We start from the raw sequence: 72,089 nt of genomic DNA on the forward strand, positions 1-72,089 counted from the left end.
AAACACGACTATAGTTTATCACATTTAGTCACATTTATACTCTTTTTTTATTTACAACATATTGCGCAACTGCATGGTCTTGAGACACATGCTAACTCGCAAACTAGAGATCTAGCGACCTAAACGGTAGCCTTCAAGTTATTTCCTTTAAACTTAAAAAAGCCCAAAACTTACCACTTCCACACGGATAGGGAGGATAACTATTAACAGTTATTTAACCTTTAACATGAACATTAATCAAACGTAATAATTTTTTCCGGGTACATGATACCATACAGCATCCATATCAAACTTGTGCGGGCCGCACGAACATTAAACTTTCAAAAGGCCTCAAACTAGTGTCCTGTGGGCCACATGTGGCCCGCGGGCCGCGTGTTTGAGACCCCTGGTATACAGTAATAAGAGTAAATATTATGTTTAGTTGCACAATATAAACTCTGAAACACAGGATGTAAAGGCCAACAGAAGACATTGGCATGATAGACGTGGAGAAAAACAAAAGAAATTCTGCCTGTGGCTCCCTCAGCATTCGGAGTTGATGGGGGGTAAAAGACTTGTACAGATGAACATAGATTTGGAGCAATTCTGCAGCCCGGGGGGAGGGGGGGGGGGCCTGCTTCTTAATGAGGCAAAACTTTAAGTACTGAATAATAAATAATCAAAATCGACAGCCATTTATCTGTCAGTGTGGGCCCCCGTAGAAATACCGCATCACACACCATTACACTGACTGTCCGTGTCGTGAACACTAACTACTGCGGAGTGGGATATTGTGTGCGAGTGTGTTGTTGTTGTGTATCGAAGGAGGCGTAGCAAGGTGTAGCATAGGAACTCTAACTTTCCAAATTCAAAAACAACAACATGGCGGCATTCTAATATGTAGCGTTTTCTTTGGCTAGTGGAATGAGGCATTGTGAGCGAGTGTGTGGTGAAGCTAGTTGCTAGCCGACCTCAAAATATTACAACTTTGAAAAAATAAGGTACATTTTCCAGCTATGTTCTTGTAAATTAGTAATTATGAAGTTATTCCCATAATATTTTGACTTGAGTGCCATAACTTAACTTTTTCCCCAAACTACTTTTCCAAAAAATACGACTTTAGTCATGGCTTTGTTTGTTTTTCATAATATTTTGACTTTAAACGTGTTTAAAAAATATTTTTTTTATTCAATACCATCCATTTTTCAAAAGCCATCCCTCTGGGTACCGGCAATTTTTGCAGATTTTGACTGATTTTTCAAGGCACACAGATTACTGTGTCCAAGGGCTATTAAATAGGGATGGTATACCAAAAGAAAAATCAGACTCAGTTTCTTTCTACCTTTTTCCGTTCTTTAGTAATCAGTAAAAAAAAAAAAGCAAAATATCAGTTCTCAACAAAAAAAGTGAGAAAAAAATGCTTTTTGTGAAAAGATACATACAACCTATTCATTTCCTGCCACACCATATAATTAGAACACCATATTCCTGCTGCAAGGCATGCTGGGTAGCTTAGGGTACTCGCTCTACCAACATTTTGCAAAGTTTGCCGCATTTTGGCTTGATCACAAAATACAGAGAATGTGGTTCAGGATGTAAACAAAGAAAAAAGGGAAGCTGGACTACCCAGCATGCCTTGCGGGTACTTGTAAATAGCATAGTTTTGAATTATGCGTTATGTAGGGCTGCAACTAACAATCATTTTAATAACCGATTAATCAATATATTGTGGTTAGCGCGCAGACCTCACAGCTAGGAGACCAGGGTTCAATTCCACCCTCGGCCATCTCTGTATGGAGTTTGCATGTTCTCCCTGTGCATGCGTGGATTTTCTCCGAGTACTCCGGTTTCCTCCCACATTCCAAAAACATGCTAGGTTAATTAGCGACTCCAAATTGTCCATAGGTATGAATGTGAGTGTGAATGGTTGTTTGTCTATATGTGCCCTGTGATTGGCTGGCAACCAGTCCAGGGTGTACCCTGCCTCACGCCCGAAGACAGCTGGGATAGGCTCCAGCACCCCCGCGACCCTCGTGAGGATAAGTTATATGTAGTATTATGGACACTAGGCACTGGTAATATGACTATAGGGGTGTTATTTCATGTCTACAGAGCTCTTAATACAAAAATATTTGTTAATATTGAATTATTTGTATTTTATTAATGAATTAATGAATGTTTTTTCGACTACCAAAATAGTAGGCTAATTGCAGCTAACTTATGCTTAGCGCATGGTTGTTGTTTATCACCCACGTACGAGTAATCGCTGATTTATGGGATGCGTTTGAATTTTGTATGTCATTATGTTTATTGATCACTGATATACAGTACGGACGACCCCTCAGACAAATTTTTCAACCCAATGTGGTGTCAAAATGTTTACCCACACCTGGTTTACACTGTATACATAAAAAATAAGCTAACATATTGAAAGATAATTGTAAATAATAAGGTGTGTACTTACATATGACAACATAGCTTTGAGCTCTTCATCACTTCTTACGGTAATTCTGTCGCCAACCTCATCCTCATCTAAAAAGACATTAAGACTGTATCATTTCCGGGTATGATATGGAATGTTATTCAGAATTAATTAAAAAAAACATGATGTAGTAGCAACGTCTGTTGCAACACAAACTTTGGTCAAGTCTAAATATACTTACATTCAAAAGCAGTGACAGTAGCTTCAGGCATAACATCTCTGATAGCGATCTATGGAATATTTGATACATTTAATAAGACGTAAGAAAAGACACTTAATAATACAGAATACAGTATATGTGATGCTATGCTAGCATGACAACTTGCCAGTAAGTCACTGAAGTTTAGCAGCGATGGAGAGTCGACGGAAGAATCCATGTCCCCCAAAGGAGTTTTTATTCGGATCACTATTCCCTCGGTGTCCATTCTGAAGATGTTATTAAAGAAGAGCATTAGTATAAAGACGAGAAAATGCGCTTCATAACAGCACCTGCCGAAGCTAACGAGATCACTTCCGGTGGTGGCTTGCTAACACATGCTAGCATTCTGTTCAGTCCACACACTTCTTGGAAGTGACTTCAAGGCTGACAGGATAGTAACAGCAACTGTACGGAAGTCCGAATCACGCCATTACTTGAGAAAAAGTGAAACTCATGTAATAAACTCGTATTAGTAAAGTATACCCATGAGACCGGGGTTGTTTAGCTCATGGATGTTAAGGGAAGGAAGTCATAAGTGTGGCAGCAGTAGCACACACAGAACATCCGGTCAGTTCTTTTCAAAATAAAAGCTACAACCACCTTTCCGCTTTCTCAAACAGAAAAAAAACTTGAAACCCATTATGAGCACATATTATTTTTTTTAAAAATTAGTATTTTCGTAAATACTGTACAAATGTTATTTATTTATCTTATAGCGGGAGGCGAGTGGAAATCAATAAATATTTTAATGCAAATTGATTAGATGCATATTCTATTTGTATATCTTGGATGTAAAAATGCAATAATGACATTTACGTGGTAATCAATCACTCAAATCAAATTCAATGAAATTCGAATAATTTGAAAAACTATATATCATATGATATATATATATGTATATATATATATATATGTGTGTGTGTATATATATATATATATATATATATATATATATATATATATATATATATATATATATATATATATATATATATATATATATATATATATATATATATATATATATATATATATATATACATATATATCAAATAAGATATTAAATAATAAGCATGCATTATTTCCATTATAGGTTTCACTTTTTAATCTCCTAGCACCTAACTGGTGCGTTCAAGGACCGCTGAACATAGTGGAAAAATCGCAAAATCGCAGTGGATTTGTTCCATGGTATACCTTGAAACTTATAACCGGATGTTTACATGAAAAAAAAAAAACATTTCTAAAGCCTTGGGACTCCAGCAAACCACAGTGAGAGCCATTATTCAGAAATGGTAAAAACGTGGAAACGTGGTGAACTTTTTGGAAAGTGTGCGTCCCATTATATCTGGCGTAAAAATAACGCCGCATCACAGAAAAAGAACATCATAGCAACAGTAAAATATGGTGGTGGTAGTGTGATGGTCTGGGGCTGTTTGAAGCATGAGTCCTGCTATGTACATCGTGTATATCCTGAATTATACATTAAACAGTGTTTTGTCCTAAACGTCTTGACTGTTAACTGTACATATTTTATTTTTCACACCAAGCCAACTTTGGAAATAAATCATACATTTTGCGACGTAGCCGTGCTAACGTTTGGGGCAAAGGTCCATTGATTTTTATCTAATGCAAAAATGATAGCATGCCTGGAGTAAGACAAGGCAAGCTATCAAGTCCTCTGATTAGTGCCTCCACAAGCAGTGCCCTCTGATGAAAAGCAGAGGATCTATACGCCCCATTTGTCAAACATGCTCTCCCAGGGTTTGACGCAGGCCCTTCTGCTTTTCGGGGCAAGCGGAATGAAGCCCAGTCAGCAATCTACATTATCAGAAATCAAACTCCTGACTTAGCTTGGAGGAGAAAGGGGGAAAGAGGAAGGCCAGCGTTCAGTGTCTGGTAATTAAAAGTCATTTTATCAGAGTTTCTCTCTTGCTACATAGCGGAAGGAGAGGAGAAAAAAAGTGGTTGCAGTTCAGTCAAATTATGACACCTTGCTTATCAAGCTTATCAAAAAAGCTCATCAAAGCATGGGCACTGCCATGGCATGTCCGTCTCAGCCATGGCATGTCCGTCTCAGCCATGGCATGTCGGTCTCAGCCATGGCATGTCCGTCGCAGCTATGGCATGTCCGTCGCAGCAATGTCATGTCCGTCTCAGCCATGGCATGTCCGTCTCAGCCATGGCATGTCCGTCACAGCCATGGCATGTCGGTCTCAGCCATGGCATGTCGGTCTCAGCCATGGCATGTCCGTCTCAGCCATGGCATGTCCGTCTCAGCCATGGCATGTCGGTCTCAGCCATGGCATGTCCGTCGCAGCTATGGCATGTCCGTCGCAGCAATGTCATGTCCGTCTCAGCCATGGCATGTCCGTCACAGCCATAGCATGTCCGTCACAGCCATGGCATGTCCGTCACAGCCATGGCATGTCCATCTCAGCCATGGCATGTCCGTCACAGCCATGTCATGTTGGTCTCAGCCATGGCATGTCCATCACAGCCATGGCATGTCCGTCTCAGCCATGGTATGTCCGTCTCAGCCATGGTATGTCTGTCTCAGCCATGGTATGTCTGTCTCAGCCATGGCATGTCCGTCGCAGCCATGTTATGTCCTTCGCAGCCATGGCATGTCTGTCACAGCCATGGCATGTCCGTCGCAGCCATGGCATGTCTGTCTCAGCCATGGCATGTCCGTCTCAGCCATGGCATGTCCATCGGAGACCCCTTATCAGCCTTATGATTGTTGATGATCATTTCATGAGTTGTGTTGACAAGCATTAGTTGCGTTGTTTTGCTCATCGATTCCCAGCGAGCCAAAGTCAGCGCTGTGGTCTTTGAGTGTAATGCTGATCTAGGACATCTTGAAACACCGTTGGTCTGCTGGTTTTAAGCACTGATTGCTCTTCCAGTTATTGACAGCGGCATCAATCCGCCGTGTCCCTCAACATAAATATTAATTATTCAAAAGTCAGAACACCCACGCTTGTGCTTACTTACCTGAACAGATCAAAGAAGGACAGAACATGTCACCGATTAGCAGCAGGAAGAAGAACTTGAAGAAGAACAGGAAGTCCAGTGGGTCCAAGTCTAAACTCTGTGGTCCAGATGTGAACCCCCTTTCTACTAAAATGGAGACGTGTCTGCTCAGCCTTGAAGCCTTGAAGTTGTTTATTGACGCTGTTGGGAGTCGCGGCTCAGATCGATACCATCTCCCTCAGATGGGCCTTCAGCACGCAGGCTCCAAATTGAGGTCAGGGTACGTGGAGGGTTATGGCACGCCGTCAGCCATGAATCGCCGCGGTTGCTGCCGTCATTTGTTACGCCTTCCTGTAAAAGTTCATCTCAAAGTTGACATGTGATGAACTGGGGTGGTTTGAATGATTTGAAGGCATCGTCCCAAGGACCATTTACAGCTCCTTTTCTGCTCCGGTTAAGAGAATAAATGTCATAAATATATACTTACCAGTTGGGGGGGGGGGGGCGGGGGGGGGGTGAATTGATAGTATCCATAGTAGAGTAGTATCGGTATTGGCTCAATAATAGTATCTGGTGATTTTAGTTGGGTTGATATTGGATATTGCTGGAGCCTATCCCAGCTGTCTTCCGGTGAGAGGGCGGGGTACACCCTGGACTGGTCACCAGCCAATCACAGGGCACATATAGACAAACAACCATTCACACTCACATTCATATCTAATTAATAATAACAAACAAAATATTTTGTAGTAAGAGCCCTGCAGACATGAAATAACACCCCTATAGTCATATTACCATGCCTAGTGTCCACACACATGTCCGTCACAGCCATGGCATGTCCTTCGCAGCCATGTCATGTTGGTCTCAGCCATGGCATGTCCGTCACAGCCATGGCATGTCTGTCTGAGCCATGGCTAGTCTGTCTGAGCCATGGCATGTCTGTCTCAGCCATGGCTAGTCTGTCACAGCCATGGCATGTCCGTCACAGCCATGGCATGTCCGTCTCAACCATGGCATGTCCGTCACAGCCATGGCATGTCCATCTCAGCCATGGCATGTCCGTCGCAGCCATGTCATGTCTGTCTCAGCCATGGCATGTCTGTCTCAGCCATGGCATGTCCGTCACAGCCATGGCATGTCTGTCTGAGCCATGGCATGTCCGTCACAGCCATGGCATGTTGGTCTCAGCCATGGCATGTCCATCACAGCCATGGCATGTCCATCTCAGCCATGGCATGTCCGTCGCAGCCATGTCATGTTGGTCTCAGCCATGGCATGTCTGTCTTAGCCATGGAATGTCCGTCTCAGCCATGGCTAGTCTGTCACAGCCATGGCACATCATGGCATGACCACAACTCATGTCATTCACCAAAAATCAATGATATAATTCATGCATGTGTAGCATACATGTCCATACATGGACTTTGTTCGGCAGTCCTTAAACGCACCATTGTTGCTGTGAGATGCAAAAGTGAAACTGATTTAATTTCTTAATTTTAGCGACGTTGAAAACCGCTAAGTATGGGCAGGCGTTTCCAGAGGAATGGATGGGCGAGAGCCCCTGTCAGCTGGGAGCAGTAACGCTTTAGCTGCTCTTACTCGTGTTTGAGATTCACCTCCGAGGTCCCCTTTACGGCTGCATGTTCTCTCTGTTGTTTTCTAATAAAGAGGAAATATTGGTGCCTTCCTGACCTGCTCATAGGGGCCAGGCCAGGATTTATGGGCTGTGTCGTCTCCATAGAGGCTGCTTTGGAACTGTGTCTAACATAAATGACAACACCATAGCTCCACTGGCTCTTTTTTCTCGCTCAAGTGACTTTAGTCAATGCTGAATGTGTTGTTTTGCCACATGATACACTGGCTGCAACAAATTGGCTCAAGCCGTGAAAATAAATAAATAAATATAAAAACAAAAAAATAGGACTGTGGCTTTCATTTGTTTTCACAAAAATCGCGAGCAGATTGAAAACAGATTTGGCGTGCTACAACTGAACTATAAATGTTAAATAAAAAAAAAATGTTACTGCCCGTTTTGGTTGTCTGACACCAGTAGCGTCATTAGGCCTATTTTAGGGGGTCTTCAGCCCCCCCCTAAATAATTAGATTTTTTAAATTAATTTTTATATTTTAATATATATTATTTATTTTAATTTATTTATATATTTATATATAATTTACTTTATATATAAATACTATATATTTATATTATTATATATTATATTACTATATTATATTATATAATATATATATTATTATTACATTATATATTTTAATATATATATTTATATTATATATTTAATTTCTTTAGTGGTAGAAAATGAATGAATGAATGAAATAATTTTTTGTATTTTATTATATTATTTATTTTAATTTAGTTATATATTTATATATAATTTAATTCATATTTAAATACTATATATTTATATTATATTATTATATATTATATTACTATATTATATTATATAATATATATATTTATTATTATATTATATATTATAATATATATATTTATATTATATATTTAGTTTTTTAGTGGTAGAAAATGAATGAATGAAATAATTTTTTATATTTTAATATATATTATTTATTTTAATTTATTTATATATTTATATGTAATTTAATTTATATATTTTAATTTTTTTTATTGGACCAGTCCAGGGTGTACCCCGCCTCTCGCCCGAAGACAGCTGGGATAGGCTCCAGCACCCCCCGCGACCCTCGTGAGGAAAAGCGGTAGAAAATGACTGAATGAATGAATGAAATTAATTTTTATATTTTAATACATAATATTTATTTTAATTTATTTATATATTTATATATAATTTAATTTATATATTTAATTTTTTTTATTGGACCAGTCCAGGGTGTACCCCGCCTCTCGCCCGAAGACAGCTGGGATAGGCTCCAGCACCCCCGCGACCCTCGTGAGGAAAAGCGGTAGAAAATGAATGAATGAAATAAATTTTTATATTTTAATATATATTATTTATTTTAATTTATTTATATATAATTTAATTTATATATTTTTATTTTTTTATTGGACCAGTCCAGGGTGTACCCCACCTCTCGCTTGAAGACAGCTGGGATAGGCTCCAGCAAATCGTTTACCACAAAGAGATTTCACCTACTTATTATAAATAAAAGCTTATTTCCATCTGCGATTAAATGCGATTAAATGTGAGTTAACTATGCACAAATTGTGATTAATTGCAATCAAATATTTTGATCGATCAAAAAAATCATCTTTTTTTTTTTTACATACATACATACACTGGCTATGAAAGCTCAGTGGTGATTATGCAATATTTTAATGAGATATCATAAGTTTATGATATATGCTATAAATAATAAATGAGAATAAGTGCATTCTAATCAACGCTATGAAATGTGTGTGTGTGTTACTACACATTGTGGGATATGACAAAGCAGCGCAAATCCAACCTCCAGGGGTTCTACCTGGACGTGACAGCCCCCCTTTTTTTCATTAAAATCCTGCAGCTGAGGCTCGGTTACACAATGTGACAAAACTAGACAAGGGCAAACCTATTTGACCTGGACCCGACCTTGAAATTTGCTAGGACGCATCTATTGGTCTCGGGCTTGAATGCAAATTGATGCAGAGCATTGTCAAGGAGAGGGAGTGTGTGTGTCCGTGTGTTGGATTTTACCCTTGGCCTTGCTGCGTTTTCGTCAGCTCCCCTTTTTGTGAAAATATCCTCAAATGAGCAGAAAAATCACATATTTCCGTATTATGTAACAAATCACGGTGGTATTTTCTCACCTGCTTGCCGGTACACATAGACTACAATCTGAGGGAGTACATTCCCTCCCCCGACTGTGATTACTGCAGTATTTTTGTTGGTCTTGTGAGAGCCACAGAGGTACTGAAGTGAGGTAATTGAAGTGTATGAGAGCAACCTGCTCTGCTGAGACATGAGAGTAAAGTTGCTGCCATGTAATTACAGGTCATATGTTGACCACAGCAGTCGCACACACACACACACACACACACACACACACACACACACACACAACAGCTACTGTCAAACATTGTGACACACACACACACACAAGCCACCGTCTGGAGAGTCGACCCTCAGTAAGTAAATACAAACCCTAAAGGGCAAAATTGTGAGGACTCGTATAAAGTCATCGCAAAAAAAAATGCTGCTCTTTAACACGGTTGAAAAGCCAGCATTTCAAGAAATGCTGCAAATGTTCAACAGTAGTAATTGCAAACTAGACAAAATACATGTCACAAACGACAATTTCGCAGAAAAAGTCAGATTCTTTTATAATATTATAATATAAAAATACGTATATAATGCAAAAAAAATGCTGCTCTTTAACATGGTTGAAAAGCCAGCATTTCAAGAAATGCTGCAAATGTTTGACAGTAGGAATTGCATCTGAGAAAATACCGTACATGTCACAAACGACAATTCCACAGTAAAAGTCAATTTATTTTTGTACTTTTCTTAAAGTTAATGTGAAAATCTCATCTCGTGCTGCTCTTTAACATGGTTAAAAAGCCAGCATTTCAAGAAATGCTGCAAATGTTCAACAGTAGTAATTGCAAAATAGACAAAATACACGTTACAAACGACAATTCCGCAGAAAAAGTCAGATTCTTTTATAATATTATAATATATTTAATATTGTGTGCGCTCACAGAAAGTCATCGCAAAAAAAATTGCTGCTCTTTAACATGGTTGAAAAGCCAGCATTTCAAGAAATGCTTGACAGTAAAAATTGCATCTGAGAATATACATTCCACAGTAAAAGTCAGATTTTTTTGTACTTTTCTTAATGTGAAAATCTCATCTGGTGCTGCTCTTTAACATGGTTAAAAAGCCAGCATTTTAAGAAATGCTGCAAATGTTTGACAGTATGAATTGCATCTGAGAAAATACATGTCACAAATGACAATTCCACAGTAAAAGTCAGATTTTTTTTTTTACTTTTCTTAAAGTTAAGGTGAAAATCTCATCTCGTGCTGCTCTTTAACATGGTTAAAAAGCCAGCATTTCAAGAAATGCTGCAAATGTTTGACAGTAAAAATTGCATTTGAGAAAATACATGTCACAAATGACAATTCCAGAGTAAAAGTCAGATTTTTTTGTAATTTTCTTAAAGTTAATGTGAAAATCTCATTTCGTGCTGCTCTTTAACATGGTTAAAAAGCCAGCATTTCAAGAAATGCTGCAAATGTTCAACAGTAAAAATTGCATCTGAGAAAATACATGTCACAAATGACAATTCCACAGTAAAAATCAGATTTTTTTGTACTTTTCTTAATGTGAAAATCCCATCTTGTGCTGCTCTTTAACATGGTTAAAAAGCCAGCATTTCAAGAAATGCTGAAAATGTTCGACAGTAGCAATTGCATCTGACAAAATACATGTCACAAATGACAATTCCACAGTAAAAGTCAGATTTTTTTTGTACTTTTCTTAAAGTTAATGTGAAAATCTCATTTCGTGCTGCTCTTTAACATGGTTAAAAAGCCAGCATTTCAAGAAATGCTGCAAATGTTCAACAGTAAAAATTGCATCTGAGAAAATACATGTCACAAATGACAATTCCACAGTAAAAATCAGATTTTTTTGTACTTTTCTTAATGTGAAAATCTCATCTCGTGCTGCTCTTTAACATGGTTAAAAAGCCAGCATTTCAAGAAATGCTGAAAATGTTCGACAGTAGCAATTGCATCTGAGAAAATACATGTCACAAACAACAATTCCGCAGTAAAAGTCAGATTTTTTTGTACTTTTCTTAAAGTTAATGTGAAAATCTCATCTTGTGCTGCTCTTTAACATGGTTAAAAAGCCAGCATTTCAAGAAATGCTGCAAATGTTTGACAGTAAAAATTGCATCTGAGAAAATACATGTCACAAATGACAATTCCAGAGTAAAAGTCAGATTTTTTTGTACTTTTCTTAATGTGAAAATCTCATCTCGTGCTGCTCTTTAACATGGTTAAAAAGCCAGCATTTCAAGAAATGCTGCAAATGTTCAACAGTCGGAATTGCGTCTGACAAAATACCGTACATGTCACAAATCACATCCAAAACAAGCGCATACCTTCAAATACTTCTACATGACACATGATACAAAGTAATACTACTACAATACCACAATATCCGACAAGTGTGGGCCTTTTTTTTTGCGTGTTCCATTCAGAGACGAGCTCTACAAATGGCCGTGCGGTAACAGCTGCCCCACGTCAAGTCCAGTCATTCGTTATTACCTCATGGCTCCATCCGATGCGACGCGCAATTGGATGCGCTTCTCTGGGTTCAAAGGTCAAGCCTTTAAAAAGGGAATTACTTCACTGACACAATAAGAGATGACAGTTTATTTGACGTCTTACCGCCACTTCACTCCCCGCCGATATCCGGCCCTGCCCTGCATCCTTAACTGCTCTCCTGGGAGCTGTGTGTGTGTGTGTGTCTGTGTGTGTGTGTGTGTGTTTTGATTTCATGTGTTAATGTAGCAAACCAATTTCTCTTATGATATTATGATGAGCTGATTTAATGAATCGATAAAAAAACTTCATTTTGGATCAGATCTCTGCTTTTCTTGGTGTTTACGTTCTAGAAGCGTGGTTACGTTCTATTGAGTCGCCCATAAAAACGTCACACGGCTCCCCGCGATGTACGACGGTCAATGAACAGAACACAGCTACTATGGTGCATTCAAGAACTGTCAAACAATGGGCAAAATCTCAATATAATCAGCGAAGCATACAAACATAAAGAAAACACAAATAATAAAATCAAGAGTGTATCACATCGAGGTCCATGTAGTAAAAAATAATTTTCCACCATGTACTGTAGATATGCTAAAAAAAGTGCTATTTTGCACATGATTGTGCCCATTTTGACTGATCAAGATTCTCAAAAGTCTATCAGAAAAAAAATTATATCTTTTTTCGTTCTTCAGTAATCAGCATAGGTAAGTTTCAGTTCCCAACTAAAAAAAGAAAAATACATTTCATGCAAAACTTTCACCTTGACAGCTCAAATATAAACATAAACAACACAAAAAATTGATACTTTTGATTCCCATATTGATGTTTTTTTTGTCTTGAGCTCTTTAAATTCCGGATGCCCTTCCTGACGAATTCTGCCACCCGGTGGCCGTTTTTATGTCTTAAAATTGCTCTGCAGTGAAATCCATTAGTGGGGAGGTGCATCATTTCCTATTTTTGTGTCTTGCTAAAAAAAAAAACCTCTGAAAGACAAAAACTTTTTGCATTGAATAAGTTAAATTCACTTTACTCTCAGCTTTTTCCTCACGATTTTTGCAGTTTTTTAAAATATTTTTATAAATTAGAAAATATATTTTGTATTATTATAAAAAATATTATAATTATAAAAAATATTATAACTATAAAAAAATTGTAATTATAAAAATATTATAATTATTATAGGTATTATAATTATTATCATTATTATATTTTTTATAATTATAATATTTAATAAAATATTGAATAAAAATAATATTTTGTAGTTATATTTTTTAACTACAAAAACTTTGCATTGAATAAGTTAAGTTCACTTCTCTCTCAGCTTTTTAATCACAATTTTTGCAGTTTTTTTTAATATTTTTATAAATTAGAAAATATATTTTGTATTATTATATAATTATTATATAATTATAAAATATTATAATTATTATATTTAATATATAATACAACTACAAAATAGTATTTTGTAGTTATATTTTTAACTACAAAAAAACTTTTTTCTGACAAAACACAGGAGTCTAATCTTTATTTTGGTAGGGTCCGTGTTTAAATAGCCATAGAACACAATAATCTGTGTGCCTTGAAAAATCAAATCGTCCAAATTGTCTAAAATGGCCACTACTTGAGCATTTTTATTTTTATTTTTTTACTCTTTTAACAATTTTTGCATTTTTTTTTTTTTTGGAATATGCCGAGGGCCAACAAGCAAAGAGCAGCAGCCCACAAACGGCCCATGGGCCTCAAATTGAAGATCCCTGCTGTTAGGTGTGTTTACAATGAACTGACAGCGTGTCACGTAGAGTGTGTGTGTGTTGACACATGTGAAACAAGGGCAGAGTGAGTGATTGACACTTGTGTGTGTGTAGTGTGTGTGTAATGTGTGTGTGTGTGTAATGTGTGTGTGTGTGTGTGTGTCACCCAGGGGGATTCAGAGAGACACAAGCAGTTTGGCAGGTCATTATCAGTGTGTCACACTGCAGCGTGACGACAAAGAAACACAACGTGCGCGTCTTTCCCTGGGTCATTGACGAATGTCTATCCCGGGCGGATCAATCGGGCCAATCAATGGAAGGGCCGACCGGCAATTCCTTGCCATCAATATGGGCCTCGTTGCGGGGCTCCAGACGCGACAAAATGGCCGTGGCACTTAATGAAGTTGTTAATTGCCGTGTTAAGCATTCTAAGGTTCCCTGCCCAGCCCAAGACGGTAATGGGGGAGTGGCTCAATCATTTGGCTATCAGCACCACTCGGCCGAAATTGTGTGAAACCCCCCCCCCCCCCCCCCCCCTACACACACACACACGCACACACACACACAAATAAACAACTTAGAAGTCTGGCTTTGTCTATGTATTCTACTACAGTGATGTATAGTGGTTGCGGAAATTATTCACATTCTCTTCAGTTTATTCCAAAATGGAATAAATGCATTTTTTATCCTCAAAATTCTACACAAAACACATTATAAGGACAACATGAGAAAATATTTTTAGAATTTTTTGTACATTTATTAAAAATAAAAAAGTAAGAAATATTCACTCCATTCATTTTTATTCATTCATTTTCTACCGCTTATCCTCACAAGAGTCACGGGGGTGCTGGAGCCTACCCCAGCGGTATTTGGGGCGAGAAGCGGGGTACATTTCCGAACAAAACTGTTCATTTCAGTGAACAAGATCATTCCGGTTCATTCAGTAAAAAAGATCCGTTCATTTCGGTCAATTGGTCGTTAGACTGTGATTCACGTTCATTCCGAATCAATAGCGCAACAACACATAATGACTACAGGTGTGTCGGTCATGAACAAACGGGTCAAAAGAACTGGTTCTTTTTTTGTGAACTGAATGAACAAGGTCACTGACAGTGTTGGTCAATGTCTCGGTGTCTGTCTTTCAGTCAACTAAACCCCACCCACCCACAGAGCGAGGCGTGACGATAGGATCAGCACGCAGGAACGGTGAACTGACTCTCCAGCCAATCAAATTTGCAACTGAACGGACTGAGCGGGTATTTTTGTAAATATACCCGTTCAGGTTAAATTTGTACAAATAATTTAAATAATTTTGAATAAATTATAATTATTATTATAATATTAAAATAAATAATAATAATAAAATAAATAATAAATCAAATAAAATATATCCATAAATAATTAATAAATAATACATTGTACAAATAATTTTAATAATTTTGAATAATAATAAAATAAAGAATAAATAAAATAAAATATATCCATTAAATAAATAATTATTTGTACAAATAATTTTAATAATTGTGAATAAATAATAATAATTATTACTATAATAAAATAAAGAATAAATAAAATATATCCATTAAATAAATAAAATAAATTTATAGCTTATCCCTTGCTTCCAGTGGTTTAAGTCCAGTGGTACGGGATTATCGTCCGCAACCCTACTTTCCTGTATCAAGACATCCACACTCGTCTCAACGCTCTGCGTCATTTCAATTTCCCGGAAGCCTGAATCAACCGTGAAGCAAAGAAACGGTGAATGCGAGCAGAGCACTCCACATGCATCAACACTACTCTCCTTGCTTTGCCGGGTAATTACAGAAAGAGGCAATTAGAGGCCCAAATGATATGGAGCCTGATGCCATTGAACTCACACATATGCAAATGTGGTCCAGGCTGGAGCACTTCCTGCTCTGGTCGTAGTGAAAAGTGGAAGTCGGACAAACAAGCGCTGCTGCTGCTCTGTTAAAAGAGTAAAAAAAAAAAAAAGCTCAAGTAGTGGACATTTTAGACAATTTGATTTTTCAAGGCACACAGATTATTGTGTTCTATGGCTATTTAAACACGGACCCTACCAAAATAAAGATTAGACTCCTGTCTATCGTCAAAAAAAAAATGTTGTAGTTAAAAATATAACTACAAAATATTATTTTGTAGTAATATTATATATTAAATATAATAATTATAATATTTTTATAATTATATAATAATACAAAATATATTTTCTAATTTATGAAAATATAAAAAAAACTGCAAAAATTGTGAGGAAAAAGCCGAGAGTGAAGTGAATTTAACTTATTCAATGCAAAGTTTTTTTGTAGTTAAAAAATATAACTACAAAATATTATTTTGTAGTTATATTATACATTAAATATAATCATTATAATAATTATAATATTTTTTATAATTATAATAATTATATAATAATACAAAATATATTTTCTAATTTATAAAAATATAAAAAAACCTGCAAAAATTGTGAGGAAAAAGCCGAGAGTGAAGTGAATTTAACTTATTCAATGCAAAGTTTTTTTGTAGTTAAAAAATATAACTACAAAATATTATTTTGTAGTTATATTATACATTAAATATAATAATTATAATATTTTTTATCATTATAATAATTATATAATAATACAAAATATATTTTCTAATTTATAAAAATATTTAAAAAACTGCAAAAATTGTGAGGAAAAAGCCGAGAGAGAAGTGAATTTAAAGTTTTTTTTATAGTTAAAAAATATAACTACAACATATTATTTTGTAGTTATATTATATATTAAATATAATAATTATAATAATTATAATATTTTTTATAATTATATAATAATTATCTAATAATACAAAACATATTTTCTAATTTATAAAAATATAAAAAAAACTGCAAAAATTGTGAGAAAAAAGCAGAGTGAAGTGAATTTAAAGTTTTTTGTAGTTAAAAAATATAACTACAAAATATTATTTTGTAGTTATACATTAAATATAATCATTATAATATTTTTTATAATTATAATAATTATATAATAATACAAAATATATTTTCTAATTTATAAAAATATAAAAAAAAATGCAACTCTAGGCTCTGTGAACAGGCTTGCCAATGATTAAAACAGCAAGGTGTGCAATAAAAATGTTGCCTTCCATATGTTGTCCCGCGTACCCTAAGGCTCCGGGGGCCACCTATTGAGTCCTGGTGTGTCCCCCGCTTTTTTTGTCCCCAGATGGCAAAAAACAATTTTGCCATCTCCGCCTCCGCCCGACACTCCACAATCACAGTGGGGCCTGGCTGCAATTCAACCATTTACTCCAGTAATTAACAACACTCATACATGCTGTTAACAATGTCACAGCGGCAAACCGCAAAGGTTACAGCCGGAAGCTTGCACACCCACGGAAAAAGAAAACAATATTAACATTAAAAGGTGAGGACAACTCTTGGCAATGATTATCTCATAATTAGAGGAGACAAAGCGCTCTCTGTATCTAGTGGCAAAACACTGTAATTACTGCGCTGACAGAAAATCAAAGGCTACTTTGTAAGCAGCGTGTAAAAATTAACATTCGGGGGGGCCCTCGAGCTGTATGTCCTGATTAGAAACATATTAAATCAATGCATCGCTAACTGCTGTGCATAAATACGTCCCCTCCTGAAGGAGGCTATAATTGCCAGAGCACAAATAGTGGCTTCCAATTTTCAGAAGGATATGGCTTTTATCCTCATTTATTGTAATGGCGTGCTATTTAGGTGCTAAGCGTACGCTCCCGTTGTTGCGAGCCAAGTACGGTTTTGTACCCGATGATGATGATGATGATCAAAGTATGTGGGGCTTGAATTTTTTTTGGAGTGATGGTGTGTATGTTTTGTTTTGGTGCATTTACATGTTCAGAAAAACAGACGCTCAATTGCTGTTGGGTTGGCTGGAATACATTGATGCTAGGGAGATGAGATGGAGCATGGTTGTGGGGGTGTGGGTGTGGGTGGGGGGTCCGGGGGGGGAACCAGACCAGGTGAGGTTTTAACATAGATTTTAGGAAAAAAAAAAATATTTTGAAATGTTTACTGTCCTACAAATTGATGCTCAGAGATATTATTGTCAACATTTTTAGATCAAATAATATAATGTAATAATAATAAAAATAACAATAATAATAATAAAAAATAATTTAAAAAAAATAATATAATGCAATAATATAGCAATATATTGAATACTAATAATGATAATAATAATAATAATAATATCACATTTTATAAAAACTAAATATAACAAAAAACATATAGATACATTATACCAGGGAGGAACCGGGTCCGGGGGTCCGGGGGTCCGGGGGGAACCAGACCAGGTGAGGTTTTAACATGGATTTTAGGAAAAAAATATTTTGAAATGTTTATTGTCCCACAAATTGATGCTCAGAGATATTATTGTCAACATTTTTTAGATCAAATAATATAATGTAATAATAATAATATTATAATAATAAAAATAACAATAATAATAATAAATAAATAAAAATAATATCATGTAATAATATAACAATATATTGAATAATAATAATAATAATAATAATAATGATATATTTTAAAAAAACTAAATATAACAAAAAACATATAGATACATTATACCAATTTAACTCATTCGATCCCAGCCATTTTTCATTGGCGGCCATTTTCGACTATTTTAACTGATCTTTCACGGCACACACAATATTGTGTTCTATGATTATATAAACACGGAACCTACCAAAAAAACAAAACAACAACACATTAGACTCCCGTCTTTCATCAGAAAAAAAAAGTTTGTTTCTACCTTTTTCCGTTCTTTAGTAATCAACAGTAGAACATAGGTAAGTTTCAGGAAAATATCAGTTCCTGACTAAAAAAAAGGGAGAAAAACAGCCTTTTTGTCAACAGATACATTTCAAGCATAATTGTCACTTTGATACAAATGTTTTTTTTTGGCAGCTCAAATATCTAAACAACAAAACAACACAAAAATGGATTGTTTGGCATCTAATTAATAATACATTTACAAATATAACACCATGAAATATTTACAATTTTCATATTTTGAACTGAATTATTTGTGCTCATGTGTGATTCTTCCGTTCTGCTAAACTTGTATCAAATACGATAGCAGCTCTGCATGCTAGCAAAGTCTTTAATAATACAATAATAATAATATATTGCATACATGAAATATGGTTATTGACCTTATCTTCTTCTTTATTTTTAATGTTAATAAATTGAAAAATTCAGAATGGATTACCACAGCACGTGGCGTCGCAAAAGAGCTGACGTAAAAATGTGGGGAAAAGAAAGTGACGTTGTGATGCGCATGCGCAAAACCGATCGTGTTTCCGGTACGGATGTGCGCAGTAACAATGCCTAGCTTAGGTGATTTGATAGCCACCTTGCTAGCTTGATTCATAACCAGTCCAGTTATGAATCAATACTTTATTATCCGCTATGCTAGCTATTGAGAACATTAGTAGAAAAAATGTGTATTGACTTACCGACGTTTCCATCTTCTTACCGAGGTAATTGAGCTGAAGATAACCGAAGATAACTGAAGATAACTTCCGGGTTGGAACTTTTGGTGAAGACGTCACTTGTTCCTCCTTCTTCATTCGACGGAAAAAGTGACGAAAAGTATAAAGAAAACAACTCTAAGACAAGGGTAAGTAGAATAAGTAGATTAGTTTGTGTTTTTGGCGTTATGAGCACTTTAAAATCCAGTGTGGAGAAAAAAAAAAAAAAACACCGGTAGGTGCTGTCATTTCGTGCAAGTGTATCCTCTGGCGACCTCTGCTGTTCAAAAAGGGATACTGCAGCGAATGGAAGGAGTTAGACTTGAGAGCTTGTTACTCCTAATGAGCCCTGAGGTAACAAAACATGGCGGCATGATGCAGCATAGAAGTTCCACACCGACGCACCATCGCGGTTACACACTGCTTCCCTCCGGAAAGCCTCCAAATGAATTCTCAATGATGAACAATCTCATTCCACCCCTCCGCCCCCAACCCGGAAGGCCCGACTGAAGGCTTCGAGCAAAGTATGAACATATCCGTATAGTTAATTTAAAACAAATTTACATCGGGGTGTTAATTATTTAACAGCAACTTGGAGAAACTTCTTAATTATTCTTCTCCACACCGCATTTCCCCCAGCACACGGGCCGCCTTAAGTGCAAATAAAGCCACCCATCTGTTTGTAATTACAACGGCATTATTTAAGGCATCCCGGCTAATCTTTTTGACTGCACATTCCATTAAAAAGGCGTGCAGCTTCCCGCTTGGGAGTTCGGTTCGGAAAGTGACTTCACAGCAGCCCCGAATTCGATGATGGTTTGACGAAAAGCGTCATGTTTTATGTCCGGCAAATTTGTGGGAATACGGTCGGAAACGTATAAGAATATAGCGGTACTTTTACGAGAAAAAAGTGTTTTAAAAGTAAATCCTAAATTTATGGCTTTATTCTCATCAATATATGACTTTTCTCTCTCTCTCTCTCTCTTTTTTTTACGAGAATACAGCTGTAATTTTATGGGAAAAAAACGTATCCTTTTACGGAATAAAGTCGTAAATTTACAAGAATAAAGTTGTAAATGTATGAGAAAAAAAGTGGTAAATTTGCGTGAATTAAGTGGTAAATTTCAGCGAATAAAGTCATCGATTTACAAGGAAAAACTGCGAGAATAAAGTCATAAATTTACTGGAATAAAGTCTGAAATTTTGGAAAATAAAGTAGGAAATTTACAGGAAAAAAGTTATAAATTTTAGATAATAAAAACATACATATTCGAGAAAAAAGTAGTAAATTTACGGAAATAATGTCAAAAATTACTGAGAATAACGTCATGAATTTACGCGAAAAAGTCGTACATTTGCAGGAATAAAGTCTGAAACTTTGGAAAATAAAGTAGGAAATTTACAGGAAAAAAGTTATACATTTCAGATAATAAAGTCATACATTTACGAGAAAAAAGTAGTACATTTACGGGAATAACGTCGGAAATTACTGAGAATAAAGTCATGAATTTACGCAAAAAAAAGTCGTACATTTGCGAGAACAAAGTCGTACATTTATAGGAATAAAGTCTGAAACTTTGGAAAATAAAGTAGGAAATTTACAGGAAAAAGTTATAAATTTTAGACAATAAAGTCATATTTACGAGAAAAAAGTAGTAAATTTATGGGAATAACGTCGAAAATTACTGAGAATAAAGTCATGAATTTACGCGAAAAAGTCGTACATTTGCGCAAACAAAGTCGTACATTTACAGGAACAAAGTCTGAAACTTTGCAAAATAAAGTAGGAAATTTACAGGAAAAAAGTTATAAATTTTAGATAATAAAGTCATACATTTACGACAAAAAAAATAGTACATTTACGGGAATAACGTCGGAAATTACTGAGAATAAAGTCATGAATTTACGCAAAAAAAAGCCGTAAATGTGCGGGAATAAAGTCAGAAATTTACAAGAATTAAAATTTACACGAACAAAGTCATAAATTTGTCGAAATAAAAGTGCTAATTTTTTAAACCCTAAATTTACGGCTTTATTCTCTGAAATGTATTACTTTTTTCTTAATAATAATAGTCATACATTTACGAGAAAAAAAAGCGTAAATTTGCTAGAATAAAGTTGTAATTTAACATGAAAAAGTTGTTATTTTACAGGAATAAAGTAAAAAAAAAATTTACAGGAAAAAGTCGTAAATTTGCGGGAATAAAGTCGTAAATTTGCAAGACTGAAGTTATACATTTACAAGAAAACAGTCGTACATTTATCAGAATAAAAGGTAAACTTATTGGAAAAAACTTTTTTTTTTTTTTAGCCGTGAATCGTATATTTACGGCTAAAAAAGTTTTTTTCTCATACGCGGTTAAAAAAAAAAACGATAAAAATTTTTGTTCTTGTGAATGTACGAGAATAGAGCTGTAAATTTACAAGAAAATTGTCGTAAATTTACAGGAATAACGTTAACGGTAATTTATGGAAATAAAGTTGGACATTTACAAAAAAAAAGTCATGAATTTGCGAGAAAAAGTTTTTAAAAAATCTGAGAATAAAGTCATTCATTTATGAGGAAAAAGTCGTACATTTGAAAATTTAAGGGAAAAATTTTTATGATTAAAAAAATGTATGATTAAAAAAAAGCCATAAATGTACGATTTTTGTTGTTGTTGTATATTTACAACTTTACTCTCATGAATTTGTGACCAATATTCTCGGAAATGTACGACGTTTTGTCTGAAAAACTTTATCCCGGTAAATTTAATTTTTTGTTTTTGTTGTCCAAATACTGCATAGTACTTTCTATTTACTTCGACGCATCTTTCGTTGTGTACTTGCTAACGTTTCTCCCAAATAATTTGGTACGCTCCCGAAGAGACGAGAAGTCCTAGCGTAGCGGAAGCTTGCCAAAAATCCGAAACAAGCAATTAACCCATCCCTTGGCCCAGAGGCGTGCACGGCGGCGTGGAGCGAGCAGGTAGCGCTGTTGGCTGGCGGACATCCCCGTCTCCGTCGGAGGAAACGAGGGAACATGTGGTGGAAGCAGACGGAGGCTGGCACGGCGCGGGCGGGAAAGCAGCGCCTGAAAGCTTCATTATGTCCCAGCTGTTGGACTCGCTGTCGCCTACAGCCAAAGCAACCGTGACACAACCAATGGCGTCGCTGAGAGTAAACTTGTTTTCTCTCTTTGTGTTTAGTAGGGAAACATGGATGATTCAATGTCTTATGTTCCATTGGGACAGACAGCTACGCTAATTCTTATTATGTGCATGTCCGCATTTCGCTAGCATTCAGTTAGCATTTAGCTAGGGGCGGCCATACTTCAATCCCTCCTTTATGGCGCTTAATAAGCTTCTTTGTAGGTCGTATTCAACCACAGAAAAGCGGTCACATATTCTTTTCTTTTTTTTTTTTAATGCGATACCGTGAGGAGCCCCCGGGCTGCACTTTGGACACCCCTACCCTAAAGACTGGACAAACATGATTCATTAAATATAAGTAAGATAATTTAAAAAACTAAAAATACATATATAAATACATGATCAAAATAAATAATAAAAATAAATAAAAATAAATAAAATACTAAAAATGTAAAAATGCATTGTAATATTGTAAAATTCTAATAATAAATAAAATAAAAATGCATGCATTTTAGTTACTCAAAAATATATAAAAATATTTTTTAAATATTAAAATATAATTAAAATATATAATTAAAATATATTAATATTAAAATATTAACATTTTTCATATATAAAATTATTTTAAATACTATATAAATAAAAAGTAATCAATAAATAATTGAATTAATAAAAATAATAAATGTAATAGTTATTAAATAAATAATATTATATAAAATAAAATACAAAAATTGCATGATTAGTTATACATGAATGTTATTTTTTTTACATATAAATAAAATAAACCTCCAGAATAATATATAATAACATAATAATATCCAAAATGAAATGAAATGATGGCAGCTTTCCCAATGGCTGCCATCATTTCAGTCAATAAAAGCGCACGTCTGTGGAAGACGACACACTGAGCGTAACAAATGATCTCCAGACGTGGAGATGGAGATGAACATTGACCTTTACTGACCTTTCCCGCCTTATCGGCTCCTCGTTGGCCTTTTACGTGGCGTCGCCGCTGAGGTCCTGCACACTTATTTCTATTAAAGGCACTCAGAGATGACAACAAACACGTAGTGCGTCTGCACTGCCGCTCCACCGCCGCTCCACTGCCGCCATCGTTCCATCACAATCAGTCATCTTGGCCTGATGGATGGTTTGTTCCATCTTCTTTTATTGGAACTGATGGAGGCTACTGTAGAGATCTTAGTTATAGGTGTCATTTATAGAATACAATTATTTTTAATAATCACAGAACAAAAATTATTTAATTATGCTAAAATATCACTTTACAGTATACAGCTAAAATGTCATTTTTAAAAAATAAATAAAAATTAAATAATTGTATTTATGTATATTTATAATTAAATTTTTAGGCCATAACAATAAAAAAAAGCTTTATTTTCTTTCTAAAAGCTACTTTCCTGTTTACCACTCGCGCACCAAATAACCCATTCGCTACCCACAGTGGCCACCAGATGGCAGTGTGGCGCCGCAGTCCGGCCATCCTGAAAGCGCCTTTACACAAAAGTGTGGAAAAAATAAGTTCAAAAACAAATAAAGAAAATTCACAAAAACCTTAAAAAATAGATGTAAAATGACAAATATAATTGTAAAAAAGTGAAAAAATAAGTAAGAATAAAATAAAATCAATTGAAATTGACAAATATGTAAAAAAATATACAAAAATGACAAAACTGTAAAAGAAAATTAAAATGACTTACACAAAAGTGCAAAATAAAATTAGAAATACAAATGTACAAAAGAAAAAATACAAATAAAAACAAATTAAAATATAAATGATGATGCAATATAAAATAAAATAATAAAAATAGCTTACATACGAATAAAAAAATAAGTCGGAATAAAAATGTAAAAACCAAAATTACAAATATTAAAAAAATATATTTAAAAAATACAGCAAAAAAATAAATGAAACTGTAAATTAAAAATAAGTAAAATTACAAAAACGTATATAATTTAAAATACAAACGATGATGAAATATAAAAAGTGTAAAATAAATAATAAAAATGGCTTACACGCGTGTAAAAAAATCAGAATAAAAATGTAAAAACCAAAATTACAAATATAAAAAAATATATTTAAAAAATACAGCAAAAAAATAAATGAAACTGTAAAAGAAAAGACCTTACATAAAATAATAAGTACAAATAAAAATGTAAAATAAATAAATGTATAAGATAATAGAAATAAAGTGAAAATAAAAGAAAAAGAGGTGGTGACTTCATGGCCAATTGGCGAACCCTTGACCCCTCGGCACCCCAGCATAGCCGTACAGTATAAACAACAATGTAAATAATAGTATACACAACAATATAAACCGTGTATATAACATAAACAACTTATTTAGTACTTAGTCTAAGACAATGTGCTCACTGTCCTAAAGTTTGCATGGGTTCACCTTACCAGGATCACCCGTGGAGAAGGGCGGCGCTCCGTCAGCCATTTGTGGCGGCAGCAAAAGTAGTTTGTTAAGCCTTTGGAAAGTGGTACGGCCCCCCTTTTAGCTCGGTGGGGGCGGGGGGTAGGGGGGACGTCGGAAACAAAGTCAGCATTGAAACGGCGACCCCTGCGGCGCGTCTGTGACAGGAGGAATGCTTGTGCTGCTTTTCATTAGTCTGCAACGTAGCAAGTGCAGACACAAACGTGTGTGTGTGTGTGTGTGTGTGTGTGTGCGGCCTGTAATTAGCGTTTGTGTCTGCTTGGGAGGACAGCGCCAAACGACCCTCCGGGGGGTGGAGGAAATCCCCAAACTACAGAGAGACAGAGACTGCCAACATCTGAAGTGCAGCAGTTGAGGATTTTGACAACAAACTGGACTCCACTTCAGAAATGACAGAAAGATATATAGATTTTTTATTTCATATTTCATATTTCATACACCAACATATGACATCATTTTTACACACGGGAGCGCATGAAGGACCCAAGTGGAGACCAAGACGTCCGCAATCAACAAAAAATCCGCAATCCCGGGGCGTGGGGGGGGGGGCAACTTTTGCCCCCAACTTTATCCAGCAAAATGAAAGGAGGACCGGCTTTGTGTTTATAAAACACAGCTGACGCCAACACACGGGATCGAACATAAGCGTACATCTCCATTGGCTAAATACAACATCACTGTCGTACAGTGGACACCAGGGGTGGCGGGGATAGGAGGGGTACCATTTTTGGGGGGACCTTTACTGTGTTTGACTACCCAAAAAAAGAAAAAAACAATTTAAAATTGCATTTAACAATAAAAAAAATATTATTATATTTTAATTATAGATTATAAAATGTCCTTACTGTATTTAACTGTCCAAAAAAAAGATGGAAGTAATTTATGACATTTAAAAAAAATGGCCTTTGCTGCATTTATTAAAAAATAAATCACATTAGCCGGAAATTATTGTTTTTTTTTGTTTTTTTTTAAAGATCGGTTAGAAAATTGCTTCTACTGTAATTGAAAATCACAATAGTTGGAATTGTTTTTTGAAAAATAAAAAGTAAAAATATATATAATAATATAAATAATATATATATGATAATAAAATTTTTAAAAAGTACGGCTACCCCCCCAAAAAATTATAATCAACGAATTTTTGTCCTCCAAAAATGATAAATTTGAAAATTTAATATCACCCCCCCCCCCCCCCCCAAAAAAAAAGGGAAGGTAATAAATCACATTAGCCGGAAATTATTATTATTATTATTTTTTTAAAGATTGGTTAAAAAATTGCTTTTACTGTAATTGAAAATCACAATAGTTGGAATTGTTTTTTGAAAAATAAAAAGTAAAAATAATATATATATAATAATATATATATAATATATATGATAATAATAAAAAAAAAAGTACTGCTACCCCCCAAAAATTATAATCACCTAATTTTTGTCCTCCAAAAATGATAATGAATGAATGAAATTAATTTGAAAATTTAATATCACCCCCCCCCCCCCCCCACAAAAAAAAAATGGTAGGTTTGAATCCTTAGGTTTGAAAAAACATTTTTGGATAATTTTTCAAACTGGACGAGATCTGGAATTTGTGTGTTTTTATTTTTTAAATAAACTCACAAATATTTTTAAAAGAATAAGACCAGAATATCTCTATATATATGTATATATAAATATATTATATATATTTATTTAATATGGAAAACGGAGGCCTTGTGAGTTCGAAGTGGTTTCCAAATCGTCTTTAATGGGGTTCGGATGCACCTCATATTTCATTCCCATTGATTTAAAAATGGCGCCCCACCCCCCTCTCCCACGGGGCCTTAATTCGGACCCCCTTCCCTTGGGGACGACCGCTTTGAGTGCCGTCACAAAAAAGGTTGCGATGTTCTCAGATCAGTAGATGCTACTTTTCTGGGGTTGAACTCCCAACGATGTTAAATATTAGCACCGCCGGGCGCTTGTTTACGTTACGGTGTTTCCCTCCATGGTCAGGTGATGGAGGATTTCTCGGACGAGAACGTTCCCCGCCTCTTGCATCATTCATGGACACGAAAAAATGTTAATGGTGGTAAAATATACACGAGATAGGAAAATAAACATCGTTATTTACACGCTTCCCTTTACCAAAGAAAACATTACTGCCCTAAAGAATACGACCGTCTGTCTTTTCCCTGATCTCTGGATACCGCCTACAATTAGGACCGCCATTTTGACCAAAATCATGAGATTTCAAAAATATGCTTGTACATTTACCGGAAAAAGAGTCAGTCATTTATGAAAAAAGTCGTAAATTTACGAGAAAAAAAAATTGGAGATTTAGGAGAAAAAAAGTTGTAATATTACCAAATTTCAGACTTTACTCTTGAAAATTTGCGACTTTATTTTCAGGATTTACAACAAAAAGCTGGAAATGTGCACAAAAAGCATACATTTACAACTTTATTGTTGTAAATTTAAAAAAGGGTAAAGTACGAGAAAAAATTGTAATATAAGAATAAAGTCATACATTTCCGAGAAAAAAGTTGTAAAATTACAAGAATAAAGTTGTACATTTACGAGAAAAAGTCTGAATATTATGAGAATAAAGTTGTATATTTCTGGGAAAAAAAAGTCATAATATTACGAGAATAAAGTCGTCCATTTACGAGAAAAAGTCTGAATATTATGAGAAAAAAGTCGCATATTTCTGAGAAAAAAGTCGTACATTTACGAGAAAAAGTCGTAATATTACAAGAATAAAGTCGTCCATTTACGAGAAAAAGTCTGAATATTATGAGAAAAAAGTCGCATATTTCTGAGAGAAAAAAAAGTCATAAATTTACGAGAAAGTCGTAAATTTACGAGAATAAAGTCATCCAATTACGAGAAATAGTCTGTATATTATCAGATATTACGCAATTTTCCAGAAATATTTTTCTTGTTTGTTTTAGATAATATTGAAAAATTATTACATTATTTTTCCTCATAATATTTACAAGTTTATTCTTGTAAAATTGCTGTTAAAGTATAAGCTTCTAAAATTCCCTCATTTCTTGTAATAAAAATTCTTCACATTATTTTTAATATTTCAACTTTATGCTCCTAAAATAACTTTATTTTCAAATATAAGTGACATTTTTTCTCTTAATATTTTGACTTTCTTCTGCTGCATGCTGCAAATGGCCCCCGGGCCGCACTGTGGACACCCCTGCCTTTTAGTGTGGAACCTGTTTATGTCGACGCCCCTTGTACAAGCTGACAGCCCAACAAAACATTTCTATTTTTATATTTACGTGGAAAATCTTAAAATCCATCATCCTATCAACCGGCTTATTTTGCACTAAGCAGGAAGTCACTGTGTGTGGCGTGTCGCTACCGTTTCAGGCAATCGTGACAAAGTATACGACGAATACGACAACACTTACGGATGTACTGTTTCAATGTTTCATAGAAACGAGCCTTTTTTGGTCTCCAACACGAAGGTCTGGTGCCATAAAAGAGAACAAATTTGATCATTTTGCCGACCTCTTGCATGCATGTTTTTGTTTGGATGGACGACAGAAGGCTTCGCTTTGTCCTTGTGTGTCTCCGCACCTGGGCGTGTTGGTTCTATAGCTGAGCGCTTTTTTTAATGACTCCATACTTGGATTGTTGACATAAACGGGTTGCCAGGTCCTCCACAATTGACACGAACATCCATGAAAAACACGTAGAAGAATCTCTGAATTGAAGAAAACCCGCCCCCCTCCCCTTCTTCACTGAGCCAGTCGCTATCTGAGGATGCCATATAAATTTCCTACTAATATGACCCCCCCCCCCCCCATGTCTCCCCTTTTGTCGTATAAAAAGTATAAAAAGTGCTACTGACAGCTGACGGGGATGAAGAAAAGCAGTATGAAGTGAAAGGATGGTGCGTTTTTTGTTTTTCCAGTCCCCCTCGTCCCCCCCACGTACGCGGGGAAGGTGTGTGAGGTTGCCTAGGAGACGCTGGAGCAGTGGATGCTGGGGGAGCCCATTTGCGTCAGCACCTTGTCCAGCCACTGCAAGGGGCCGTTGAGGTGCAGCTCGATCCAGCAGGGGGTGCTGGTCACCGTCTGTCGCCTGGAAGGAAGGAGACCCGGGGAGGAAAATAAAAAATGTTGATTGCGGCTGGATTTGTACGAATGATGACGACGATGATGATGATGACGATGACGATGACGCATGAATAAAAAAAAAATACTTGAAGCAACACCCGGTTTGAGGTCGGCAGGCGCGGTAATCTGAATCCTGTTTTTAAGCGTCTCCACATGTCAGCATTGAACGCGAGCACAATAGCTTGTGGGCCGCCTGCCTTGTCTTACTATCAGTGACTCAGACCGTGTGGAAAAACTGAGAGGGAATCGGAAGAGGGGAAAGTCTGACATCTCTTTTTTTTTTTTTTGACGGAGTGCATGTGTGTTTGTTTAAAAATAGACTAGCGTGCCAGTTGAAGCCTGCGCTCTATTGATGAGGGAGGGGGGAGAGACGGGGGCCTGGGGGGTGACTCACTCCCCCCGGTTGTTTGTCTGGCCTGATCCGTAAAAAAACACGACCGCCGCCGCTGCTTACCTGTACTCGGCGCCCCAGCCCTTGACGAAGCTCATGCGGATGGTGCACATCCTGGTCAGCTGGTACACGGCCTCAAAGCCCTGGTTGACCGACTGGGCCAGCAGGGCGGCAAACTCCTGGTTGTTGAAGATCTTCAGATTACAGCCTGAGACGGGGGACAACAGAGGAGCAAAAAAAAAAAACACATTAGACCCGCCATCTTTACCGCTACGCTAATCCCTCGTTTATCACGGGACTTTCATAACTTCAGTAGGATTCCTTAAATAGGATCTATTCATAGGATATCCGATAATTAGCATCCCGATATCAGAATAAAAATGTGTATCGGATTTTTGGAGATATGTCATGTTACACATATCGGTATCGGATGATATCGGTATCGGAAATTGAATCGTGACAAAGTATACGACGAATACGACAGCACTTACGGATGTGTTGTTTCAATGTTTCATAGAAACGAGCCTATTTGTCTGAATATTATGAGAATAAAGTCGTATATTTCTGAGAAAAAAAATTTGTAATATGACGAGAATAAAGTCGTACATTTACGAGAAAAAGTCGTAATATTACGAGAATAAAGTCATCCATTTACGAGAAAAAGTCTGAATATTATGAGAATAAAGTCATATATTTCTGAGAAAAAAAGTCGTATATTTCTGAGAAAAAAAGTCGTATATTTCTGAGAAAAAAAGTCGTAATATTACGAGAATAAAGTCGTATATTTCTGAGAAAAAAAGTTGTAATATTATGAGAATAAAGTCGTCCATTTACCAGAAAAAGTCTGAATATTATGAGTATAAAGTCGTATATTTCTGAGAAAAAAAGTCATAATATTACGAGAATAAAGTCGTACATTTACGAGAAAAAGTCGTAATATTACGACAATAAAGTCGTCCATTAACGAGAAAAAGTCTGAATATCGTGAGAATAAAGTCGTATATTTCTGAGAAAAAATGTCATAATATTACGAGAATAAAGTCGTACATTTACGAGAAAAAGTCCTAATATTACGAGAATAAAGTCGTACATTTACGAGAAAAAGTCCTAATATTACGAGAATAAAGTCGTACATTTACGAGAAAAAGTCTGATTATTATGACAATAAAGTCGTATATTTCTGAGAAAAAAAGTCGTAATATTACGAGAATAGTCATCCATTTACGAGAAAAAGTCTGAATATTATGACAATAAAGTCGTATATTTCTGAGAAAAAAAAGTCGTACATTTACGAGAAAAAGTCGTAATATTACGACAATAAAGTCGTCCATTAACGAGAAAAAGTCTGACTATCATGAGAATAAAGTCGTATATTTCTGAGAAAAAATGTCATATTACGAGAATAAAGTCGTACATTTACGAGAAAAAGTCGTAATTTTACGAGAATAAAGTCGTACATTTACGAGAAAAAGTCTGAATATTATGAGAATAAAGTCGTATATTTCTGAGAAAAAAAGTCGTACATTTACGAGAAAGTCGTAATATTACGAGAATAAGTCATAATATTACGAGAATAAAGTCGTACATTTACGAGAAAAAGTCTGAATATTATGAGAATAAAGTCGTATATTTCTGAGAAAAAAAGTCGTACATTTATGAGAAAAAGTCGCAATATTACGAGAATAAAGTCGTCCAAAAAATTATTACATTATTTTTCCTCATAATATTTACAAGTTTATTCTTGTAAAATTGCTGTTAAAGTATAAGCTTCTAAAATTCCCCCATTTCTTGTAATAAAAAAATCTTCCCATTATTTTTAATATTTCAACTTTATGTTTTCAGCAAAAAAAAAAAGCCAATATTGGACATTCCTAATTAATACTTCTCAACATGTTTCTAACATTAGAAACCTCTAGACATGAAATAACACCCCTATAATCACATTTACACATCATTTAAGTAATATAGGAGACATACTTAGAGAAAATGGAGGAAGGGGGGGGGCAGAGTTGTCTTTTTTTGTGTGTTATCTTGTTGGCTAAATATATTTGGCTACATTTGTGAAATTTATATTTTCATAAGAAACTTTTTTTTGCTGAAATTTTGCTAAAATTATGCTATGTTCTACCGTTCTACTAAGAGAATCTAATCGTTATTATGATGTAAAAATTGGTATTATTATTTAGATATTTGAGCTGTCACAAAAGCAAAAAATTATTGTGTCAAATTGGAAAAAAAAAATTTTAGTTGGGAACTGATATTTTCCCGAAACCTACCTATGTTCTACTGCTGATTACTAAAGAATGGAAAAATATAGAAACACACCTTTTTTTCCACAACATTCTGTCATTCGTGTCTTGAAAGATTAGTCAAAATCATCCAAAATGGCCGCCACTGAGAGGGACACCTTTTGAAAAAAATGCCTGGGATTTTACATAATTGCTGGAGGATTTTTCAGAAGGCTTTTTTTTTTATATGTGTGACCCATTACGTGCATTCTTAGCTGCCTCTTTTTTAGCTGTTTGGATATCTTTAGAATAAAGAAAGGTTCGAGTCTAACATAAGGATTGTGGACAATGGGCGGACCGACGAAGCTCATTTTGGGCACCTTTTGTATTGACACACCATAACCCGCACAGGAAGCTTTCTAGATCTTCCAGAATCTGCACCTATACCAGCTGGATTCCCTTAGCACACCCATATAATGAAGTCCGGCTCAATACCACCATCTAATGGTCATATTAATGTACTGCTATTGTAGTTGCTAAATACCACCATCTAATGGTCATATTAATGTACTGCTATTGTAGTTGCTAAACACCACCATCTAATGGTCACTTTAATGTACTGCTGCTTCCTACAAACGTTATCTCAATGGGCGACGTTTTTCGCCAATAACTCCCCAACGGAAGGTCGTATCGACTTGGAACCGACTTCCGCCTACACTAATTCGGCCACGAGCTTTCAAATGATGCGTTCAAATGTTAGGGTTAGGGTGTTAGCAACGGAGCGTTCAGAGCCATCCCAGGGCGAACTTCCAACTCTCACCTGGTGGGATCTTGCAGACGGTGGCGGGGTGCCAGCCGTAGCGCTGGTTGCAGTTGGGGCTCTGAACAAAGATGGCGCTGTCACTGAGACACTCGGCGAAGACTTCCCCTCCGATGTAATAGAGTCGAACTCCACGGCCTTGAAGGAAGGCAAAGAGCAGTCAACGCTTCAGACGAATACCTCAAATGTCACGCCCGAGCGCGAAATGCGTGGGGAGGGGAAGTCTTTCAACGTGAGTCCCACCCACCGATGTGTCTCCGCGTTAGCTCCACTGCGGCGTTGCGGTTGACGTTGGACAACAGGCCCAGGCAGAAACGCTCCGAATTGGAAGGGTCCGTGAAGCCGTCCACCGTCAGCGAGGGCTGTGACGCGTGGAAGGTTTCTCCCACCCGCTGGTTCAGCTCGTAGTAGGAAATGGAGCACCAGAAGGCGGGTTCGCAGTACGTCACAGGCTGGAGATCTGGCACAAAATAATTGTGTCAAATTAAAAATCTTTTTTTTTTTAGTTGGGAACTGGTATTTTCCCGAAACCTCCCTATGTTCTACTGCTGAATTACTAAAGAATGGAAAAATATAGAAACACACCTTTTTTTCCTGATGAAAGACAGGAGTCTAGTTTTTATTTTGGTCAGTACCATGTTTATATAGCCATAGAACACAATAATCTGTGTGCCTTGAAAGATCAGTCTAAATCAGGGATCTCAAACATGCGGCCCGCGGGCCAAATGTAGCCCGCAGGACACTACTTTGAGGCCCCCGCCTTGATATGAAAGTTTAATGTTAGTGCGGCCCGCGCAAGTTTGATATGGATGTTGTATGGTATCATGTACCCAGAAAAAAATATTACGTTTGATTAATGTTTATGTTAAAGGTTAAATAACTGTTAATAGTTATCCTCCCTATCCATGTGGAAGTGGTAAGTTTTTGGCGATTTAAGTTTAAAGGAAATAACTTGAAAGCTACCGTTTAGGTGGCTAGCTCTCTAGTTTGCGAGTTAGCATGTGTCTCAAGACTCTGCAGTTGCGCAATATGTTGTAAATAAAAAGAGTATAAATGTGACTATAGTCGTGTTTTGTCATGTCAGAGCTTTTATTGTAGAAAATCGGAACCAAAGCACTGAAAAAGTTTGTATATTTTTCCGTTTTTAATATATGCGTTTTTTTGTGGGGGGGGACCTGATGCGGCCCAGCCTTGCCGAGGAAGACATTTCGCGTCTTATTTATCAGCTACCTGAAAAATGCAAAAAGTTTAACCAGAGACCCCCATCGTGTTATGCCGACCGTGTTGGGGCGTGTGCCCGAATACAGTGCACCTTTCTGGGCCAGAGCAGTTGGCTCTTCCCCTCTATACTCTGGTTCTCCTGATAGTAGTGATGTGGTTTTTAGTCATGTCCTGATATTTGATGACGACAACTGAGCCGGTCCACGGGGTCAAATTCTAATTTTTTTGAGTCTTTCCTACGTCCAGGTGTGCACAAACTACTGTAAAATATAATGTATATTTAAAAAAGTAGATCTAAAAGTTATTTAGTCCATGACTTTCATGTGTGGATCCAAGGCTGCCTGATGTTATTTGACCAGGATTTTGCAGCCCGGACCCCCCCGGTGTTTTCCGCTCCGTAGGATAAACACGGGATATTTATCGCTGATGTCCGTGTGGCCTGAATGGTGTCTTGGCTTGTTTTAACCGCTCACACGGTGCAAGGAAAACAAAGGCTCTTTCATCATCTGCTTTCCTTGACAAAAAAAGGAGTCAAATCAAACAAGAGTTTTCCCACCCGGGGAGATGTGCTACCCTAACATTTGTCTGCCGGTGAAGGCGTGCAGACAGAAAAGAAAACAAACAGAAAAAAAAACACACGCGCCCACGCCGACCTTACCCAAGTTATTGTGTGTGGGGGAAACCGGGTTGGGAGACAGGTTTGGGGAGCCTGTGTCCATGCTGTGGGTCATCTGGTGATCGCTGGTCTCTCCATCCTCACTGAGGTAGCCTGGTGGGGGCGTTTCTGGACATGCAAACAGGTGGAATAAGTACTATAAAGGGGAATAAAGGGGTGTCATCTTTGTCATATACTGGAGGTGACCAAGCCTATTGTTACTATCAACTTCACTCTTTCGTCCCCTGTGTTTTTTTATTTCCACTTTCTTCTTCAATAATCTTCGTAAACTTTATTTTATTAATATGAAGGACTTTACTTCCATAATATTATGACTTTTCCCCAAAATTATTTTGCCAAAAATTACAAAAGAATTTAGAAAAATTACTTTACAAAAATTACTTTATTTTGTTTTGAGAGTTTCTCACAAGATTATAAGTAAATTACATATTTATTTCTTTAAATATTTAAGCTCTCTTCTAAAAAAAAAAAAAATTACATTGAGTTTATTTTTGTAAAATTATAACGTTTTCTTTCTGCTGCTCTGGTTTTTGTTTCTTTTACATTTTCATTTTATAATATACTACATAATTCATCTCGTAAAATTATAATTTTTGCCTTTTTTATTTTAATAATATTTTGACTTTATTCTCCCAACTTAATGTTGAAAAATGACAAGATTTGTTGTGTTTCTCCTAATAGCATAACCGTAGCATAATCAAAATAAAATATAAATAAATAAAATAAAATATTTTCCACAAAAAATGCTACTATGCTAATGTTAGCAAACTACCAATGCTATGACTCCAATGTTATTACTTAGCTATTACTTATCATGATGCCGCTGAGTGTTTTTGTAAGTCTGTACTAATAATATCAGCAAAAACGGCTTATATGTTAATGTTAGCATGCTAACATGGTAATAATAACAACATGTTAAAACTAGCATAGTAGTGTCGTCATATTTTAATACTCACAAAAAAGGCAAAAATGCTATTATGCTAATGTTAGCATACTAGCAATGCTAAGACTCCAATGTTACCATGCTATTACTTAGCATGATACCACTGAGTGTTTTTGTAAGTCTGTACTTATAATATCAGCAAAAACGGCTTATATTTTTATGTTAGCATGCTAACATGGTGATAATAACATGTAAAACCTAGCATCGTAGTGTCGTCATATTTTAATACTCACTCACAAAAAAGGCAAAAATGCTGCTATGCTAATGTTAGCAAACTAGCAATGCTATGACTCAAATGTTAGCATGCTATTACTTAGCATGATGCCACTGAGCGTTTCTGTAAGTCTGTACTTATAATATCAACAAAAACTGCCTATATTTTAGTGTTAGCATGCTAACATGGTAACACCTAGCATAGTAGTGTCGTCGTATTTTAATACTCACAAAAATGACAGAAAATGCTGCTACGCTAATGTTAGCATACCAGCAATGCTAAGACTATGTTTGCTTCCCAAAGTGTGCAGGTACTACCTGGTATGTAGTTGCTCTGGGGCTCGATGCCAGCAGGGAAGTTGGTGTTTTCGGGGATTGAATGGCTGTAGTCATCCAGAAGTGGAAACTCACTGGGGATCTCTGTGTGTCTGGGCACCAGCACGGGGGGGAGTACTGTCATGACGGACACGCGTGCGTAAGAAAGGAAACACAAACAAAAAACAAAAAAAAAAGTGACCGACGCAAGGAAATAAACACGGTACCTGGGGTCTCTACCCTCTGGTAGTGGTACGGGTTGACGCACACCTCGTCCTTCTTTGTGTGAAAGGCGTAGTCGCACAGCTCCACTGCTCGCAGCTCATGGTGGGACTGCAGGTCGGGCCAACGCCACAAGCGACAGTAGATAACATGAGGCAGGCCTTTTCTGTGGGAAACCTGCAGGCGGCCATCCAAAGACCTGGAGAAGGCAGGAAAGAGAACGAAAGTTATTACCATTTAAGGCAGGGGTGTCCAAAGTGCGGCCACGGGGGCCATTTGCGGACATAGCAACATTGCAGTTTGCGACATATTTTCTCACAGGCAATCGTATGTCTGTCAAACGTTTGCAGCATTTCTGGAAATGCTCTGCATTTGGTGTGTACTTTTTTTCACATAGAGAGTACATAGAAATTATACAGTTTGTTTTCATTTATCATGTGACTAATGTATTTATTTATTATAGGGGCAGCACGGCGGTATAGTGGTTATAGCGCGCAGACCTCACAGCTAGGAGACCAGGGTTCAATTCCACCCTCGGCCATCTCTGTGTGGAGTTTGCATGTTCTACCCGTGGGTTTTCGTCGGGTACTCCGGTTTCCTCCCACATTCCAAAAAAACATGCTAGGTTAATTAGCGACTCCAAATTGTCCATAGGTATGAATGTGAGTGTGAATGGTTGTTTGTCTATATGTGCCCTGTGATTGGCTGGCCACCAGTCCAGGGTGTACCCCGCCTCTCGCTTGAAGACAGCTGGGATAGGCTCCAACACCCCCTGCGACACTCGTAAGGAAAAGCGGTATAAAATGAATGAATGTTACAAAGCGGGCGGCACGGCGGTCGAGTGGTTAGCGCACAGGCCTCACAGCTCGGAGACAAGGGTTCAATTCCACCCTTGGCTATCTCTGTGTGGAGTTTGCATGTTCTCCACGTGCATGCGTGGGTTTTCTCCGGGTACTCCGGTTTCCTCCCACATTCCAAAAACATGCTAGGTTAATTAGCGACTCCAAATTGTATGAAATAGGTATGAATGTGAGTGTGAATGGTTGTTTGTCTATATGTGCCCTGTGATTGGCTGGCGACCAGTCCAGACTGTACCCTGCCTCTCGCCCCAAAGACAGCTGGGATAGTTTAGTAAAAAGATTAACCTGTGAAAATATTTCCAAATATTCCACAAGTAGGAAACATTTTATTGTTGGAGTTCCGGTCTAGGGTGTTCCCTTAAGTCCTTGTTTTGCGAGTATGTGGATGTGTGAAATGATGTGATCCGTTTGGTATGCGTCTTATGTCCCCGCTGCTGCGTGGGTGTCTGCTGGGACTCGACTCTGCGTGGGCTCACACAGACGTGCATCAAGTCATGCGGCTGAATGCTGCTCGGCGTCCCGGTTTTTTGTCTCATTTTTCCCAGGCATCGGTATCTCTTGAAGACATGCTCGATGTCAAGGTGGCTCAGTCTTGTTTGTGACATTTCGGAAAACAAACGACAAGTTCATTTGTAGTTTGAAATATATTTGTTTTGCTTTTCATGACTATTTTATTCACTTTTTTTTTGCTAATTATGCAAATTTGACTTGTCATTACGCACACCACAACACACCACCCGTAGATTGCAGTCCTGTTCTCCCAAAAAAGTGACTGTTTTTGGGGCATTTATTATTGGACTAAATAGGTCAGGTGACAACAAGAGGTTGCGCTCAGCAACTTTTCCGTTAAATTAAGGCTAACTGAAGCATAGCGGGCGGCACGGCGGTCGAGTGGTTATAGCGCGCAGACCTCACAGCTAGGAGACCAGGGTTCAATTCCACCCTCGGCCATCTCTGTGTGGAGTTTGCATGTTCTCCGGGTACTATGAATGGTTGTTTGTCTATATGTGCCCTGTGATTGGCTGGCGACCAGTCCAGGGTGTACCCCGCCTCTCGCCCGAAGACAGCTGGGATAGGCTCCAGCACCCCCCGCGATCCTCGTGAGGAAAAAGCGGTAGAAAATGAATGAATGAATGAATGAATGAATTAAGCATAGCGGCTCCTTGTACACTTCAGAGTAGAATTCATAACAACGCCTGCTTCGGACGAGGGCTAGAACGGTCCACAAAAGGACTAAGGGAACACCCTAGACTGGAACTCCAACAATAAAATGTTTCCTACTTGTGTAATATTTGAAAATATTTTCACAGGTTAATCTTTTTTACTAAACATTTTTCAGTTTTTGCGGCTCTAAAGTAGATATGAATGTACTGTAACTAGTAAGCATGAGATCTCGTGAGATTAAAACGTGACGAGATTTCTTGTTCAGAAAAAAAACGCGATAATAAATAAATACATTAGTCGCATGATAAATGAAAACAAACTGTATAATTTCCTACTCTCTATGTGGAAAAAATACATTTCTAGAAATGCTGCAAACTGTATAAAGTTATTATAACTATTCAAGAAAATTTTGATATTTTTTAAGTTTTAATATGTGAAACTAGGTTGGGGAAAACTCATAATATTAAGGAATAAAGTCATAATTAATAGGAAGAAAGTTGACATATATTGGGTAATAAGAGTGTAAAGGTGACTATACCAGTGTTGGTTCATGTCTAGAGGGATCTAATATTCTAAACTCATCGTACAGGCGGTTCACAAACACCGAAACACGAAACCCAGAAAGACCGACATGTCCAGACACAAATTATGTGCCTCTCATTCCAATGAGTCATTTTCAGTGAGGACATTTACGATGCTGTGATGAGAAACACCTCTCGTGCAGTAAAAAACTTGCACCACTTTCACGCCCCCGGAGAGGAAGAAGCGGTAGCGCTGTCTAAACAACCTCAAGCTGCAGAACTAACAGCCTTGTTTTGAAGCGGGAAGCTAACGGGAAAGGGGGGCCTAAATTCCTTGCAGGGTTGCGCATCCCTGTGTTTGCGTCCTGCAGGAGTACAGAAGGTGAGGGCTTCCCAGAATCCACGGCGGCGGGGGTTTCAACTTGCAGAAACAGAAAATAGTGAAAAGAGTGTTTAAAAACAACATGAAATTCCCTGCACTTCCGGAGAATGGTGAAGTTAGAAAATCTATTTTTTGAGAGCTCCGCCACACGTTTAACATCTACAGGAAGCGCATCACAAATTGCTTCGGACTCCTACCACCCAGGCTTTTCTCCGGGTACTCCGGTTTCCTCCCACATTCCAAAAACATGCTAGGTTAATTAGCGACTCCAAATTGTCCATAGGTATGAATGTGAGTGTGAATGGTTGTTTGTCTATATGTGCCCTGTGATTGGCTGGCCACCAGTCCAGGGTGTACCCCCGCCTCTCACCTGAAGACAGCTGGGATAGGCTCCAGCACCCCCCGCGACCCTCGTGAGGAAAAGCGGTTGAAAATGAATGAATGAATGAATGAATGAATGAATGAATGAAGCATAGCGGGCGGCACGGCGGTCAAGTGGTTATAGTGCGCAGACCTCACAGCTAGGAGACCAGGGTTCAATTCCACCCTCGGCCATCTCTGTGTGGAGTTTGCATGTTCTCCCCGTGCATGCATGCGTTTTCCTCCCACCTTCCAAAAACATGCTAGGTTAATTAGCGACTCAAAATTGTTCATAGGTATGAATGTGAGTGTGAATGGTTGTTTGTCTATACGTATGTGCCCTGTGATTGGCCATTCATTCATTTTCTACCGCTTTTTCGCGGGGTCGCGGGGGTGCTGGAGCCTATCCCAGCTGTCTTCGGGCGAGAGAGGTGGCGTACACCCTGGACTGGTCGCCAGCCAATCACAGGGCACATATAGACAAACAACCATTCACACTCACATTCATACCTATGGACAATTTGGAGTTGCTAATTAACCTAGCATGTTTTTTTGGAATGTGGGAGGAAACCGGAGTACCCGGAGAAAACCCATGCATGCACGGGGAGAACATGGAAACTCCACACAAAGATGGCCGAGGGTGGAATTGAACCCTGGTCCTCCTAGCTGTGAGGTCTGCGCGCTAACCACTTGTCAGCCGTGCAGCCTATACATGAACATTCATTCATTCATTTTCTACCGCTTTTCCTCATGAGGGTCGCGGGGGTGCTGGAGCCTATCCCAGCTGTCTTCGGGCGAGAGAGGTGGCGTACACCCTGGACTGGTCGCCAGCCAATCACAGGGCACATAGAGACAAACAACCATTCACACTCACATTCATACCGTCGCTAATTAACCTAGCATGTTTTTTTGGAATGTGGGAGGAAACCCGGAGTACCCGGAGAAAACCCACGCATACACGGGGAGAACATGGAAACTCCACACAGAGATGGCCGAGGGTGGAATTGAACCCTGGTCCTCCTAGCTGTGAGGTTTGCGCGCTAACCACTCGCCCGCCGTGCCGCCCCCTGTTATAGTTTGTACTTGTAAAATTGCACTTCTGGTTGGATGCTAACTAGCATTTTGTTGCCCTGTACCAGTGACATGAGCAATAACAATAAAGTTGAATCTAATCTAATCTTAAACATGCGTGTTTAAAAACTCCCCAAAAAATGAAAGGCATCCACTGCTATTGATCCCCCCCCCCACACAGGGTAAGCTAGCAAAACAAGACTACGCATCATCATGACCTGAGGCTCTGACTGATTTGAACTCAATCAGCGTGTGTGCCTTGGTGTGAATAATCCAGATTGTAATCTGTTGTTGCAAACACAAATGTGTGACTGTGGTGTGGCAAAAAATAACACCAAGGGGGGGGGAATTATCTCTGCAAATTTGGGTGAGCGTGTATAATAACGTTCCAAAAAGAAGATGTATTATCCACTTTGGGAGTGAATGTGAAGGGGGGGGGGGGACTAGAATATCTGAAGTCGTCCCAAAGTCAAAGAGAGTCGGCTCAGACAGAGCGGATTGAGTCTAACAGACTGTAGATTGGAGAGGGGGGGGGGGGGCAAAACAAACACTCCGAGGCAAGCCCTGCTTACCGTGACACTCACTGTGCGTTAAGGTTAATGATGTCACGAAACAGTTCCTCTATCACCCCCCCCCCCCCCCCCCATGTTGGAATGTAATATTTGCTAATATACGCCATTGGTTAAGGCTTTTCCTTGGAAGTCATCTTTTTAAATGTAGTGCAATTGAAGGTTCCTGCATGTAAAAAGGCAAGGGGGGGGGGGGGGGGGCGCAAGTGGGCAATGGATAAAGAAAGGGGGTGGGTGGGGGGGTGCTGCCGGACAAAGGCCCTGGCAGGGTGTCTGAACAGCTCAGGGCAGCTCAGAGTGTCTGGGCCCCATGACCCCCCGCCCCCCTCTTCCGTCTGTCTCGCTGTCCCGACTGTGGCCCCGCCGCCGTCCCTGCACTGAGTGAGAGGAGGCGGCGTCGGGGATGTGGAAGGGGGGGGGGGGGGGGGGGGGTTGTCGAGATGCAAAGGCCTTTTTGTGCCTTTCCAGTCTTTCTAATAACAGAGTTGAAGTCCAGTACAGTTGGACGAAGAAGCCAACCGGTCACGTTTTTTTGGGTTCTGGACTCTAATCCTCGAAGGTCCTAGTCTTCAGGATTAACCGGTCGCGGGGCATGTCCTAAGTCTGTGCAGAGCCCTCCTCCCGGGCCAGGTAGGACTGGTACACCTTCCCAGGAAGACTTCCAGGAGGCATCAGGGCTCAATGTTCAACAAGTCTGAACTAGGACCAACTCTATTCAACAAGTCTGGACTTGGACCAACTGTATTCAACAAGTCTGGACTTGGACCAATGTAGGGGTACCCCAAGAGTTTTTTGGGTTCTGGACTCCAGTCCTCGAAGGTCCTAGTCTTCAGGAGTTTAACCGGTCGTGGGGCGTGTCCTAAGTCTGTCCAGGGCCCTCCTCCCGGGCCAGGTAGGACTGGTACACCTTCCCAGGAAGACTTCCAGGAGGCATCAGGGCTCGATGTTCAACAAGTCTGGACTTGGACCAACTCTATTCAACAAGTCTGGACTTGGACCAACTCTACACCCTTGCAAGCTATGTAGGGGTACCCCAAGAGTACGGGATCGGTGGTTAGCAATGCCAGCGGTCGGAATGGGTTGTCGAGATGCAAAGGTCTTTGTGCCTTTCCAGTCTTTCCAGTCTTTCTAATAACAGAGTTGAAGTCCAGTACAGTTGGACGAAGAAGCCAACCGGTCACGTTTTTTGGGTTCTGGACTCCAGTCCTCAAAGGTCCTAGTCTTCAGGAGTTTAACCGGTCGTGGGGCGTGTCCTAAGTCTGTCCAGGGCCCTCCTCCCGGGCCAGGTAGGACTGGTACACCTTCCCAGGAAGACTTCCAGGAGGCATCAGGGCTCGATGTTCAACAAGTCTGAACTAGGACCAACTCTATTCAACAAGTCTGGACTTGGACCAATGTAGGGGTACCCCAAGAGTTATTTGGGTTCTGGACTCCAATCCTCGGAGGTCCTAGTCTTCAGGAGTTTAACCGGTCGCGGGGCGTGTCCTAAGTCTGTCCAGGGCCCTCCTCCCGGGCCAGGTAGGCCTGGTACACCTTCCCAGGAAGACTTCCAGGAGGCATCAGGGCTCAATGTTCAACAAGTCTGAACTAGGACCAACTCTATTCAACAAGTCTGGACTTGGACCAACTCTATTCAACAAGTCTGGACTTGGACCAAGTCTACACCCTTGCAAGCTATGTGGAGTACCCCAAGAGTACGGGATCGGTGGTTAGCAATGCCAGCGGTCGGTTGACATCGGTCTCCGCCAAGGCTGCCCTTTGTCACCGATTCTGATTCTGTTTCATGGACTGAATTTCCGAGATTATGTCTCACGGCTGGCCTTGGGAACGCTTTGGTGTTCTTCCGGTGGAACTGGAAAAAGGTGGCCAGACACCGGGAAGTCTGAGACTGCTGCCCTTGCGAGCTGGACCCCAGACAAGCGGAAGAGAATGGTATGGATAGTTGGATAGAAGTCCCCAAATACTGCAAGGGGGTTACTTTCCAGGACCACCAAGCCAATAGCAAACAGCGGCGACCATAAAAATATCGATTTTTGACATTGATTTTATCTGCAGAAATGTAAAAGAAAATTGAAATGAATGTGGGGATCCACTATATGTGGATAAGAATCCATTGTGGTGAGGAATCGTACACATTGACGAGACTTTCTCCAAGCTGTCCCGGTAATGTATGTACATCTGGGGTTTCATATGACACCCCCCCCCCCCCCCCTCGTTGGTCCAGAACCAACCAAATGATATCACCTGTGGGAGACGGTTAAGCTAGCTTTTGCTTTTCTCTCCCACCCAATTATTGGTTCCTTTCTCTCAACAGCCTCTACAGAAGGAAAGGAAACATCTAATGGCTTTTCCAGAGAGCGTGGGTGGTGTGTGTATGGAATAAGTTCCTATGGTTCAAGGAATGCACTCAAAAGCCAAGATTAGTATACTTTAAATGCTTTTTTTTCCCCCGCATGGAATTCGATGGAAATGATACTACTGGCATCTTGAAATCCAAAACAACAACTACTATACTCAAAAGGTGACTAGAAATAACCCAAAAAGGTGACCGCTGAGGATGGGAACACAGCATTCCGTAGACATGCCTTCATTTGGGATGTTTCCTGTAAACACCGACACAACAAAAACTTCACATTCATTCATTTTCTACCGCTTTTTCCTCAAGAGGGTCGCGGGGGGTGCTGGAGCCTATCCCAGTTGTCTTCGGGCGAGAGGCGGGGTACACCCTGGACTGGTGGCCAGCCAATCACAGGGCACATATAGACAAACAACCATTCACACTCACATTCATACCTATGGACAATTTGGAGTCGCTAATTAACCTAGCATGTTTTTTTGGAATGTGGGAGGAAACCGGAGTACCCAGAGAACGGGGAGAACATGCAAACTCCACACAGAGATGCCAGAGGGTGGAATTGAACCCTGGTCTCCTAGCTGTGAGGTCTGCGCACTAACCACTCAACCCCCGTGCCACCCTCACACTGATTCAATTATATATATATATATATTTTTTTTTTTTTTTTTTTTACACAGTCCCATATAATATTAAATGGCACCGCTTCCCCCCCCTCCACAAAAACAGGTTACCATAAATGGTCATAATGAGTTTGCGTTTTAAAACCTGCCGAATAGAAAAGTCTGAGCTCTAAGGTCCTTCCTTCCTCGTCGATGACCCGACTGGCCGTGTCTCGGGGGAAATAAAAATGAATAATGATTGAAATATTCCAGATGTCAGACATGAATAAATTAGGACCCAGGACATGTCAGCCATTTTTTCTGAAGCAGCAAACGCACACAATTGACAAAAAGCATATATCGGTCCGCCATCTGTGGAAGCCATTAAGTTACTTGAGTGACATTCCCATTCCTAAAAGCAGGATGTCGAGTCAAGCTGGATCGTCTGTATAGTTAATAATAATGGCTCATTCCATTATTCAATCAAACACATCTACTATTAATAATTAAGTCATTAAGTCATGTGTCCCACCTAGCCTATGGGCATAAACTAGACTAGAGCTGTCCTATCTAGTGTGACTGGTGTGTGTCCCACCTAACCTTTGAGCATAAACTAGATGAGGGCTGTCCTATTTAGTGTGACTCATGTGTGCCCCACCTCGTATTTGAGTATGAACTAGAGTAGAGCTGTCCTATCTAGTCTGGCTGGGGTGTGTCCCACCTCGTCTTTGAGTATGAACTAGACAAGAGCTGTCCTATCTAGTCTGGCTGGTGTGTGTCCCACCTAGCCTTTGAGCATAAAGTAGACTAGAGCTGTCCTATGTAGTCTGGCTAGTGTGTCCCACCTCGTCTTTGAGTATGAACTAGAGTCGAGCTGTCCTATCTAGTCTGGCTGGTGTGTCCCACCTAGCCTATGGGTATAAACTAGACTAGAGCTGTCCTATCGAGTCTGGCTGGTGTATCCCACCTCATATTTGTGTATGAACTAGAGTAGAGCTGTCCTATCTAGTCTGGCTGGTGTGTCCCACCTAGCCTTTGAGCCTTTGAGCATAAACTAGACGAGGGCTGTCCTATCTAGTGTGACTCGCGTGTGTCCCACCTTGTATTTGAGTATGAACTAGAGTAGAGTTGTCCTATCTAGTGTGACTGGTGTGTCCCACCTAGCCTGTGAGCAGGAACTGATGAAGCCTGCTCGGATGAGGGGCCAAACGTCTAAGACAACCTGAACAGTCCAGTTGCGATGGAGTGAATTCCCTCAGAATTTGGTCAAAGTGATACATGAACTCAAAAGAAGATTCAAGGATTTTTTCAGACAAGCCAGCAAAGCCGTTGTACCCTCCCTTAACAGACTGACGTCTTCGAAGCAGTTCCTTCCTGTCGTTTGAAAACCATGCTGCATCATGTCAGGTCGTTTCCCCGCATACGTTCAGTGGTAGATCAGCACCCAAAGGAACACAAAGGCGAGTTTGTTGTCTGGAGAAGGTGTCTGTGTGTGCGCACACACACCCTTGCTGATAGTTGTATACGCAACGCAGCAAGGGCAAAGTCCAGGCTGAGCTGTCTCCTTAACCCGCCCCCCCCGCCCCCCTACTTTCCGGAAACCACAAACCAAACAGCAGTCCACACCTTCCCGGAGGCCCTGGTCGTCTCAAAGAGAATTGGTCTCGGTCAACAGACTTAGTGACTGATTAGACTGACAAATATCAAACAAAAACGTGACTTATTAGAGCAGGCGGTAGAAGTACACCTTAAATATTACTGTGACTGTCTGTGACTTCACTGTCAGTCACACAAAAAACCGTCTAGGCGACTCGGGTATGTGACTCGACAAACAGCTACACGTGGGACGGGAAGGAATGAGAGCGTAAACATGCCTGGTATGTTTCGTTTAGTGAAAAGCACATAAGCTAACGTGATTATGGAGTTCACCTCTTTCTGTCGCTGTGTGTAAATATGACGTAAAATCACTCTCTGGTTATTCATATCATCGGGAAAAAATACTTTTGTACATTGTTAACTCATTGAAAATCAAAAACGTACTATGAACGCTCGATGCCAACAACATATTTATATGTCTATTACTGTAATGCATTTCACTTCCGAGCAAGTCCTAAAAAATGGGCGCAATGTGGTTGAAGTGCATTTGGTCACATGACTGGAAGGATCATGGTGAGTTCATGGTGATATATTTGTTATTTTTAACGGAGCCTAAAGACTTACCTTTTTACAAAGGCCTTTTCTTAGCCTTTTTTTAAATATATACAGTAAACCTCAGATATATCGGAAATTCGCTCACAACGGACAGATAAAAAAGAACCGATTTTTCTGTAATGCATTTCCAATAAAAATTCATTGCATATATCGGATTTTTTATAACGGATTTCGCCTATTTCGGACAAAATCTCCAGTCCCGTTCCAATGCATTTCCATTAAATTTCCCTCGCGTATATCGGATGGCCGCATCGTGGTGCTCCGATTCGCCGAATCGTGACAGGCCGCTATACGACGTCATTTGCAGCGTTTGCAGCGTTGCCTGCGCGTCCAGGTACATTGGAAACATAGTCAAGGAAGTGCCTTTTTATAACGGATAAAATCTGATTTACGCATATACCGGATATAAATCCGATATATGCGTAAAACGGACATTTTCCGGTATACGCATATAACGGATTTCGCTTATATCGGACAAAACCAGTGGGAACAATTGAATCCGATATATGCGAGGTTTACTGTATAGACATAGACTTTCTTTATTGTCATTGCACAATAACACAGCAGTGAAATTGCCAGCGAAATGTCGTTGCCTGGCTCCCGTGTAATAATAATAATTAATAATAATGTGGAGAATAAATAGATTACATCAAATATGAACAACAATGTACAGCGTAAACAGTAATTTGTACAAAAAATAACAATAATTTAAAGTTTTGGTTGTGAGTATATATATATATATATATATATATATATATATATATATACACACCTTTTGTTGTGTTGTTTTATGTAATTTTTATGTAACGTAAAGTGCAATGTAAATAGAATTTATTATTATTCATTCATTCATTTTCTACCGCTTTTTCCTCACGAGGGTCGCGAGGGGTGCTGGAGCCTATCCCAGCTGTCTTCGGGCGAGAGGCGGGGTACACCCTGGACTGGTGTCCAGCCAATCACAGGGCACATATAGACAAACAACCATTCACACTCACATTCATACCTATGGACAATTTGGAGTCGCTAATTAATCTAGCATGTTTTTGGAATGTGGGAGGAAACCGGAGTACCCGGAGAAAACCCACACATGCACGGGGAGAACATGCAAACTCCACACAGAAATGGCCCAGGGTGGAATTGAACCCTGGTCTCCTAGCTGTGAGGTCTGCGCACTAACCACGAGACTGCCGTGCCGCCAAAATTTATTATTATTATTTATTTATTTATTTTTTTTGAATGTAAAATAACCCATTTTTATGTAGTTTTACACATAAGTGTACGTTATGCTAGGAGGACCAGGGTTCGATTCCACCCTCGGTCATCTCTGTGTGGAGTTTGCATGTTCTCCCCGTGCATGCATGGGTTTTCTCCGGGTACTCCGGTTTCCTCCCACATTCCAAAAAAAACATGCTAGGTTAATTAGCGACTCCAAATTGTCCATAGGTATGAATGTGAGTGTGAATGGTTGTTTGTCTATATGAGCCCTGTGATTGGCTGGCCACCAGTCCAGGGTGTACCCCGCCTCTCTCGCCCGAAGACAGCTGGGATAGGCTCCAGCACATGAATGAATGAATGAATGAAAGTTATGCTTGAAATGTACCTTTAAAGAAAAAGCCATTTTTCCTCATGTTTCTAGTCGGTAACTGATATTTTCCTGAAACTTACTTATGTTCTGATTACTACAGAACGGAAAATGGTAAAAAAGAAACTTTTTTTTCTAATGAAAAACAGGAGTCTAATTTTTGTTTTGTTTCCACGTTCATATAGCCATGGAATACAATATTCTGTGTGCCTTGAAAGATCAGTCAAAATAGTCTAAAATGGCTGAGAAATGTATTCATTGTGGCGCTGCAATGACATCAGCCTCCCTCTCAATCTGGAGCATGAGTAATTTCCATTAGTGTTTATCGTGTTACGAAGAGCCCTAAACCTAGACATGTTCAGTCGCCGTCAAAACAAAATGCGCGAGTCTGTAATTAAGTATCAGAGGCGGGACGTGGCCTGTGTGAAAGGGAATTCCGCCATGTCGGAGTGTGTGTGAAGTTTAACACCCAGACTGTTGCCGTCCAACCAGTATTGTCCGTGTCGCTACAGACAATAACGTTAATGATGTATTGACTGACTTCTACTACTATTGTGTTCTACGTGATTGAGCAAATGATCCAGTACAAACACATTATGTAGTTGGCCCGAATCCAGCGAGAGCTGAGGCAGTTGCAAGGCAGCAATCTACCCTTCTAGTCTCAGTTAAAAGACGACCAAACATTCAATTAACGCACAGAAAGCCTTCTATTTACTTTGTGACTTGATTCCAAATGAGGGTTTATGTCACTTCAATCAAGCCGGGGCGACCACCCAGGATTATACTTTTAAAGTAAATTTGAAGTAACTGTGTAACCTTAGTACTCTAAGTTCTAACATCGCTCTGTTGCGGCGTTTCATGCCAGTTTCATGGTTGACTATTGTCTATTATTTGTCAAAAAAATATAATAAAAGATAAGTCATATGTAGTGTAGCGTTACATTGATAGGACATTATCTTACATTACATTATTATATTAACACTGCATGAAGTCAGCCAAGTTCTCTTCCCATTCAGTGTGGAAGTGGTACCGTTTCAGTTTCACATTTTATCCTTCTTCCCCACTCCATTTGAAACATTTCGTTAAGTTTAGAAACCACATGCTAACTAGTGAGCTCAGTAGCTTGCTATATGCTACGAGCGGCGGCTGTGTGTCATGTCCCTGCAGTGATCCTGTAGCCTGTGCAATGTGGTGTAAACAAAGAGTAATAATTTAAAAGGTGACTATAGGGGTGCTATTTCATGTCTAGAGTGCTCTAATCATGGTAAAAAAAAACTATATTTACAAAGTCCTACACGGGTTTTCTATGCTCTGACTACATTTAAAAAATTTTTTTTTATGTTGAATTTCATTTGGTGGAAATTCTCTCATCGCGGAATTAATTAACCGTGATAAACGAGGGGCGACCGTACAGTGAACCTCTGCTTGTTTCGTTAATAAAAAAGGTCTGCCAAAAAACGTACAATAACAAAATACATTTTTATAAAAAAAAATTTCTTTGCCAAAATTCTGGCACTTGCAACTTTATTTTGCGTCATGACCGAGTTTTTAAGAAATGACACAAAACGCAGAAATACACATACACAAGGGGCACAGCCCTTAATAATAATAATAAGAAGAAGAAAGGAGGCAGAAACAGAGTTGCTCATCACTCTGTGTGCATTCTATGAACAAATAGAACATGTTCAAATAGAACAAAACAATATGTTATACAACGCCATTGAACAAGAAGTCTTTGCTCCATGTGGTAAAATACGCCCATAGGCAATTTTTTTTTTTTTAAACATACGTTGACCAACAAAGCTCAACAAAGCTCAGCTGTCCCAGTTTGCGTCCATGTCATACGTCTTTCATATGTTGAAAGCATGGCCGAAGTGACCCTGTCAGTCATGCGGATTACGCTAGCACATCAATAAATAACGTGTGAACAAATACAATAGCTGTTAGAAATACTTTAATCACGCTGATGAACAGGAATGTTTTGGGTAAGCGAAACATGACGAATTTTGACGAAGTTTGAAATAAACATTTCAAACATTTCGCTTGTGCTTCACGGCTTGAGTCATTTCAGGAGTTTTGTGAGAAGGCCTTGTTTGTTCACGGGGGAAGAGAAAACTAAATGGAAACGGAGAGAAACTGGATGAAGGGTAAGTCATTGCAATAACAGTTGACTGACTCAGGATTTAAATAATCAGGCATTTAGTGTTTATTGAGCTTTCAGAAAATGGCCACCCCTCGTCAAACCACAGCGACCTAAAGGGGCAAGCAGGGGCAAGCAGACCAAACCCAAGACGGTAAAACGCTGTTACATTCAATTTAAGAATGGGAATTAAAGGGCGGTGTGTAAGATTTAGTAACATATAAATAGTAAAATGGCAGACTGACGCCAACGGTGAAGTCCTCTACTACTCTACTCTGCTTCTGTATGTAAAACTTATCAGAGCAAGGGAATCACTCCGCGGGAAACATTAACACCAGTAACTTTTCCTCAAATTAATGTTAAAATTATCGTCTCAATCCCAATTATGCAAATTAGAATGCATAATGAGTATTTGACGTTTGCTAAATACCAGGATGAAGAGTCTTGAAGCAGTCATGATGTGCTATATATATATATATATATATATATATATATATATATATATATATATATATATATATATATATATATATATATATATAAAGAATATATATATATATATATATATATATATATATATATATATATATATATATATATATATATATATATATATATATATAAAGAATATATATATATATATATATATATATATTGACGGTTACTATGGTACCCATTATGTCATTGTATGGTCATATCACCTCGTACTTCGGTATGTGACAAAAAAAATAAATAAAAATAAAATAATACAAATTAATCATTTTTTTTTCATTAAAAAAATTATATTAGGAAAGCAGGAAGTGAACAAATGTAACAGTTGCTGTTCAAAAATCAGTAACTGTTAGTGCGCAGACCTCACAGCTAAGAGACCAGGGTTCAATTCCACCCTCAAACAAACAACCATTCACACTCACATTCATACCTATGGAGTACCCGGAGTACCCGGGGAAAACCCACGCATGCACAGGGAGAACATGCAAACTCCACACAGAGATGGCTGAGGGTGGAATCGAACCCTGGTCGTCCTAGCATAACTTACACTTATGTGTAAAACGACACAAAAATGGGTTATTTTACATTTAAAAAAAAAAAATAATAATAATAAATTTTGGCGGCACGGCGGTCTAGTGATTAGCGTGCAGACCTCACAGCTAGGAGACCAGGGTTCAATTCCACCCTCAGCCATCTCTGTGTGGAGTTTGCATGTTCTCCTGGGTTTTCTCCGGGTACTCCGGTTTCCTCCCACATTCCAAAAACATGCTAGGTTAATTAGCGACTCCAAATTGTCCATAGGTATGAATGTGAGTGTGAATGGTTGTTTGTCTATATGTGGCCTGTGATTGGCTGGCGACCAATCCAGGGTGTACCCCGCCTCTCTCCCGAAGACTGAAGACCGAAGCTGGGATAGGCTCCAGCACCCCCGCGGAAAAGCGGTAGAAAATGAATGAATGAATGTTACTGTATGGTCATATCACCTCGTACTTCGGTACGTGACAAAAAAATAAATAAAAAATAAAACAATAAAAATTAATAAATAAATAAAATAAATAATAAAAAAAATATATTAGGAAAGCAGGAAGTGAACAAATGTAACAGTTACTGATTGTAAAAGTACCAGATGGAGGGGTAGGATTTAATAAGCTTTGCTTCTTCCTACTCCTTTCGGACATGTGGAACTGTGGACTGATTATGGGATGCATTCAATTGTAATGTGATGTATGTTCATATGAAATAATACCATTACCATTACAAAAAAAAACATGCCAAAAGACAGCTGTATTTACTCCCTCAGCAGGTGTAGCGGCTTGCCCACTGGTGCAGTAGTTAAGCCTTATCATGAAGTTCAAGTGTCAGTGAGTCGCTGACCTGGACATGGACAGGCCCGAACACGCAGGCAGCTGCTCTCAGCATGCCGGGGGGACACGGGAGAATTAATAGAAGCAGCAGCTCCCACTCAATGGGACGCCGTTAGGCCTCACTGACAGCCAGTTCTGATCCTGGGTCATCTTTAATGCGCTCTGCCTCTTCCACTACCGCATTAGTGGTGGGAAATATGAAACCTGGATCATGGCAAACGCTGGATACATTTCCGGGTAGGCTTAAGTGTGAATGTTGCTGGACCGAGCCGGTACGAGCTGTGATATGCACACGTGTGACAATCAAGAATCTGGGAGTGGCCATCTTGGGTTTTAGCTAACACATGCGATGTGATTTAATCTAAATGACAGCCTGTGTGTGTTACTTTACCAGGGGTCGGCAACCTTTATGATCAAAAGAGCCATTTTACCCCCTCGCTCACTAAATAAATATAGGCTGGAGCCGCAAAACATAATTTAAAAACAATATCTTATAAACTTTCGAAAGTTTGAATCTTTCTTAATTTTAACAGCAGAATACAGCAAATAGAAGTGTAGTGTACATGTGTAATAAAAGCCAACTCATAGAGTGATTACAGTATCATCTTGGTTAAACCTCAATACTCAATGCCTGAAGAAATGTGTAGCGAAATTCTCACATCCACAACAAATTGCGAGTCTCCCAAGATTTTGATTGACTGTCAGATTCGGAGGGAATTTTATGGTATCAAATGTAGTTCAGAGGAGAAAAAGTGGAGTTGATCAAGTACTCTTGCTAGTATACAGTGTCACAGAAAGTCTGATTTTTTTCAACACTCAGTACAAAGATGCGTATTTTTTAATTCGGGTGTTAAAAAAATACTTGAGCATTGCGAAGGGAGCCACAATAGAGATGCGGAAGAGCCACATGCGGCTCTGGAGCCGTGGGTTGCTGACCTCTGCTTTAACCCTTAGATGCATAAGTTGATCAAAAATGACCTGGTCAGGTTTATTTATTAAAAACAGAAAAATGAATAAACTTTGCTTTGGTTTCGATTTTCTACAAGAAAAGCTCTGATAAAACATTCCACTGTTCTTAAATATCTTACTTTATATTTTTCTACACAAAATAAGATGAAAAATAAATAAACAAATCAAGAATAAAGAAAATCAATCAGTAATAAATACATAAATATAATAATAATAATAAAACGGCAAATAATAAAAACTTAAGAAACCACATATAGTTGGTGGGTAGACAAATTATTTTTTTCGGATTAAAATTAAAGCATTATTAGAGCCCTGTAAACATGACAAAACACGAATATAGTCACATTTATACTCTTTTTATTTACAACATATTGCGCAACTGCAGGGTCTTGAGACACATGCTAACTCGCAAACTAGAGAGCTAGCGACCTAAACGGTAGCCTTCAAGTTATTTCCTTTAAACTTAAATAGCCAAAAACTTACCACTTCCACACGGATAGGAAGGATAACTATTAACAGTTATTTAACCTTTAACATGAACATTAATCAAACGTAATATTTTTTTCTGGGTACATGATACCATACAGCAGGGGTCCCCAAACTTTTTCCAGTGAGGGCCACATGACTTTTCCCTCCTCTGAAGGGGGGCCAGGGTCAGGGTAGTTTGTTTGTTTGTTTATGTTCTATGACTGGGGCAAAGTGTGGTTGTAGTCACGTCACAATAGGTTACCATTTCCAGTTCTATGACAGAAAAATGTACATGCTTTATTGTTCAGGGGGCCGGGTCAAATGTGGAAGTGGGCCGTGTCCGGCCCCCGGGCCTTAGTTTGGGGACCACTGCCATACAGCATCCATATCAAACTTGCGCGGGCCGCACTAACATTAAACTTTCATATCAAGGCAGAGGGCCTCAAACTAGTGTCCTGCGGGCCACATTTGGCCCACGGGCCACATGTTTGAGACCATTGGGTTAAACAATTTAAGGAGTATTCTGCTCCTGCACGGTACCCTGAGAGATAAGCACCCTGATCAAGAATGGCGGCAAAGTGATTTGCTGATTCATTCCCGGATGGTTCAGTAACCCTCTGCAAGATGTTGACCCCAAAGTGACCTTTCTTGTTGAGCAACCTGTGCTTGAATCACTGCTGTGTGAGTAAGAGTGAATGAGATAAAAGCGTAAGAGCGTTTCAAGTGTGTTAAAATGTACAAATGTGCCATTTAACTTATTTTTATTTTTGGGGCTAAAAAACCTGTTTGACTTTGTAAATATGATATATTTATATAATATAATTTTTTTTTACCATGATTAGAGCTCCGTTGACATTGAATAACACCCCTACAGTCACCATGACACTCCTATTATTCTTTATTTACACCACATTGCACAAAGCTAATACACTGCTGGCTAAGACACAGCCGCCACTTATAGCATATGGTTAGCTACCAAGCTACGTAGCTAGCCTCATTTTTTATCAATGGGAAAGATTTAACAAATTAATTTTTATTGCAAGAGTGTAAAATAGGCTGCACGGTGCTCAAGTGGTTAGTGCGCAGACCTCATAGCTAGGAGACCCGAGTTCAATGGCCCACATTCCAAAAACATGATTTCCTCCCACATTCCAAAAACATGCTAGGTTAATTAGCCACTCCAAATTGTCCATAGGTATGAATGTGAGTGTAAGTGTGAATGGTTGTTTGTCTATATGTGCCCTGTGATTGGCTGGCGACCGCTCCAGGCTGTCTCGCCCGAAGACCCCCCCCCCCCCCGAGGATAAGCGGTAGAAAATGAATTCATGAACTTAAGAAACGGTTTCAAACAGAGTGAGAGAGAAAGACAAATTAAGAAACCAAACAAGTACCACTTCCACACAGACTGTGAGGAGCACTTCTTTTGACTTTATCCTGCCATGGCTGACTACATGAACATACGACATATGACTCTCTTTTCAATATATTTTTTTTTTTACCACAAAACTAATGCAATGTAGCGAGGCAACGTTGTTACGGTTGTTGGCGGTTCTAACTATGCACTGCTGAGGTTGAACAAAGCAGTCTCAGTAAAGCGTTGAGCAACGGCACCCGGGTTTCAGCAATGACACACGCAGTGTATTCAACACGCGTTATCCTCTTATCCTGATTATGCGGCTGTTGTGTCACACCACAAAAACAATAGCATGGGCTAACTAAACCTGCAAGAGTAGAATTATTATTGCTACTAACGGTCCTTATAATAACGATTAGTTTCTTATCACTGTACAACATGGCGGACTAAAGAGGCGTGCTAATGGGTTGTGAGGTATGATTGGTCCGGTGGTCAATTTGCAGGACTAGCGCGGCTAGCTAGGGTACCAGGGTTCAATTCCACCTCCGGTTTCCTCCCACATTCCAAAAACATGCTAGGTTAATTAGCGACTCCAAATTGTCCATAGGTATGAATGTGAGTGTGAATGGTTGTTTGTCTATATGTGCCCTGTGATTGGCTGTCTCGCCCCAAGACAACTGGGATAGGCTCCAGCACCCCCACGGCCCTCGTAAGGAAAAAGTGGTAGAAAATGAATGAATGAATGTAAAATAGGCTGCACGGTGGACAAGTGGTTAGCGCACAGACCTCACAGCTAGGAGACCAGGGTTCAATTCCACCCCCGGTTTCCTCCCACATTCCAAAAACATGCTAGCTTAATTAGCCACTCCAAATTGTCCATAGGTATGAATGTGAGTGTGAATGGTTGTTTGTCTATATGTGCCCTGTGATTGGCTGGCTCGCCCGAAGACAGCTGGGATAGGCTCCAGCACCCTCACCCTTGTGAGGATAAGCGGTTGAAAATGAATGAATGAGTGTAAAATAAGTAAACAAATCAAAAACTTGATTCATGCAGTTTCTCTATGAGACAATATGGCAATATATCCGATTAATTTTAATATCTGTTCGATACCAAGTCAATACTAAAGTTTGGACTTTTTTTTCCAAGACTCTTTAAGGATTTTTGATTTGTTGATCTCGGTCATATTCCATTAAACCTTTAATTTTTTTTAATCAATGTGAACAATTTAATTAATTGAATTAAACAATGTAGTTAATTATTCATTCATTCATTCATTTTCTACCGCTTTTCCTCATGAGGGTCGCGGGGGTGCTGGAGCCCATCCCAGCTGTCTTCGGGCGAGAGGCGGGGTACACCCTGGACTGGTGGCCAGCCAATCACAGGGCACATATAGACAAACAACCATTCACACTCACATTCATACCTATGGACAATTTGGAGTCGCTAATTAACCTAGCATGTTTTTGGAATGTGGGAGGAAACCGGAGTACCCGGAGAAAACCCACGCATGCCGAGGGTGGAATTGAACCCTAGTCTCCTAGCCGTGAGGTCTGCGCGCTAACCACTCGACCGCCGTGCCGCATGTAGTTAATTAATTAATTTTAATTTAATTAATGTTTATTGCAATTCATGCAGTTGCTCTATGAGACACTATGGCGATATGTCAGATTAATTAATAATTTATGGCATGATTAATTTATTTTATTTCAAAGCGTTTGACATTCCACTAAAAATCAAGTTTATTGCTCATTGACACATTCTGCCTGCATTATTTATTCTCATTACATTAAAGGAAAATGGTTTCAAAATAAAGTTGCCAATATTACATACAGATATTATTATTATTAATGAATTAAACAAAGTCTCCATTTTTGGGCACCAGTGTGAAGATGCCTTCAGGGAACAGCTCAGGGAACAGAGGAGGTCATTCCTAGGCTGCGTTACAGCACAGACACACAGCGGCCAGCAAGCAGAGCAGATTAAGGACAAGTTATATAACATGGGACTCCATTTGAGCAGCCTGTGTGCATCGCATGCGTTAACGCACAGGTTGCGCGCCGGAAGATGACTTTGTTTTTGTTTACACGGTGTTTTAGCTAGCTTGTCCACGTGCGTCTAATTTGCATACGACACGAGCACAACGTAAGTTAGTTCTCCGTGTTTTTTTAGCTAGCTTGTCCACGTGCGTCTAATTTGCATACGACACGAGCACAACGTAAGTTAGTTCTCCGTGTTTTTTTTTTTTTTTAGCTAGCTAAAGCAGGCTAACGCGTCTCACCTCGGGATTGTGATGCATTTCGTGTTGATGTTCTGGGTGGTGATGGCTTTCTCCAGTTCGTCCAGTTGGCCCGTCTTCTTCAGCTTCTTCACCAGGCTCTTCACGGCTTTCTCGCACCACTTCTCCTCTTGGCCGTTCTGCTCCCCTTTCTTCCAGCCCAGAAGTCTCTTGACGATGGGGGGAGTGAAAGGCAAAATTGACATCTTGTTAGGAGTCCTCCCGGCGTCCTGAAAGGTTCGCCTGTTGGATTAAAAGTCCGCAGTTGACAGCCCGGTTAGCACACTTAGACTTGTTTACTTTTAAACCAGTCGAGGCTAAGAAGCGCATCCCACGTTAGGTCGTCCGCGGTTGAGGTGAACTATGTCCGCCTGCTGCTCTGTAAGGGCAGGCAAGTGGTATTAGTACCCCTCCGCCGAGAAACATAGTCCCGTCTAAACTTTGTCTTATTTTCAACATCGACCACGAATATCCACCCAAATTACACACAAACACGCAAAATAAAGACTCACAAATATTTTTTTTATTCCGAGAATGTGTTCTCTTATCTAACCACTGAATATGACATAGTTTTTTTTTTAAAGTTCAGAGTCATCCGCGGCGCTGGTTCCACCATGTGTGAAGTTTGCATTGGGGGTGGGCGATACTGCACATTTTAGTGTCTGTTCGATACCGAGTCAATACTAAAGTTTGGACTTTTTTTTCAAGATTATTTAAGGATTTTTGATTTGTTGATCTTGGCCATAATCCTTTAAACCTTTCATTTTTTTAAATAAATGTGAACAATTTAACTAATTAATTTTTTTATTGCGAGAGTGTGAAATAATAATTAAAAATAATTAAATGTTATAATATAATAATTTTCAATAATTATTAAATTATTAAATAAAATGTTAAATATTATGATTATAATAATATAAATAATAAAAAAATAATTTAATTTGATTAATTAATTTATTTTCATCCCAGATCTAGTGCTCACTCTGAATCTCGCGTGATCTTGTGACATAATAACAATATTAATATCAACAGTGAGCAAAGCCGACACAGGATCATTTTCGTGTGTCGATTGTAGACCGATATCACTCTGGGTCCCTGTTTGCCCTCCGCCCAGCCCTCGTGTGAAGTCTGCAGGAAATGCAAATGAAGGAGTGCAGCTGAGGGTCTCTATTCAAAGCCTTCACTCAGACGGCCGTCAATGGGGCGGCCTGAGCATCTGGACACATGATGAGAACACAGGGCAAGTTCATTATTTCATCGTGCTGCTGTGCCCAGTGGACCGTCCCAGTGCTGGACCGTACCACCATGGACGCATGAGTACAGCAGGGGTGGTCAAACGAAAGGATGCAAAGTATTAACTTTGCTCTTTTTTTTTCCCATTTTTGTTTTTTTTTCCCCAAATATTTCAACTTTGTCCTTCAATAATTTTTGTAAATGTTATTTTCAGAATATTATGATTTCATTCCCATAATATTTTGACTTTATTCTTTAACTTTTCCTGCAACTTAATTTTCCAAAAATTGTTTTTATTTAAAAAAATAATAATTAGTATTTCATCTTTATGCTACTATTATTTCCCCCATAATATTAGAAGTTTAGATTTTTTTTCTTGCTAAAATACAACTTCTGATTTCATTCCCATAATATTTTGACTTTATTCAACTTTTCCTGCAACTTAATTTTCCAAAAATTGTTTTATTTAAAAAAATAATAATTAGTATTTCATCTTCATGCTACTATTATTTTCCCCATAATATTAGAAGTTTAGATTTTTTTTCTTGCGAAAATACAACTTCTGATTTAATTCCCATAATATTTTGACTTTATTGAACTTTTCCTGCAACTTAATTTTCCAAAAATTGCTTTGTTTATTTTAAAAAATAATAATTAGTATTTCATCTTTATGCTACTATTATTTTCCCCATAATAGTAGAAGTTTAGATTTTTTTTTTACTAAAATACAACTTTTTTTCTGAATATTTTGACTATTTTTGTAAAATTAGGACTGCCTTTTTTACATTTAAAAATATTTTTTTAATTTTGACTATCTCGTAAAATAACTTTTTACACATTCTATTTTTTCCCCAAAGTTTCAACTTTATTTGTTGTTTTGTTTCTCATAAGAGTACGACTTTTTTTTTATTTAATATTTTCAATTTGCGATATTTTTGTTTTAATATGACTTTTTTTCTTAATATTTGACTTTATTCCTGTACATTAAAACTTTTTCTGCAATCTAATTTTCCCTAATTTATTTTATTTTTTTATTATTTTATTTTTTATATTGATTTTGATATTTTTTCATCCCCTGGCTAATAAAATGACATTATTTTAGTCATGTTTAATGATATTTCAATGAAGATATTTGGGTGTGTTAGAGTGTCGGGTTAAATGAGGAAGCTTTGATGATGTAAAAAGACGTACCTGTCGATGTGCCATCAAAATAGATCAACGTTTGTCCGGCTGCGCTGAGAGCCAGCTGTATTTTTAGCACAAACAACACACTGTGCTCACGGAGGGGAGGGGGTGAGCGGGAGATGGGCGGGGGGTGGGGGGAGGTCAACGTGGCCTTCCACGCATACCAAAATATCATCCACAGGTCGATGCAACTATTTTGGTATGACTGTGAACGGTCAGCGGGGGCAGGATGAAAGGCCGGGATGGCAACACCCGTTTTGACGGTGGGACGACAGGACAGGAAGAGGAAGCGGTGGCTCTTTCACGTTTGATATCGTTTCCCAATGCGGCCTTGCAAGAACGGGTGCTCTCGTTCAGGCTCCGGACTTGAGCTGCTGTGAGCCGTCGGCGTTTAATGGCTGTGTTAGCGAAGCCTTCCTGAAGGCCGTAAAAGTTTCCCCTTTGAAGCTCAACGCCCCCGACACTTTCACTGGGCAGACCTCAGCTGTGCCGCCCATCTGGGGCCGTGTGTGCAGACAATTGGGGGGGGGGGGGGGGGGGGGAAGTTATATTACTATTATGGGAATAAAGTCAAAATGTCAAAGGAAAAAAAAAATAAAGTGACGATATTACGTGAATAAAGTGACAATATTACGGGTAAGGTAAGGTAAGCTAAGGTAAGGTAAAGTAAGGTAGTGTAAGGTAAGACAAGGTAAGGTAAGACAAGGTAAGGTAAGGTAAGACAAGGTAAGGTAACATAGTGTAAGGTAAGGTAACAAGGTAAGACAAGGTAAGGTAAGATAGTGTAAGGTAAGGTAAGACAAGGTAAGGTAAGATAGTGTAAGGTAAGACAAGGTAAGGTAAGGTAAGATAGTGTAAGGTAAGGTAAGACAAGGTAAAGTAAGGTAAGGTAAGACAAGGTAGGGTAAGGTAAGGCAAGACAAGGTAGTGTAAGGTAAGGTAAGGTAAGAGTGTCAGGTAAGGTAAGACAAGGTAAGATAAGACAAGGTAAGATAGTGTAAGGTAAGGTAAGACAAGGTAAAGTAAGGTAAGGTAAGGCAAGGTAGGGTAAGACAAGGTAAGATAGTGTAAGGTAAGGTAAGACAAGGTAAGGTAAGACAAGGTAAGATAGTGTAAGGTAAGGTAAGACAAGGTAAAGTAAGGTAAGGTAAGACAAGGTAGGGTAAGGTAAGGCAAGACAAGGTAGGGTAAGGTAAGACAAGGTAAGACAAGGTAGGATAAGGTAAGACAAGGTAAGGTAAGATAGTGTAAGGTAAGGTAAGATAGTGTAAGGTAAGGTAAGATAATGTAGGGTAAGGTAATATAATATAATGTAAGGTAAGGTAATGTAATATAATATAATGTAAGGTAATGTAAGGTAATATAATGTAATGAAATGTAATGTAAGGTAATATAATATAATGTAAGGTAATGTAATATAATATAATGTAAGGTAATGTAAGGTAATATAATGTAATGAAATGTAAGGTAAGGTAAGGTAATGTAATGTAAGGTAAGATCTCAGCATCCTGTATCTCCAGGTGTTGCTGTACAAAATATCAAAGTGGCAAAGTTGCGCCCTTCACCATGCAGGTCTCACTGGAAGAGTTTTGGACCCCCCCTGCTGCATCGGGATGGCAGGCAGCGTGAGTGTTCTGCCACGCATGACACAGCGCAGGTCCTGTGGTCCCTGACGGCGATTGTTTACGTCCCCCCGGGGGACCCGAGCGGCCGGGACGGCTGGTTTGTTTTGGAGCGGCGTGGGACGGGGAGACGGGGCGGACATTGGGATGCGGGGGACGGAGGAGGGGATGGGATTACAGATGGGCCGCGCTAGACGGGAGGGGAGGGGGGGGGGGATATTACGAGGGGGGGTTGGGGGCTCCTATGAGAAGAATTACTGAGCACAAAAGACTGAATGGGCAGTGAGCACATACGATCCCATGATGATCATCACATTGTGCTGCATCTGACCCCTGGGGACCTGAGGGGGGGGGGGGGGGGGGTGATGTCAGCTGTTGTCCCATAGGAGAAGGGTCAAAAGTGTGGAAATGGTAAATCCACCTGTGACTCACAGTTGATATCGTCTTATTGTATTTCATTTATTCATTTGATCATTACAAAACTTTCATATATTTGTACATTTGTATTACATTTTTATCATTTAGGAATTTTAACAAAATATAAATAATTCATTTTTTAAATTAATTAATACATTTACTAATTAAAAAATATTTACAATAATGTAATAATAGTTATGACAAAATACTGCTAATAAATAATAATTGCCATCAAATGAGAAAAAGTAATTTTAAAACTAAGTATGGAATTACATTATTTTTATGTATGTATTATTTCATTATCATTAAAAATGACTTAAAAATATTGTTAAAACATTAATATTACATGTAAAAAAATATGATTTTCTTTAATATTAAAAATGACATTTTGGATAAATTGAGCTTTTTTTCTTTAATATTAAAAATGATAATATACAATAATTATTGTTTTTTCTTTAATATTATCAAAAACGTAAAAAACATAAAAATAAATTAACATAAAAAATACAAACATTTTGTAAAAAAAACATGTATTTCTTTGTTATATTATTAAAATGACAATATTTTTAAATATATAATCTTTCATGAATATGACAAATGACGGGGCGGCACGGCGGTCGAGTGGTTAGCGCGCAGACCTCACAGCTGGGAGACCAGGGTTCAATTCCACCCTCGGCCATCTCTGTGTGGAGTTTGCATGTTCTCCCCTTGCATGCGTGGGTTTTCTCCGGGTACTCCGGTTTCCTCCCACATTCCAAAAAACATGCTAGGTTAATTAGCGACTCCAAATTGTCCATAGGTATGAATGTGAGTGTGAATGGTTGTTTGTCTATATGTGCCCTGTGATTGGCTGGCCACCAGTCCAGGGTGTAGACAGCTGGGATATTATTAAAATGCCATTCTTTTGTAAAAGTCATATAACGAGTAACAAAGAAATCCAAATTATTTTTCTTCCAAAGCGGCCATCATAAAAAAAGTCGTAAGTTTGTGAGCAACCATTGAGGAAACAATTCAGTTCTTTGGCTCCTTGGTGACAATTCTTCTGAAAAGGTCATCGTGTTGCACAACAAGTGTGTGCGCTATGAATAACAGAACAGGAAGACCGATATGTTTCCTGCGGAGTGTTATTGCCTGTCGTGTCGTGTCAGTCAGCAAAGTCCCCAAGCAGTATAACTACTTGTACAACTACTGCACGTACCACGTACATGAGTCAGACATTCTTCATTACCATTGCCTGATGCTGTTGGTATGACATCGCTGTGTTTACATTTTAAATTAGCTGCAGAAACATACGGGAAGAATACATCATGCTTTATTGTGTGAATGCGTATCTATGCATTTTTTTTTCCATTCATTTATTATGTGACTAGTCTTTTTCGCTGTTTTATTATATTTATACAAACATACAGAAACATTTAGTGTTATCATGCTAAATGGTAGCATGTTAATGTTAGAATGTTAGCATTGCTGGCAGGCTAACATTAGCATAGTTGAACTTTTAGCTAGTTTCATCACTTTTAACATTGGGAGCCACTATCACGCTAGTTTTAGCATGCTAATGTTAACATCGCCAACATCAGCATAGTAGCATTTAGCTGTTTCCATGAGAAGAACCCTAAATAAACAATCATGTCAGGTGTTACCATGTTTGTGCTAGCATGGTCACATTAGCATAGTTGAACTTTTACCTAGTTTCATCGCTTTTAACATTGGGAGCCACTATCATGCTAAGATTAGCATAGTAGCATTTTAGATGTTTTAATGAGTAGAAACCTATATATATAGACACTTAGCGCTATCATGTCAGGTGTTACCATGTTCATGCTAGCATGGTAACATTACTATAGTCACATTTTTAGCCTTCATCATTTTTAACATTGGGAGCCACTATCATGCTAAAATGAGCACAGTAGCATTTTAGCTGTTTTAATGAGTAGAAACCTATATAAACACTTAGCGTTATCATGTAAGGTGTTACCATGTTTATGCTAGCATGGTAACATTGATGTAGTCAAATTTTAAGCTAGTTTCATCACTTTTAACATTGAGAGCCACTATCATGCTAAGTTTAGCATTGCTAAGATTAGCATAGTAGCATTTTAGCTGTTTTAATGAGTAGAAACCTATATAAACACTTAGCGTTATCATGTAAGGTGTTACCATGTTTATGCTAGCATGGTAACATTGATGTAGTCAAATTTTAAGCTAGTTTCATCACTTTTAACATTGAGAGCCACTATCATGCTAAGTTTAGCATTGCTAAGATTAGCATAGTAGCATTTTAGCTGTATGAATGAGTAGAAACATGTAGAAACTTAGCGCTATTATGTCAGGTGTTATCATGTTCATGCTAGCATGGTAACATGAATGTAGTCACATTTTTAGCTAGTTTCATTACTTTTAAGATTGGGAGGCGTCATGCTAGGTTAGCATTGCTAACTTTAGCATACACATTCACACAATAAGGCGTATTTTTTCAGAAAGTATGTGTTGCTGTCAGAGGCACCCAAACACCAACCTATAGTGGTGGGCAAAACAGTTCATTTTAGTGAACCGAATCATTCAGTAAAAAAAGATCCGTTCATTTCGGTCAATTGGTCGTTAGCCTGTGATCTCGTCCTATGCATAGACCCGGTCAGCCGTGTCGAGTCAGTCCTTTCGACTCAACAGCGCAATAACACGTGATGACTAGAGGTGTGTCGGTCATGAACGAACGGGTCAAAAGAACTAGTTCTTTTTTATGAACGGAATAAGCGAGGTCACGGACGTCTGTGATGGACGTCTTTCAGTCAGCTAACCCCACCCACCCACAGAGCGAGGCAGCAACGGTATTATATATTTTAGGGGGCGGTGACCGCGTTCATTCCTTCACAAAAAAAGAACCAGTTCGTTCATGAACGACACACCACTTACCAACCTACGAGTCACTCCGCCTTATTACTCACCATTTGAAACGACAATCCCGGTTGATAACTTCGCTTTCCCCTGGCGTGTGACTCATTGCGGACTAGCAGCTTAACCTTTATTGTGCCGTGGGTCCCCACCGTGATGACTTATCTCGTGAATCACGTTGAGATCTCTCCTTGTGGGAGCAAATTTCCTGTTGTTAGCATAACTCCTTCGTGTCATTGATAGCAGACAGGATATTAAGTTGAGGTCACAGAGCTGGAGATGTAAAAAGGGAAGCAGCGCAGATGATTTTGTGACGGCTGATGACTCACTCGGGATTTCCAAAACGTGATGGGCATGGCGGCGTTTTGCAATAATCATCTGCAGATGTGAGTCCGACTGAGGAACACGGGTCACGTTTCATGGCCTTCCGCATGATGACTGACAGCAGGCATACCACATGATGACTTATTTTACAGCACAGCAAAAAAAAAAAAAATACCCCCAAATAATACTACGGAGGGCGGCACGGCCGTCTAGTGGTTAGCGCGCAGACCTCACAGCTAGGAGACCAGGGTTCAATTCCACCCTGGGCCATCTCTGTGTGGAGTTTGCATGTGTGGGTTTTCTCTCCCAACAAGACACAGGCTTGAGTCCACACAAAATTCTGGCCTAAATTTTCAAAGTTAGCCAAAAAAACATGCAAACCTTGGTTAACATCCGCCCTGGTTAACACGTTTTTTGGTTAACAACCAACACTATTGAGGGCTGTGAGGCGGACGGGTGGTTAGAGCGCAGGCCACAAAGCTAGGGGACACGGGTTCGATTCCACCCTCGGCCAAAGCAGTAGAAAATGAATGAATGAATGAAATATAATAATTTTAAATAATTTTAAATAATTATTAAATTCATTCATTCATTTTCTACCGCTTTTTCCTCATGAGGGTCGCCGGGGGTGCTGGAGTCTATCCCAGCTGTCTTCGGGCGTAAGGCGGGGTACACCCTGGACTGGTCGCCAGCCAATCACAGGGCACATATAGACAAACAACCATTCACACTCACATTCATACCTATGGACAATTTGGAGTCGCTAATTAACCTAGCATGTTTTTGGAATGTGGGAGGAAACCGGAGAACTCGGAGAAAACCCACGCATGCACGGGGAGAACATGCAAACTCCACACAGAGATGCCCGAAGGTGGAATTGAACCCTGGTCTCCTAGCTGTGAGGTCTGCACGCTAACCACCGTGCCGCCCATAATTGTTAAATATAATATAAATAGAAATGAATGGGAGAAAATGAATGAATGAATGAATGAATAATACTACGGAACCGCTTTGAACGACAGACATTTTACACCAAACACATCAAGATTTCTCTGTTGGGATTTTGTAAAACAACATGCTAACATATCGTACAATATTACAACCTAATTTTCCAAAAATTACAACTTTATGCTACTAAAGTCATGTTATTTTCTACTCAGAATTCTACGTCTGCAAGATGAAATAAAAAGTGGAAAAAAAAACACACTACAGCAGCCTCTACTGGAGAAAAGGTGCTACTACAACCCATACGACTAAATAGAGTGTGCTGTAATTAAACTAAACAACTGCAGAAAAATAACTTTTGGGAGTACAAAAACGTACTTTTCATTCTCTGGAGAATAGAACACGACTATTGGATACTTATATAATGCTGTCCTATAATTGTGTACATATAGTACTTTTTTTTTTAAGAGTTTCCGTTTTCAGCTGTTACACTCATAGACCAGTAGAGGGCAGCAGAGTCCAGCATTGAACTATCATGGCATGAAGAGTAACTGTTGTATTTATTTAAATTTTGATTACACAGTAACACATCACATTGTACTATTCACAGTTCTACGTGTGCAAAAAGATCAATTACAATAAATTTGTTCACTTCCTGTATTCTAAATGTACTATTTGCTAATTTTAAATACACGGGAAAATGTTAAGGCAGTGTAACAATATAATTACATAAATATACAGTAGGATAATACTGTATAAGTGTGATTAGACATTTTGGGTCCCAGTATTGACCCCCTGTCAATAATATTGGAACGTTCCGATTTGTTAAGACAAGCCTTAAGTGCTTTCTGTTCCAAAAACTTCATCTTTTGTCTCGTCAGACCGCAGAATATTTTCCCAAAGGTCTTTGGGATTGTCGAGATGTTTTCTGGCAAAATTGAGACTAGCCTTAACGTTCTTTTTGTTCAGCAGTGCCTTTCGTCTATGCAGTCCGTTTTTACCCAATGCCTTTCTTATGGTGGAGTCATGAACGCTGACCTTAACGGAGGCAAGCGAGGCCTGCAGTTCTTTGGATGTTGTCGTGGGGTCTTTTGTGACCTCTTGCATGAGTCGTCGCTGGGCTCTCGGGGTCATTTTGGTTGGTCGCCCACTCCTGGGAAGGTTCATCACCGTTCCGTGTTTTCGCCATTTGTGGATAATGGCTCTCACTGTGGTTTGCTGGAGTCCCAAAGCTTTCGAAATGGCTTTATAACCTTTTCCAGACCGATAGATCTCAATTACTTTCTCTCTCATATGTTCCTGAATGTCTTTAGATCTCGGCATGTTGTCTAGCTTCACTTTATCATGCAGGTCCTATTTAAGTGGGGGGGGGGGGGGGGGGGTTACTTTTTCCACACAGGTTTCAACCTCCTACCAGCCCAGAGAGTGAAGGTGATCAGTCCATCCAACATGGAGTCTAAGCCAGGTCCAAGGCTCCAGGCTAGTAACTCGAGGACCAAATCTGGTCTGTGTAAACGCAACACCAGACTATTGTTCAGTGAATAACCCAAAATGTCTAATTCAGTGACTACATAACAATAGAAATGGATCAGTGTTAGCATTACACACAATCAGGATTCATGGCATATAGTATATACACAATATTGTGCTATGCTATTCTAGTCATTCAATAATGCATTGGCTCATTTACAAGCATTGAATTCGACAGAATTACACAAGTTACAACAATTCCCACAGATATAACATGAAGCCATGATTCATGATAGCATTTATGTTTGTGCTAACTAGCCCATACAAACCAATGGGCTAACTCAAGCTAGCGTTAGCAATACTTACCAGTTCCGTTCAATGGGCACACACGAATGCGACGCCCCGTCCAGGGGGTCCCTGTCACGGTTGCGGTAGTTGGCACCTAAAATATATTCAGTGCAGAAATGTAAAAGGTCACCTCTAGTGACAAAAAAACATCAACGAGTTAGCTAGTATGTCGAAAAAAGGAACCGCTCTTGTCAGTGCGTGTATCACTTTAAGAAAAGTCACGTGACCGGCAGTAGCTGTTTCGCCTGTCACTGAGGCGCCAAACTGTGTTTGTTTATAAAGATGCGAGTTTTGTTTTGACGCCTGTCGTGAGATGCAACGTTTCTACAGTAAAAAACAAATATCCCGAAGCACAATTCTTCCATTTTGACTGAAAGAAAAGAAAGATTTCCACCGTGCGGGCCTTTTTTTTTGCTAGCAGCAGCATGAAGCATTACACTAACAGAGAGTCGATTAAATCGATGTGTCACGGCACCGATGCGACCCCTTTAAGATCCAGCAGGTGACAGTATCGACACAATATCGAAGTTATCCAAGTTGTACCGTGAAACAAACGTTGCAAGCCTACCTGTTTTGAGTAAGTGCTTCCCCAAAGTGACAGACAGTGGCAGCGTCTCCCTGTGAGCTGTTTCATTGGTTACCGTAAGTCATGTGACCGATGCTGAGACGCTGATTAGCTGCATAGACTCACGTGGCTTGTCACATGACCCCAGTGTATATAATCGGTGGGAAAGCAAATGTTATTTTTACCTCTAGTCTCATCCAGTCCCCTATCTAGTCTTTGACTCCATAGACTTTAACATACTAACTGCTTTATCAGTTCAAGCTCAATGACTAGGTAGGACATTTCTGGTTTCTTCCAGCGTCCTATCTAATGTTTGAGAATGAAAGCCTTTTCTACGACGAAATAGGACAGCCCTAGTCACTTCCTGTCTCCTATCTAGTCTTTGAGCATCATCCACTCTCCTATCTAGTCCTTGAGCGTGAACAGATGAAACCTACTAAAGACTAGATAGGACAGCAATGGTTCCAACCAGTCTACTACTTATCTCGTCTTTGTGTGTGAACTGATGAAACCTGCTCAAATACTAGATAGGACAGCTCTAATCTCATCCAGTCTCCTATCTCGCCTTTGTGTGCGAACTGATAAAACCTGCTCAAATGTACTGGATAGGACAGCTCTAGTCTCATCCAATCTCAGATCAAGTCTGTGTGCGAACTGATGAAACCCGCTCAAATGTACTGGATAAGACAGCTCTAGTCTCATCCAATCTCAGATCAACTCTGTGTGCGAACTGATGAAACCCGCTCAAATGTACCGGATAGGACAGCTCTAGTCTCATCCAATCTCAGATCAACTCTGTGTGCGAACTGATGAAACCCGCTCAAATGTACTGGATAGGACAGCTCTAGCCTCATCCGTTCTATCTAGTGTTTGTGTGTATAAACTACTGAAGCCTGCGCAATGACTAGATCGGACAGGTGTGAACTGATTAAACTTGCTCAATGACTAGATAGGACAGCTCTCGTCTAGTCCAGTCTCCTATCTAATCATTGAGCAGGAACTGAGGAAGCCTGTGCAAAGACTAGATAGGACAGCTCTAGTCTCATCCAATCTTGGATCGAGCCTGTGTGCGAACTGATGAAACCCGCTCAAATGTACTGGATAGGACAGCTCTAGCCTTATCCGTTCTACTATCTAGTGTTTGTGTGTATGAATTGCTGAAGCCTGCGCAATGACTAGAAAGGACAGGTGTGAATGATTAAACTTGCTCAATGACGAGATAGGACAGCTCTCGTCTAGTCCATCTCCTATCTAATAATTGAGCAGGAACTGAGGAAGCCTGTGCAAAGACTAGATAGGACAGCTCTAGTCTGTGTGTGAACTGATGAAACCCGCTCAAATGTACTGGATAGGACAGCTCTAGCCTCATCTGTTCTCCTATCTAGTGTTTGTGTGTAGAACTGCTGAAGCCTGCGCAATGACTAGATAGGACAGGTGTGAACTGATTAAACTTGCTCAATGACTAGATAGGACAGCTCTCGTCTAGTCCAGTCTCCTATCTAATCGTTGCGCAGGAACTGAGGAAGCCTGTGCAAAGACTAGATAGGACAGCTCCCGTCTCATCCAATCTCAGATCAAGTCTGTGTGCAAACTGATGAAACCCGCTCAAATGTACTGGATAGGACAGCTCTAGCCTCATCCGTTCTCCTATCTAGTGTTTGTGTGTATTAACTGCTGAAGTCTGCACAATGACTAGATAGGACAGGTGTGAACTGATTAAACTTGCTCAATGACTAGATAGGACAGCTCTAGTCTCATCCATTCTCAGATTGAGTCTGTGAACTGATGAGACCTGCTCAAATGTACTGGATAGGACAGCTCTAGCCTCATCTGTTCTCCTATCTAGTGTTTGTGTGTATGAACTGCTGAAGCCTGCGCAATGACTAGATAGGACAGGTGTGAACTGATTAAACTTGCTCAATGACTAGATAGGACAGCTCTTGTCTAGTCCAGTCTCCTTTCTAATCATTGAGCAGGAACTGAGGAAGCCTGTGCAAAGACTAGATAGGACAGCTCTAGTCTCATCCAATCTCAGATCAAGTCTGTGTGCGAACTGATGAAACTCGCTCAAATGTACTGGATAGGACAGCTGTAGTCTCATCCAATCTCAGATCAAGTCTGTGTGCAAACTGATGAAACCCGCTCAAATGTACTGGATAGGACAGCTCTAGCCTCATCCGTTCTCCTATCTAGTGTTTGTGTGTATGAACTGCTGAAGCCTGCGCAATGACTAGATAGGACAGCTCTCGTCTAGTCCAGTCTCAGATCGAGTCTGTGAACTGATGAAACACACTCAAATGTACTAGATAGGACGGTTTCCTGTAGATATGGAAGTTTTTAGTACCTCATTGTGTCTTATTTCATGTTTTTCTACTTTTTAGAACCAAAACCTTCCCTGCATCCTCAAAGCAGCACCAACCAATCAAATCAGCTCATTTCATCAGGAGGACCACGTGAGGGCGGAGCCTGCTCAAGTCCCTCTACCAACGGGAGGAAACCTGAGCCGGGTCGGTGCTGCGCTGGAATTTACTGCCCTGGCATCTGCCGGAGCCAAAACCTCATTCTGGAAGTTTGGAAAGCGGAGCGGAGTGACAGCATTTCCTGCATCCATTCCGACTCCCACAATATGGAAAACATTTCAACCTCCCAAGGAAGAAAAAATGAAGCGTACTCTGCTTGCATTCATGTTGCTGTTGGGGCGGAATGAAGCACCGTGAAAGGAAGCTTTCATCTGTCCACCGTTACAAACGGAGAACCAAAAAAAAGGGGGATGGTTTCTAGTTGATTGTGTGGTTGTGTTATGCATGATATGGCATCAAACTCGCAACTCACATAAAGTTATGGATACGTTTATGTAACGTTCAAAGCAAGAAGTTAAGAAGTTTTTGTAAAATTTTTCATACAATATTTTGACCTTATTTTTAAAGTTTTTTCCCCAAGCTAATTTTCCCAAAAATGATCACTTTAGTCTTTGTTTTGTTTATTATTTTTTCTCATAGTATTCAGAGTTTATCCTCATAAAATTGCTATTTTTTTCGTGGTATATTTGGAATTTATTTGTGTAAAATTATTATTTAATATTTATAATTTCTGCTTTTTTCCTTCTTATAATTAAAAAAATTAAAATTATGACCACTTTAGTCTTTGTTTTGTTTGTTTTACATAATATTCCGTCTTAAAAATATCCTTTTTGCTTAGATCATTCATACATTTTATTATTTTATTTTGTCTTAATTTCTATTTATTATTTTTTCTCATAATATTCCGAGTTTATCCTCATAAAATATTTATTAGAGATAAAAAACGTATTTGTATATGTCATTAAATCTGACTAATTATGAGTTAACTATGTACAAAAATGTGATTAATCACGATTAAATATTCAAATTGATTGAGAGCCCTGATAATAATACATAAACTTGGCATTTCTGACATTCCATTCACACTGTCAAACATTTGTAGCATTTCTGGAAATGCTACAAATGTTAAAGAGCAGCAACGGCATTCTATGAACCCACGCCACTTGATAGCCCTGATAATAATACATAAACTTGGCATTTCTGACATTCCATTCAAACTGTCTGTCAAACATTTGTAGCATTTCTGGAAATGCTACAAATGTTAAAGAGCAGCAACGGCATTCTATGAACCCACGCCACTTGATAGCCCTGATAATAATACATAAACTTGGCATTTCTGACATTCCATTCAAACTGTCTGTCAAACATTTGTAGCATTTCTGGAAATGCTACAAATGTTAAAGAGCAGCAACGACTTTCTATGAACCCACGCCACTTGATAGCCCTGATAAGACATAAACTTAGCATTTCTGACATTCCATTCACACTGTCTGTCAAACATTTGTAGCATTTCTGGAAAGGCTACAAATGTTAAAGAGCAGCAACGACTTTCTATGAACCCACGCCACTTGATAGCCCTGATAACAATACATAAACTTGGCATTTCTGACATTCCATTCACACTATCAAACATTTATAGCATTTCTGGAAATGCTACAAATGTTAAAGAGCAGCAACAACTTTTAAGAAACCCACGACACTTGATAGCCTTGATAATAATACATAAACTTAGCATTTCTGACATTCCATTCACACTGTCTGTCAAACATTTGTAGCATTTCTGGAAATGCTACAAATGTTAAAGAGCAGCAACGACTTTCTATGAACCCACGCCACTTGATATCCCTGATAACAATACATAAACTTGGCATTTCTGACATTCCATTCACACTGTCTGTCAACACATTGTAGCATTTCTGGAAATGCTACAAATGTTAAAGAGCAGCATTCTGACATTCCATTCACACTGTCTCTCAAACATTTGTAGCATTTCTGCAAATGCTACAAATGTTAAAGAGCAGCAATGACTTTCTATGAACCCATAATACATACAATACATAAACAAACAAATACATAAACTTAGCATTTCTG

The 72,089-nt window shown here is 38.9% G+C and overlaps 2 protein-coding genes across 6 annotated transcripts in view; both read right to left on the minus strand.

Annotated features, from left to right (window-relative positions):
* The window catches only part of map2k5 (mitogen-activated protein kinase kinase 5), a 68,933-nt gene extending 65,734 nt beyond the window's left edge, over positions 1-3,199 (minus strand). For 3 of the 5 annotated variants that reach the window (XM_058076834.1, XM_058076831.1, XM_058076833.1), the window contains exons 1-3: positions 2,788-3,199; positions 2,643-2,691; positions 2,444-2,511 (exon numbers count right to left, since the gene is read on the minus strand). In XM_058076834.1, the coding sequence (XP_057932817.1) occupies positions 2,444-2,511; positions 2,643-2,691; positions 2,788-2,913 (243 nt within the window). In that variant the 5' untranslated portion in view covers positions 2,914-3,199. The remainder of the gene's footprint in view (positions 1-2,443; positions 2,512-2,642; positions 2,692-2,787) is intronic. The other 2 variants (XM_058076832.1, XM_058076835.1) reach the window with 2 other exon arrangements.
* Positions 3,200-28,566: 25,367 nt separating this feature from the next.
* smad3a (SMAD family member 3a) lies at positions 28,567-57,020 on the minus strand. The gene is made up of 8 exons (XM_058076836.1): positions 56,641-57,020; positions 35,905-36,098; positions 35,681-35,815; positions 34,189-34,314; positions 32,557-32,769; positions 32,310-32,447; positions 29,325-29,469; positions 28,567-28,835 (listed from the first exon to the last, which is right to left on the minus strand). The coding sequence occupies exons 1-8, from the start codon at positions 56,841-56,843 to the stop codon at positions 28,712-28,714; spliced, it is 1,278 nt and encodes a 425-aa protein (XP_057932819.1). The 5' UTR covers positions 56,844-57,020; the 3' UTR covers positions 28,567-28,711.
* Between the last annotated feature and the right edge of the window lie 15,069 nt (positions 57,021-72,089).

Source organism: Doryrhamphus excisus, chromosome 7 (genome assembly GCF_030265055.1).
Source record: "Doryrhamphus excisus isolate RoL2022-K1 chromosome 7, RoL_Dexc_1.0, whole genome shotgun sequence".
NCBI lineage: Eukaryota > Metazoa > Chordata > Actinopteri > Syngnathiformes > Syngnathidae > Doryrhamphus > Doryrhamphus excisus.

Excerpts from the sequence above, each read along its gene's own strand:
- smad3a (XM_058076836.1), bottom strand. The coding sequence starts at position 56,843 with ATGTCAATTTTGCCTTTCACTCCCCCCATCGTCAAGAGACTTCTGGGC. Across the intron at positions 36,099-56,640 it reads AAATGCATCACAATCCCGAG|GTCTTTGGATGGCCGCCTGC; the intron begins GTGAGACGCGTT and ends TGCCTTCTCCAG. Across the intron at positions 35,816-35,904 it reads CCAGAGGGTAGAGACCCCAG|TACTCCCCCCCGTGCTGGTG; the intron begins GTACCGTGTTTA and ends CCGTCATGACAG.